The 72089-nt window shown below is 38.1% G+C and overlaps 1 long non-coding RNA gene across 1 annotated transcript; it reads left to right on the top strand.

The window, feature by feature from the left end:
* The first annotated feature begins 45858 nt into the window (after positions 1-45858).
* LOC108590697 (uncharacterized) lies at positions 45859-65851 on the top strand. Its single transcript, XR_004739980.3, has 5 exons — positions 45859-45991; positions 50109-50401; positions 50823-50964; positions 64377-64476; positions 64667-65851. It is a non-coding gene; the product is annotated as an uncharacterized LOC108590697 (long non-coding RNA).
* The last annotated feature ends 6238 nt before the right edge of the window (positions 65852-72089 follow it).

Below are 72089 nucleotides of genomic sequence, written 5' to 3'. Positions count from 1 at the left end.
ATACTAAGTGACTATAGCCTATTGGTAATTAGGTTTTTAGTAAAATGTTTTCCTCTGTAGCAATGTTATTTCTAAGCCAGAATCCTTGCAATAAAAGGCAATGAAGTTGGAAAAGAGAGTCTCACTCCCTGACCTGGGAGAATGTTTCAGAGCTCCCCACTTGTGTGGTGCTCTTCCACGGCTCTGTTCCTACTTTTAAAAATCACAGTTTCATGTTTTTTTATATTGAAGAGAGTCCCCAAAGTGGTGAACTCAGGACTAAAAATCCCAAGTCCACCCCTGCCTCAGAATGCTTTCAGCACAAAAGCGTTTATTCTCTATGATAATTACATAATCCCAGTGTAGTCTGGTATAATATCAAACCCCAAACTCATTCTGTATTCTCTTGCAGCTGAGGTCCAAATCAAGTGATGAAGGTTTCCAGGGGCCACTGTCGGTTTCTCTTGTCTTTGCTCCCTTCCTCCTCCTGATGGCTTGTGTCCTTGGTGTGTCTAAGGCTGGGCTCAGGGGACAGTCACAAGTGGCAGGTGTAAGCAATCTGGTGTGGGTGCTTGCTGGGTACAGCAAATAGTCCCACATGGCCTCCTTTTCTCTTAGACAAGGCTTTGGTGGATTCCTTGGTGTCACTGTTTCCTGGAGACTGTTCGGCTGCTTCCCATCTGATGAGGACAGTATCTTTCCTGGGCTGGCCACCCATGACTCTGACACTTCCGTGCCTGGGTTCCCATGGCCACTCTTTTGTTGGAGTCCATTTGCCTCTCCATGTAGACTTCTTCGTGGGATCTGTTTTAAGGTTTCCCTATAATAGAGCTCATGTTTGGATTTTGAGAAACCTCTTTGGGGGTAAAAATGCAGCTTGATTCAGTGCATCCCCGTTTTTCTCTGGATCTCAAATTCCTTAAGTCTCTCTAAATTACTTTTTCTCTTGGCTTCAGGTTGAGGGGAAGTGCCACCTCCCCTTCCTCTGGGATGTGTGTGGGTAGCAATATGGCTCACTGACAACTCATGCTACAGAAGACTTAGTTCTTCAGCCTTTTTTTCAGGCTGAGATCAGCAACCAGCTAATGCTGGAAAGACCAACTACTTTCCCGGAAATCTTTTTTTTTTTTTTAAATGGAGTCTCGCTCTTTTCGCCCAGGCTGGAGTGCAGTGGCATGATCTCGGCTCACTGCAACCTTCACCTCCCAGGTTCAAGTGATTCAATTGCTTCAGCCTCCTGAGTACCTGGGATTACAGGTGCCCACCGCCAAGCCCGGCTAATTTTTGTACTTTTAGTAGAGGTGGGGTTCAGTAGCCATGTTAGCCAGGCTGGTCTCGAACTCCTGACCTCAAGTGATCAGCCCACCTTGGCCTCCTAAAGTGCTGAGATTACAGGTGTGAGTCACTGTGCCGGCCCCTGCAATCTTTTTGAAAATCTTGAAGGAATGGTTTAGACTAGCATCTCTCTTCAAATAGAGGTGGCCTTGGAGCTCACTGTTGTGTGCTTTACTTTAGAGCAATTACATTGAAGCAGGAAAAGGGGTATTTATTAACCTATTAAATGCCCAAATTGGAGAATCCAGGAAAATCCAGATAAAACAAGTCTAGAAGAATAGTTTGGCAAATGGAACAAAAGATAAAAATCGTAGGAAAATCCTGTGGCATGAGACACTGGCTACTCATGGGGGCACAGCTTGGGGCAGTGTGCTCAGAACAAGACTGTTCCATTTCTGACTTGGCGGATCAGGCACATCTTTCTTTAAAGTGTTCTATAATTTCCTTTTCTCATCTAGGTTTTGACCTGTAGATGTAACACTTAAAGAGAAACAGGGTATGGAAATGCAAAATCTGAGAACTAGTGAACACTTTTTCACATTTGCAAATGGGTTTACAACAAGAAGCATGTACCCTGGCTCCCTGCAATTTTATACTCTGATATTTCCTTGGTCCTGTGGATCCAGTTCTACCATAAAATCCTCAGGCCTCTGTCATAGCTTGGAAAAATTTATAATTCAAACTCCCAGTGGGTAAAGTTCCAGCCTAAGCTGGCTCTCATGAAGAAATACAATTTTATTCTTTTCTGTATATTGTGCTTGAAATGGAAACGAAAACTCTTAGTTCAAAAGATTCTACTGGGTCTTCAGGATAAAATGATTACAATGGCAAACTCTTGTAAACCATATGATCCCTGGTTATCTGTATCATTCTGGTGGCATTTAGTTGGGAATTCTCTTGGATTTCAGGTCTGGACTTGTTTGGGAAGGAGGATGATAAAACCCTCATATTTGTTAACTGTGGTCTGTGTTCCTACACTCATCTGCCAGAAAACCTGCATTAAAATTAAGAATTTGTTGTAAACTTTTCAGGTTGGCCTGGCTTGACATGGCGTCATTAAGTTTTCATATATGTATAAAAAACATAGGTAAAAACTATCAAAAACAATTTAAAAGAGCGTAATTTTATAATTTTTATCAAGGACAGAAAATAAGATAATTAGAAACGTTTAGTTCCTCAGGGTGTCTTAAATTTGCTTCAGGATATTAACCTTTCACATTTGGCCTCAATATGCATGCAGTTTTCATATCCGCAGAAATCTCAGTGCATTCCCATTAACCATTATTTCATCGGAGTGAAAGTGAATTAAGTCTTCTATACTCATCTTAATGTTTAGTTGTCATCAGTTCATGCCCAAGAGGGCAAAGCAGTTGAAAAGCGTACATGGTCATGACAAAAAAAAATTCTTTGGTTGGAGGTCACTTGTCCCCTTCTTTTCCTATGCATTAAGTGGCTATGTAAATGCAATCGACTTGATTACTTTATATCATGTGGTCTTGTGGCATCTTAGCATGGCTAATTGGGGCAGAATTTTAAGAGACTGCTTTTTTAGCTTTGTCTTTGTGTATCTTGGAATTAAAAACCTGTTTAAATGGAGAAACCATGCAACATGAAATGCTTTTCACTTGAGAGTGGTAATTGTTCAGCTATACCTATTATTTTCTGTATCTGCAGCTGCCTCTGTGTGATTGTATAAGGTAGGAGTTAGCTAATAGGTCATCGTTAAATATGACCTTCTTTCCAGAAATTCAGGTCATTCTCACCCTTCAGTGATTGTTAACGTTAGTGAAGTTTTTCTCACTTGTTATGGCCAATTTCAACTCACCGCAAACTTCTAGACACTCCACTGATAATGCAAATGACTAAATGCTCTTAGTATAATCTGGTATTTATGTTAGAATTTTCTGTTTCATGGGAGCCTTGCAATAAACTCTTACAACACACTGAAGACTTCTTTCTTGGATAACATAATCAATAGTCATGAAATCTATTATTTAAGTTAACATATAGTTTTATTTCCATAAAGATACATTTACAAATCATTATTTGTTTTATTTATTAATATTATTTTTCCTAAATGGAGTCTCACTGCAACCTCTACCTCCCAAGTTCAACCTCAGGTTCAAGCTATTCTCCTGCCTCAGCCTCCTGAGTAGTTGGGACTACAGATGTATGCTACCATACTCGGCTAATTTTTGTAGTTTTAGTAGAGATGAGGTTTCCCCATGTTGGCCAGGCTGGTCAACCACTCCTGACTTCAAGTGGTTTGTCCGCCTTGACGTCCTAAAGTGCTGGGATTACAGGCAGAAGCCACCATGCCTGGCCTACAAATCACAATTTTAGACTTGAGACCGTGCTATTAAATTAATTGTCAATACTAGTGTAATTAATCATTTGTTCTACTAGATAATGTCCTGCTCTAGTTTTAAAATTTCAGTAGTTAGACCAGTCTGACCAACATGGAGAAATCCTGTCTCTACTAAAAACACAAAAAATTAGCTGGTTGTGGTGGTGCATGCCTGCAATCCCAGCTACTCGGGAGGCTGAAGCAGGAGAATTGCTTGAACCCGGGAGGCGGAGGTTACTCTGAGCCAATATCATACCATTGCACCCCAGCCTGAGCAGCAAGAGCAAAACTCTGTCTCAAAAAAATTTTTTTTCAGTAGTTCTCACAATAGGCTTACTTTGGTAAGAGGTTGTGTTAGAATGCATACGTTGAAGTGCATTACAGAACATTAATATGCATTATACAACATTGAGGGCTGCCGCATGCTGAGGTCTCCACAGAACAGACCCTGAGGTGAAGTTCTGTGTGCATCAGTTGATTGAGGAGTTAAAGAAGCAGAACTAGGCAGAGGGAGAAACGACAGGGCAGTGCAGTTATACTGGAAACCTTAGCAGAACCCTCAGGGAGTGCTGGAGCTGGGATGTCCAAGCTGAGTTGTCCCAGATGGAAGCAAGAGGGCCGGGTCCACATGCCCCTGCAGTGAATAGTCATTTCTTACAGGTTTTCCCTGGGGAAGGGCTGTGCTCTTGGACTGGGTACCTCTGTTCAGGCAATGGCAATTCCTGGAAAGAGACTCAGTTGAGAACCTTTGTCTACCAACACCCTAAGGAGCTGGCAGAATGACTGCTTCAGTTCCTGAAGAGGGTGGATCTGGGCAGACCACTTCTGCAGCTAATATAAGGGTTTACCAAGAGAGGGTGGATCCCAAGAATAAGAAGTGTGAGAAACCTCACTAGCTCACTCTCTGCTGGGGATCTATGCTGTCTTATTATGCCATTCCAAGTTATCAGAAAGTGCCTCATTCATATTTATATGAGCTTCCTCTAATGTGAGTTAATTCCAGAGAGTAGCCTTGGTTAAGCTGAGTCAGTGGTGAAATGAAAATAGGAAGTAAAGACTGCTAAATGTTTGCAACAGGATTTTTCCCAAGTCTCAGGCTGGCAAAGGGCGATTGTTCAGTGTTTCATGTATTCATTCCAAACATCCACTGAGTTTCTGTGAAGTTCCAGGCACTGCAAGAAATGACACAGAAACATCTGCCTCCACTTCTATAAACTTCTGCAGGAGAAAAAAGACAAATAAGTAGTCATTACCCAGCATGATACTTGGGACAAGCAGTAAGAGAAAGGACAGATGATCCGGGAAGAACGACCCACGGGTGTGCTAGCGCCGGCTCCTACTGGTTCGCCAGAGCCAGCTTGATTTTCAGAAATGTTGTCACCTTGTTTCTATTAAAAATCAAATGATATGAACTTACCATTAAATTTTATTAAAAACAAGGTTAACACATACTAAAAACTCATTACTTCCTAATTATTTTACTATTTATGCTCTGAAGCTTTGTTCTATTGTGCCTCTCTGGTAGTAATATCATATAATGGTGTGCAGCTGTGCATAGATTCCCATTTCTGTGTTCAGTGATGTTACCTTGGAGGCTTGGAATTGGTCACTGTGGGAGCATTTGTACCACAGAATGGGCAAATGCTTCCTCTCTCGCTTCACTCCTGAAGGGTTTGATTTATTGTTTTGTTGACTATCTAGACTTAAGAAAGTGATGGAGTAAACGCCAATAACATGGATGAAACTTACACATGTAATTTCTGTAGCCATTACATTGTGAAGGGCACAAAAAATCGAGGAAATATTCTGCCTCTATTTGCAAATCATCTGATTCAGCAAGAGTTCCTCATGTCATTGATATTTGAATAAACTTTGCATAGACAACTTCATTTTTTCACTTTTTTACTCATTAATCTAAATGAGAATGTTAATATTAATTAGTTATGTCAGAGCTATAGGATTTTTGTCAATGATAGGGAAATTTCTGAATTGGAAAATAATCAAACGTTTATTCAGTCTAACTTTGTGAAATTATAGCTGACTTGCAATCATTGTTTGGCTAAAGACACCAGAGTTCAGAAAATCGAGGTAAGTATTTTGTGAGGATCAACTGGCTGTTTATAATGAAGAGTAGTATATATTTTATTATTTTTGTGACTTGCTTGCTACACATTCCATTTTCATCAGTTAAAATTATAATAAAATAAATAAAATAAAATTATGTGCATATGTACACCCATGCGTTTTTCCCGCTAGAGAGCAGGTTGTTAAACCTTTATCAGCACACAACTGGATAAAGCAGAGCTAATACAGAACTTTGCACAGTTACCATATGAGCAACGGAGGAGTTGGGGGGTCATATAACTCATTCTGAAAAGATTGAGTGAGGGGAAGCAGGAAGAGAAAAGGGAAGGCTGAGCTTACAACATCAGTAGACTTCTGGTTCCTCCTCTTTCTCCTACATTGCATTCTGCTTTACAGCAGACCAAGAAGAAGGTAAAATTCCTAGGCTCTCTTTCATTCTGGCATTAGTATTTCCGATTCCAAATGTACCAAATATTTTCTGGACTAAATGAAGGTACCTAAATGAAGCACTTCTTATAGCTATTTGCATTTCTACCACGAACACATTTTTGTGACAACCCATTAGCGCCTTGAAATTATCTGTGCTTTCCCTCACAAGATATTTCTGGGCAGTTTGGCTCTGTGTGGATCCGCACTGCAGCACTCACTATGGGACCATTTCCCTGAGCTTTTTTTTTGGGACTGTCAGACCTTGCCCTCACCGTTGGGAAGCATCGTCCATCCATTCTCCCGAAATGGCAAGGCCACTTCCTTTAGGTCCTGGTGTTCATATTGGGCGTGATGATGCTCACCTCCTTCCAGAGAGCATGGTGGAATGCTTTGCTGGTTCACCACAGGAAAGCATCTATTTAGGTGAATTTCTGTTCTCAACCCTCCTCAAGTCATTTTTTCCCAGGTCCTGGGTCTCAGACCTGATTTCTCCATGTCTATTTTGCTATTTTCCTCATATGGATATGCTGTATTTAATCTTTATAGAATTCATAAGATTGAATATATGACAGATTAGAAATATGTTTGATTTTAAGTTTAAAGTATTTTTCCATTCACAACTATTTTTAGAATTCTTTAGGTCTTTTTAAGGGTAATTTTCAAAAATGATTTTTTAAAGACAACACAACAGTGGTGACTCATACCTGTAATCCCAGCACTTTCAGAGGCTGAGGAGGGCGGATCACGAAGTCAGAAGTTTGAGACCAGCCTGACCAACATGGTGAAACCCAATCTCTACTAAAAATACAATAATTAGCTGGGCATGATGGTGGGTGCCTGTAATTCCAGCTACTCAGGAGGCGGGAGCTGAGGCAGGAGAATGGCTTGAATCTGGGAGGTGGAGGTTGCACTAAGCTGAGATCGTGCCATGGCACTCCAGCCTGGGCAACAAGAGCGAAACTCCATCTCAAAAAAAAAAGTTGATAATTGATTGCATAGTACACTCCTCTCCCTAGGCTTTAAACTCCTCAAGGGAAGAAAATAAATTTCATCTCATTATCCTGTAGGATTAGTCCAGTGTCTGTCATATACCTGCATGAATGCACAAATGAGTATTTCAAAATCATTTCTTTAAAACCTGGTTATATACATGAAATTCTAAACATTTTTCTTTGTGTGTGATGAATCAAATTATTGTAAACAGAAGTCAATGAATGGTTTTTAAGATGTATTGATGCTAGCAAGGCCACTGTAAGTCCAGTCTTCTCTGCCTTTCTCTCCCATAGCCATCCTAACTCCACACGTTTAAAAAATCTATTCATTCAGTTATTCATCTATTATCTATCTATCTATCTATCTATCTATCTATCTATCTATCTATCTATATCTATCTATCTTTCCACCCAGTTAGTCAACCAGTCACTTATTCAGTTATATCCTTGTTATATAATGGTGAGCAAGGTAGACATGGTCCTGCTTTCACTGGAGAAGAGAATATTAAGCCCATCACTTACAGTGCTGTAAGTACTGTGATAGAAAAAACACATCTCTCATGCATCTCAGCATGGACTCTCTCAGGTAAGAAATGAAGATCTAGAAAAGCATGGGGGAGAAATGAAAATTATCCTGAGACTTCACAGATGTGGAAAGGGTTAACCAAGAAATGAGGAGAGGGGATGGTGTTTAGGCTAGCCAGAGCACAATGTCTGCAGATCAACACCAGAGAACATGGTGTGTTCAAAGAACAGAAAGAATGCAGTATTTCTAAAGCTTGGATTACCAAGTAGGGAGTAAGGAATGATGAGGATACCAGTAGCAATAGGGGTTAGAATTTGAAAGGCTCCATGAATTGGTGAGAGTTAGAAGTTCTCATCTTGGCTGAAGAATAGAGAATGGGTGGCCAGGTGAGAATCTGGGGCAAGAGTAGAGACTGGGAAGCCAGTTGAGAAGATGATGCAGGGAAGAGGAAGAGGGTGATCACGTGACCTCAGGTAGTGGCTGTGAGGTTGTGAAAAATGGCACCATTCAAGTCAACTCTCTTAGTTACAAGAAACTGGCAGAACATGAAAGGATCGAAATGAATAAATCCTGGCAATTGGAAGATACAGGTAAATCATCTGTCTCTAAGTCTGTCTGTTGCTTCATTTTTGAGAAAGTGGTAACTTCTGATCATTTGATTTTGAGAGCTATTGTTTAGTCTTCCCTTTTAGCAAAACTGATTAACCTTTGCTGTAGATGAGGAGATAGAAGAAACAGAGAAGAGAATTTAAATAGAGGTCATATATATTCTGGCATCTTGTAAATTTGTTATTTAACTTCAGGGCAAAATCAAAATAAGATGTCAAGTTGTGCTTAAGGTGCGTGCCTATCTCTGAGGCTATAAACATAGCACGACTGAGCAAACTACATGTGGTACCAGAGTCTTCTGTGGTCTTTCTTGAAGGGACTAAAGACTATGTTATTAATAAGGACGGGAAATCTGGAAGGATGTATCAAGTCTGGAGATTCTGTCCCCTTGACTGAAAAAGGCATTAAGGCATTAGGGACATTAATTTAGAAGAAGACAAATATAGTAAACAGTAATTGTTGCATAAAGACATGACATTATTGGTTTTTCAAAGCCCATTCAAAGTTTTAAAAATCATAGCTATATTCATACAATTTCTTTTTAGTGTCACATAGTGTGACGTTTTAAGGATCTCTATGAGCAAATGTCATTTTTATTCAGTATTTGAGCATAATCAGTGAAGCTGTTTTTTGGTGTAGATCCTTTGCTCATGTTATCCCTGTTGGTTACTGTTTTTAAAAATTTCAAATTGTTCATTTTTAAAGATAATTTTATTTACTTGAAGATGAAGAGGAACTTCGATTGTAGGAGATTGCCTACAGCAGCCTTAATAGTGAAAGAGATGGTTTAGTTCTTTTGGAAAAGGAAATGTGACCCTAGGATTATGCCCTTGAGAGATGATACTTCAATTCAAATTGTGATTCACAGAGTAATCGCAGCCTGTGGTAATGCATCTTCAACATCTTAAAATAGCTGTTAGATGGCAGAGCTTTCCCCTTGAGGAAGGCAGTGTTCAGGAGATGTCTTTTGTCTCTTTCAAACCAGCAGGGCAGACTTTGAGCAATGGAAAGAAACAATATACAATATTTTCTGGAGTGATTTCAAAACTAACCGAGAACAAAATTATCCTCACCTGTTTTGTACTGTGCTACAAATAAAAAATGAATAACACAAATAAACAGAATAATGTCTGGAAGGTCTCTGTGCCTGGGTTAGTTTCAAGGCTTCTACAGGGAATATAAAATTTAGACCTGGAGCTCTTAGTGTACAAGCAAGCAACTGAACATATTCTTAATGTCATGGGTCATTAAATCCATTGTACTCTTTACAGAGAAACATGCAAATGATAAAAATATATTACTATAGTTTTCTATCTTTGTAGGTAAACAGTGGCTGATAGCAAACAGTCAGATACTTCTTTATTCCTAATTGCACAAATTGAATTGATGGTTTTCTTAAATATACAGTGAATGGGCTATTTGACTATTTTTTTTTCTTTGTCAGAATTTTGACAGCAAGTAACCAATATGATTTATTTTTTACAGAAGTCATCGGAAAATCCTTCCAGTCACATTGAAGGTTGTAAATCACATGTCAAGATGAAGTGGATCCTGGCAGGTGGGATAAGGCCGACTCTCTCTGGAACAGGTAAGAGGCTGCAGGGGACAGCGCAGAAGGTGCACGTGTTCCTTTTTCATGTCCAGAACTGATGGTTGGCTGCGCCCAGCGAAGACTGTAGGGAGAGGAGGACAGAGGTTGAGTTGAGAAAGCCTGGCTGTGAGGGTGACTATGAAAATGCAAACCCCAGAGGGAAAGACAAAAGTCAGGTAAAGAAAGAAAATGAGATGGCTGAGAATAACAAGAGAATGGATTTGAAGTCAAACAGAACAAAATAAGAATGTAAATAACAGACAAGTAGCAAGGTTGGGTGATCAGGAAGATGGGACAGACAATATGACAAGGAACAAGGTGTGCTGCAGATTGAGCTGATCAATTCAGGAACTAAATCCGTACGTGCTGAGAGGCAGCTTGGCAGTTGATCTAAAAATTCTTAAACACAACGGGGGTTACTTAAAAAAAATGTTGGGATCCAACAGACTACAGACAGGGACTTGGCATCAATACTAAAATATCAAGGATTTCAGCTAGATGAGCTGTCCAGAGTTTATAAAAGTAGAGACTGAGAGACCTGCAGATGCTGTGGCAACAGTGGTGTAAGCCAGGCAGTGTCAATGTCAGCACAGCTCTAGCAACTGAGGAGTAGGGTAGATTCATTCAAAAACCAGGGAAAGAGCACTCATCATGTGGCCAGGACAATAGACACGTTACAAGGAGCTATCAGGGCTGATTCCTGTCCTCAGGAATACAACAATCTGGTAGCGATATCACCAGCAACCACTCTTTCCCCAACCACACCCAACCAAACCAATGAAACATCTTGCAACACTCAGTAATACATTATTACATTTATTTTGCTCCATGGCCGGTGGTCTTCAGGTCCCAGTCGGCCTGACATGTAGGCTGGTATGTGACAAGGCCTGCAACAGTTCTGAGAGAAGTCATTATTGAGACATTAGAACACAGGCTGAGATATTTTCTTGGCATCCTTCCTAATTAATCTCCTAGGCTTGTACCCATCAGATGCTCAGCAGCACAGCAGTCCTTGAACCGTCTCCTTAGCCACAGCAAGCACTAGACCCGAGATGAAATTGCAGGGCAGGTTTTTGGTGTGGTTTTATTGGTAGAAGAAACAGTGTTTAATTTGCTAGGAAGGTATGAGTATTACTTTTTGAAGGAATCTTCTTCAAAAATAAGGATGCATATACTTTGAAGAGTCCTTCCTGGCCCTGAGGTGACAGCAGCTGACTTTGAAGCAGCCTGTTTACTGTGGTTCTAAGTCTTTGTGGGTCACTTGGAAACACAAGTCTGGTAGGCAGGAGGCCTGTGTTATTCATATTTTTTCTAACTCTGACTTCAGGCACATCATCCCACCTCTTTGCCCTTGAGTTCTGTGGTTGTCTGAATGTGTCCTTCAAAGTGCACGTACTGAAGTTTAATCCCCAATGAAACAATATTGGGAGGTGGGTACAATAATAGGTGATTAAGTAAGTCATGAGGGCTCTGTCCTCATGCACAGTTACATGTTATTATTGTGGAGTGGATTAGTTATTTTGAGAATGAGCTTGTTCTAAAAGTGAGTTCTGTCCTTTGCTTGCTCTCTTTCTCTTCCTCCCACTCTCTTTTTCATCCATTTTCTATCATGGGATAATGCAGCAAGAAGGTCCTCACCAGATGCCAGACCCTCAGCCTTGGACTTGGACTTCTCAACTCCCAGAACTGTAAGTAAATTTCTTCTTTCTTTCTTTCTTTCTTTCTTTCTTTCTTTCTTTCTTTCTTTCTTTCTTTCTTTCTTCCTTCCTTCCTTCCTTCCTTCCTTCCTTCCTTCCTTCCTTCCTTCCTTCCTTTCTTTCTTTCCTTCTCTTTCTTTCTCTCTCTTTTCTTTTTCTTTTTTTCCCTTCCTCCCTCCCTCCCTCCCTCCCTCCCTCCCTCCCTCCCTCCCTCCTTCCTTCCTTCCTTCCTTCCTTCCTTCCTTCCTTCCTTCCTTCCTTCCTTTCTTCCTTTCTCTCTCTCTCTCTCTTTCTCTCTTTCTTATTACCGAGTCAGTGATATTTTCTTATACAACACAAGATGGACTAAGACAAGCTCCTTGTTCATAGCCATATCCTGGGATCAAACATATATGGGTATAGCTCCTGGGTTGGCAAATTTTTGGCTGAATAGTCTCACCATGGGCCGTTTAAGGCTGAACCTAAAGTCACTTTCCCTATCTCCACTTCAGTGTTCCCAATTTGTTCATTCATATTCTCTTTCTCTCTCTCTCTCAACAAATGCAGACATATTCTTGAAATCATCAGAAATTTTTATGAGAAGCAGTCTAATTTTTTTGAAGAGATATGAGAATTAGGAAAAATGTACTTCCTTAAAATTAAAAAATGTGACTGCTGGTAGAGTCAACACAGGCGTTATCACTGAGATTGAGTGAGTGCTCATGTTGATCCTTACAAAATGGAGTGTGTCATGCTTCTAGTACATGCAGAGATTACCCGTAGCATGTAACAGCAAGGGTGCTCTGTGGGATATCTCTTTCTGTGAATCTTGAGTGTACCTAGGAGATCCTATTCCCAGTGAGAAACACTCACTAAAGATAGAACCTTGTGTTTAAGGAGTGGGTAGGAAAGATGAGAGAGGGGCATGAGGTGAAAGCAAGTGAACTCCAAAGCAAAATCATATTTTTCTTAGGGCAAAGATGGCATCAGTTGCTTTAGTCATGAAGCAATCTGGGTTAATTATTCAAATTTGAGAAGAAAAACTGCATTATTTAGTATTAACTGTGACCTATTTGAGTTTTCTTTGTTTGGTATTTGGCTACACATGGATTTGGCCTAAGTCAATACCTGGAGTAAATAAAAAAGGCCCATAAAACATGTATCCTACCGTGTTTATCCTGTTGAGCTCTTAGTGGTTTCGTAGGACATATGTGCAATAAGTCCGACTCTCCCTGGAATGGCTAACATCATATCCATGCTGTGAGTTCAGAGTACAGCAATTTGTTATTGATGCCCAGACATTAGAAATGTACAGCCAACCTCCTAATGTTCTGCTAAAATCAATTCCTTTTCTTTCTTATTAGCATTCTTTTGTTTAACAGAATAAAAGTATTTCCATTTTTACATAAAAATAGGAACAAAGAGCACATGTTAAATTTACTGGTGAGTATAAAAAAATCTCGGTACAAATTTTAAAAAACAGTATTATACTTTGGGTAATAAATAATAATGACACTGTTTTTTGTATCCCTTTCCCTACAGTTTAGCACTGTGAGTTCCTGTTCCAGCATATTAAAAGTGTGGGAATTCTAGATTTTCCTAAGCGTCAACAATATAAAATGACTTGTGAAGATATCAGAGAAATGTCAGAAGAGATGCAGGGAGAAAGAAAGCACAAGGAAACACGAGGTCGCTTTCTTGGAAGATTTTGCAGGGAAGGATTTCTGTAGAGACTGATTCAGCTAGTTCAGCCTTTTTGTTAGGGTCCCCGTCTTTTTCTCTCACCTCCATATCGAGCTCATAAGGAAACACTGTAGGTTCTACTTTTAGAATAGATCTCAAATTCAACAGCATCTCACTGTTTTCTTAGCTCCGTCACATATGGCAGGAGCAATTGCAGTAGCTTCTTGTTGTCTTCCTATTTCCACAGTGACCCTCTGCATCTATCTCTTCTCCATATAACCACCAGGTCCCGAGCTGAAGATCAGATCATGTCAGTTCCCTGATTGAAGCTTCCAATGTCTCCTAATCACTGGGTTGTTTTTGGTGGTGTTTGTTTGCTTGTTTGTTTTTGGCCATGTTTGAGACATGGTCTCACTGTGTTGCTCGTGGTGGACTACACTGATGTCATCATGGCTCACTGCAGCCTTAACCTCCCAGGCTAAAGTGATCCTTCAACTTCAGCTCTTCAAGTAGTTGGGACTGCAGGGGTATGCCATCATACCTGGCTAATAGTTTTGTGGAAATAGGATTTCATTATGTTGCCCAGGCTGGTCTCAAACTTCTAGACTCAAGTGATCCTCCTGCCTTGACTTCCTAAAGTGCTGGGATTACAGACTTATGCCACCACACCTGATCTCCCAATCACTCTTAAGGCAAAAGTCCAATTTTCCATGGGCCATGTGACCTTTACTGTGTACACCTAAGATGTACCCCAATGATCGCTGCCTTGTCTTACTCATGTTCTTGTGTATTTCCCGCCTGCAATGTTTGCTTAGACCTCCTCATGTGCTCTAATAAGCAGAATAAGGAAGAAGTGATGGCACTTCACTACTATGATTAGGATACAAAAGACCACAACTTCTCTCTTGCTAGAGGCCTCTGTACTTCTTCGTTGGCTCACTCTGATGAAGTAAGCTGTCATACTGGAGAGGCCCACAAGACAAGGGACCAAGGGTCTCCTCTGGGATGCAAAGAACTGAAACCCTTAGTCTAACAGCCCCCAAGAATTTGAATCTTGGTAACAAAACTTGAAAGCGGATCCTCTAGAATTAAGTTGAGCCTTTGGATGATCCAGCCCTAGCCATTGCCTTAATTGCAGGGATAGAAGGAGGGGCTGAGGGCAGAAAAACAGAGGAGGCAGCAGATCCATGAAGCAGGATCCAGCCCAGCTGTACCAGATTTGTGAACCACAGCGACTGTGAGAGAATTAATGGTGTTTCAAGCCACGTGGGGGTAGTTTGTTTTTCAGCAATAGGTAACTAATCCATGGCCTTATAGGAACCGACGCTTGGCTAGTTCTCAGACCTCACCTCCCACTTTCTACTTTTCTCCAGCATCTCTGCTCTTATTTCTCCTTCTTGGACATACCAAGCTTGTTGTGACTCTATGGAATTTTGCTTGCTGTTTAGAATGTGCTCGAATGCTCTTACATGAGACCTTTGCATGGCTGATTCTTTCCCATATCCAGGACTTGCTTCGATTCTCACTTTTGCAGAGAAGCTTTCTTTGGCCTCCCTCCATGGAGAAGTTACAACGACTGCTTCCAGCTGCTTCTTTTTTGCACTCATCCTTTTCTGTCTCATTGTCCTGCATTATTTTTCTTCCTACCCTTATGTCTTTCTTGTTTGTACTTTATTGCCTGTTCCTGTATTCTGTTTTAAGCTCCATGAGGGTTGGGGTTTGGTCTGTTCTTAGTTTCTAGAATACATAGGTGCTAACTACATATTGATTGAACAAATGGGTACGTTTTACCGTAATAGGCTGGCACTTCCTCATTTGCAAGATAATGGGGTTAGAACAAATGTCATTAACTTTGCCTCTATATCTAAACTTACCGTTCTACGACTAATATGGCAAAGAGATTAAAGACAGGAAATCAAAATTAGAACAGAATAAGAATCGGGCAAGGGGGCTTTTGGAGTGGAAAACAACCCTGGATGGAGAGGACGTACTGTCATTTGACAAGAACCGTCTAGTCCAGGGTTGTCCCATAGAACTCTGTGATGATAGGAATATTCTAACCTGCACTGCCCAGCACAGGAGCCATAGCCTCCTGTGGCTACTGAGCCCTTAAAACGTGGCTAGTTAGACTGAATAAATTTCAAATTTTATTTTTATTTCATTATAGAGACAGAGTCTTGCTCCGTCATCCAGGCTGGAGTGCAGTGGTATGATCTTAGCTCACTGAAGCCCCAACCTTCTGAGCTCAAGCCATCCTCCCACCTTAGCCTCCTGAGTAGCTGGTACAGGTGCAAGCCACTATGCCCAGATAACTTTTTATTTTTTATTTTTAGAGACAGGGTCTTGCTATGCTGCCCAGGTTAGTCTTGAATTCTTGGCCTCATATAATCCTCCCACTTTGGCCTCCCCAAGTGCTGGGATGATGGTTACAGGCATGAGCTACTGCTCCCTGTCTCAAATTTTATTAATTTAAATCTGAAGAGCCCTTTTAGATTCTAAATCATGTAATTATTTGTTGGCACTGTGATTGTACTTTCACAATCTTATCCACCATGAAAGATCAGGGCATATTAGGCTGGCACAGCCATACAGTTAGTTTTACTTCAGAGACAGCTAATGGGCAGGAGAGGGGACATTATGTTCTCACCATAGATTTATGACTAAAATGCAAACTAGAAAAATTTTTTTTGCATAGAACCAGAAATATGCTATGGAATCCACTGCTCAGTACTAATTATGTGCCTCCCTGTAATAATGACAGTTTTCTATGGGGTTGATTTTTTTCCTATTCCCTCTCATTTTATTTTATTTTTCTGCTTTTCATTTCCATCTAGGTAGCTTTGAAAGTAAACAGAAAAGACAAAAATCAACAAAAGTCAGTGTTCGATAATTTTGCCATTTTTAGTAGAAGTGTTGATTCCCACCTAAAGATATCTCTGTTGATGATTATGAACATGAAATAAACCAATTGGTTGCCATTTTCTTGGGTCTATGATGTCTCTCGTCATCTGGAATTTAAGCATCTGAACTTCCCAATTTCTTCTTCACTATTCTTAATTATTATCCTTTTTGCTTCCACAGACAGAATCTGAACTATCTTTTAACACGGGCAAATGCAATGTATTATCAACGGTCACAGCTGCTCTTTATAATGAAGAGAGTTCTCCTCCGCCCAGGCCCTTGGCTATAATACCTGGTATTGGAAAGAACCAAAATGCCTTTTTTTCATGTTAAATGACATGTTTATTTTCCTGTAATAAAAATAATGACTCAAGTAAGTCCTACAAATGTTTGTTTTCCCTTAACACATGAATTCTTTGGCACCTGTGAAAGGTTATGTGTTGCACAGGCTTTGAGACCAGACCCAGGTTAAATTAGTGCTGTATTAAGTATTTAGACGTGACACTGAGAAAATTGCTAAACATCTCTGTTTTGCTTCTCTTCTCTCACAGGCAGAACAGACGTGATAATAGGCATGTCTCAAGGTTGCTGTGTGGACCAGCTGAAACCCTATGTGTGAAAGCACTTCACACACGGAAGGGGGTAATGTGAGATTCAGTTTTTTTAAAAAAATGGAAATTCATTCTAGTTTTGGGACATGGCTTTGTACTTGTTCTGTCTTGGGATGTTAATCAGCCCTTTCTCCATTATAACTGCCCCCACCCCACCTTAACAAATGGGCTCACCTCAGATGCCACTTCTCGGAGATGATCTCCTTGACCACTCTCTGCCTATATAAAATTTTCCTACTTAAAGTATAGCTCTTATTAGTGTCTGAAATGATCAGATCTATTGGTTCCTATGTATATTAGCTGCCCTTTACCCTGCACCTATGAGAATGTGAATTTTGTAAGGACAGGTACACTTGCTACTGTGTTTACTTCAATATCCCCAGTGCTGAGAACGTCACCTGAGCATAGTAAATGCTCCATAAATTACTGTTGACTGATAACCCCCAGGGACACTCAAACTCGTCAGGAGCCAGCTGCATTTTTCCATAACAGGTCATAGTTCCTGAATGTATGAACCTTCCCACTTGTCAATTATAGGAGCGTGGCTGCTATGGAAGCCATATTTCCTTCTAGAGCCATTAGGGGTGGCTGTGGGAAATACAGATAGTTTGTCACCCTGAATCCAGGTTAAATATTTTGACAAAGATTTCTGCAGCTCACCACAAGGCTGCTAAATTCCTCACTGGCAGTCCTCAGAGTCTACAGTTTATTAAGATATCTAGATGCATTTTTATATACAAAGAAGAAATTTAGATTTTTATTAGTGTCTATATGCTAAATTTTTATAACATACTTCTAAGTGTTATATAACAGGTGTTATTTGGCTGCACAGTGTGTAAAATTCGTAAAGTAATTTTGAATTGCATTAACTAACACACACACACACACACACTCACACGTATTTTCACTTTTATTTTTTGAGATGGAGTCTCACTCATTCTGTTGCCCAGGCTAGAGTGCAGTGGCACAATCGTGGCTAACTGCAACCTCCACCTTCTGGGTTCAAGTGATTCTCCTGCTTCAGCCTTCTGAGTAGCTGGGATTACAGGCATGTGCCATTATGCCCAGGTAATTTTTTGTATTTTTAGTAGAGACGGGGTTTTGCCATGTTAGCCAGGATGGTCTCAATCTCCCGATCATGTGATCAGCCTGCCTCAGCCTCCCAAAGAGATGGGCAACTCAGCAAAGAGTCTTCTGGCTGGGGCACTAGCAAAGGCAAAAGCAGCTCAGGGATCTCTTGGTGTCCCTAATGTGTCACTGTGGTAGAAAGTGTCTACAATTTCCTGCTTAAAATACTAAGCGCACAAATAAAAAGATATTCAAATAACATAGTGACTTGATAACAGAAGAATTATCAGAATTGTTCCCCTATTTGGGGCCAGATTGCTGATGTCATGACATTAACTGATAAGTTCAAAGAGTTTCCTCATGACAGAAATATTTATTATTCCTAGAAGACCTTGAAGCTATCCGAATTCTTCCAACTTACATGTCACATTAATTTTAGAGAAAACACAAGGATTTTTTTTGTACTCTAAAAATTTGAAGGGAGAAGTCATAAACCTTCCTATACATAAATTAGCTGCGAGTGTTAATTACACTGCTTGGAAGTTCATTTTTGGGGGCCCTCTGATGGCTAATTCACGAACCAGCAGGTTAAATAAGAATCAGAAATGATGTTTGGCCACATGTCTGCAAGTGACAGTGGTGTCCTGAAGCAGGCACATTTATTTTGAATTATTTGTATTTAAGAAAGAATTAAAATAGAGGAGTGATTTTGTATGGCATTTATGATAGTTTCTGTAAAAGTTGGACTAAAATTGTCTTGGTGAATGATATCATCAGCTAATAAAAAATCTTAGATGTATGGTGAAGACAGTCCTGAATGCAAAGTTACACTCACTGGTTATGAATCAAAAATTTACCAACTATATATAGCATTAGAGAAGTCATACTTTCTTTAAGTTTCCATTTCTTTTTTTTTTTTTGTATATAGAAGGAAGGGAGGTGAGGAGTGACACATAGTTTTTAATGTAAAGTGTCCTATTTACTGTGTAGTGAGAAACTAACACGATGAGAAAGGGAAGTACATGTCAGACAAAGGCCTCGTGGCCTTGTCGCCTAATGCTTGGTAGCACACCTGACTGATCGACGCCTCCTTTTATGTAGGCTGTCTTGAGATATTTGAGGGACTTGATTTATACACTTGTAGGTAGCCTGCATGGCAAAGTCTGCTTGATAGGAAAAAAGTTATATACTTGAGATAAGCCAAAGGAGGAACACTGACTTTGTTACTGATGAGCCCACTGCCACCCTTCCAGCCTGGATTTCAATTTTCAGTCTCAGAAATAATATAATTTGGAGGCTGGGGACTTTAATTACAGAAAAATCCAATGGATGGATACATGTTGCCTGAAAAAGAAGGTAACTTCAAGATATCCCTTATTAATCTAGCTCTCATCTCCTATCACATGGACAGTACTTGTTTCATATTAATTGCTAGAGAACACTGTAATTTCTGGAACACTGGAAGGGATTTATTTCATCACACACCAGCATGGGACCTAATTTTTAATTTAATCAAGTAGTTCCTCTCCTTTGCCATAAAGATTGGTTTAGAAAACTCAGGCTAAATCGATCAGCATAAGGCACTTTCTTAACCCTGGGATTACTTTAGAAATGGGCATAGAACCAAATTTGGCCCAATAAAATACAGCAGAAGGTTTATTTGTAGATTTTGAGAAATAAGTGTTCTCAATCCTTAAATAAAACCATCCAGAGAAGTTCTATTTATTTCTCTTAAGATTGATGCATTTGGGAGACCCAAAAATATGGATTCTATCTGTGAGCCCAAGGATAAAGGAGAACAAAAGATCAATAGCAGAAAAATGCAGCTGGACCACAGATGGTGCAGTCTGACCTCTGCTCTGCCTCTCCCTCTGTCTGTAATTTCAGAAATTTGACCATGATGTATCTTGGTGTGAATTTCTTTGGGTTTCTCCTGTTTGTGGTTCCCTCAGCTTCTTGAATCTATATACTTATGTCTTTTGCCAGACTGGGAAGATTTCAGCCATTATAACTTTGAATATTTTCTCTGATTTTCTTCGATGACTCAGATAATAAGAATTTAGATCTTTTGTTATTTAGTTCCATAGGTCCCTGAGACTATGTTTATTTATTTTCTAATCTACTTGGAAAATAGATTTTCTCTTTTTCAGATGCACTAATTTGTAGCAAATTAGCAAATTGCTTTATCTTTCAGTTCATTATCTCGTTCCCTTTCCCTTTCATTTTCCTTGGAGCTCATCCACTGAGATTTTTATTTCAGTTGTAGTATTGTATATTTTTGTTTTAAAATTCCCATTTAGTTCTTCTTTATATATCTTTGTTTAGACTATTTTTCATTTGTTGTGAATATATTTGTAAATACCCTTCTCAGCTAGTTGCATCCTGGCTGTCACATTGGTGCTGGGGCTCTTTGTCTCTGCTGGGTGATGGTTGGGTTCTATTTCCCCAGTAGCTCTCCATTGATACCTCTCTGGCTGGGAGGCTTAGAAATAACTCATGACTGCTGCCCACATAACCTCCACTGACACCACAGAGTGAGGAGGTGGCTTCATTACCACTGGTAGTGCTAGAAGCCCGGGTCCTCCATTGGGTCTCCTCCCATACCACCCTGGTACAGATGGGGAGTGGCGGCTTGCTATTGCCAGCTGTGTATGGAAGGCCAGTCTTCCCAGGAGCCTGATTTATAGTCTTTCCGGGAGCCTGATTTATAGTCTTTCGTCCCTCACCACCTTCCCACCCTTTCCGCCTGAGTCCCCAAAGTCCATTGTATCATACTATGCCTTTCCATCCTCATAGCTTAGCTCCCACTTACAACTGAGAACATATAATGTGTTGTTTTCCATTCCTGAGATACTTCACTTAGAATCATAGTCTCCAATGTTAATGTTTTGAGTATAAAATTATTGACAACAAAGAGAATGCAGGCTGGACAAAGAGAATAGAGGTGAGAATGAGGGTGCTACATGGAGGGATCTGGAACACCCCTGTGTGTCGTCAGAGGATGGTTATCGGTGATGAAGTGAGGGGCTCTGAGAGGCATTCTCTCTACTTCTCCCCAGCCCTGGGCCCATCCTGCACACCTCCACCTCGAGTTGATACTTCCATCATCTGTTCTTTTCCCACTCACACTCACTTCAGTTCAACCAACCCTGGGCCCAGAGAATCACTGAGTGTCAACTTTGGGCATAGTAAGCTATATTTTTTACTGAATATTAATTAGTGCCATTCTCTACATCTAAAAAGTTTTCTTAATTGTTTTTACAAATTATTTAAATATCTCCTGTCAAGGTGTCCGTGATCAATCTAACTAGATATGCTCCGTCCTGTAGTTCATGGCACTACTGTTGCCTTCATGCTGAGTAGTGCTTTGTTTAAGTTTTCTTGTACCCACTAGTCAGTTTTTTTTTAATTAGAGGGCTTAAATAAACATTTATTATCATATATCCTCAGTCGTGATAATGACTAAAGTCTTGCTGATTGAGCAAAGGATTAAAACAATTTAAAATGTTTCCTTGAGTTTTGCTCTTCCTTCCTTGACTGTAAACATACCTGTAGCTACGTCCTTACTTTCCTATTTTGCTCTGGATCCATAGGTGCAAACTTCACTCCTCTGAAGCTCAGTGTTGGCCTTTGCTACACACTTCCACCTTTGGGTCCCCTTTTCTAGAATTTTCAGTCTTCTAATTTTTTTTTACTAATTTTTGAATTTTTCTCTCAGCACCTTGACTTCTCAACATTCTCTTATCTTGAAAAACAAAGCCAGAGAAAGAAACACAAACAGACCTTCCCCTCCAGCCTGTTTAATGGATTAGAGGAGGAAGGGAAACCATTATAGTAACCCTGGTCCCAAAAGAGGAAACCTGAACTAAGATCGCATCATTGCAGTTGGGAAAAAGGGAATGGTTTCAAGACGTGTTAAGCAGTTTCCCTTCTAGCTGACAAGTCATCTATGATTCTGCTCTCTTACTGTTTCTTTTATATATATATATATATATTTAATTGTACTTTAGGTTCTGGGGTACATGTGCAGATCATGCAGGATTGTTGCATAGGTACACACACGGCAATGTGGTTTGTTGCCTCCATCCCCCCATCACCTATATCTGGCATTTCTTCCCATGTTATCACTCCCTGACCTCCCCATCCCCCTGCTGTCCCCCCCAAAAGACCCCAGTGTGTGATGCTCCACTCTCTGTGTCCATGTGTTCTCATTGTTCAACACCCACCTATGAGTGAGAACATGCGGTGTTTGTTTTTCTGTTCTTGTGTCAGTTCACTGAGAATGATGGTTCCCAGATTCATCCATGTTCCTACAAAAGACATGAACTCATCATTTTTTATGGCTGCATAGTATTCCATGGTGTATATGTGCCACATTTTCCTTGTCCAGTCTATCATCAATGGGCATTTGGGTTGGTTCCAGGTCTTTGCTATTGTAAACAGTGCCGCTATGAACATACATGTGCATGTGTCTTTATAATAGAAAGATTTATAATCCTTTGGGTATATACCCAGTCCATTTCCCTCTCTGCTCTGTCTCCTTTGTTTTCTTCTTCACATCCAGGTTAATGAGAAAATTTGCCACCGTCTATCTTATTAGTTCCATTTACCTTGTCCTCTTATTCTCTGCACGTAGTGAACACTTGCCCTGTCCACCACTCTGTTTGCTTCCATTTCTTCTTTCTAACCTGACTGCTGGACATTTTGCAGTATCTTCTCTGTTGCATTTGACCCTATTTTTGAACCAAACATGTTGAGAATGTTTATTTCGTTTCCAGATCCTTTCTCTCTGCAGTGTCTCTTTCTGCTGTTTCTTAATCAGTCTCCTGTGAACATTTCTTCCTCTACTCTCCAAATGGCAGAATTCCTCACGGGTGTGCCCATGTTCTTCTTACCATGCTGAAACACTTGGGAGATCTTATCCCTTCCTATGACTTTACACTCCTTTACTCTGATGACTCTGAAGGTTATGTTTCTAGCTTTTATCTTTCCCTACATGAGACCATTACAGTCACTAAACTGTAACAAATGCAAACAGAATTCACCTCCACCTCTGTCCTGCCTTTCTTCCTGAACTTCCCCATCTTGGGGAATTAAGATGACTGAGCCATCAACATCAGGATCCCTCTGGATTTCTTTCTTTCTTTTACCCTGATATTTGCTCTCTTATCAAGTCCTCACTGTGTTGCTGTCTCAAGCTCTGTCTCTTCATCCTCACTACTACCATCTTTGTTCAGTTTTTTTATGATTTTATTCTGAATTACTGATAGTATCTAACTCATTTTCCATAGTACATGAGCATGGCCTTTCTAGAATGTATTTCTGCCTTGAGAATAGCCCTTGCTTCCTAGAAGAAAGAGAAGCACAGGGAACTCTTTGAGGATTTGGTACCTGCCGGCTTCTCTCCCTTATGCCTGCCATCTCTTCTGACCTCTGGATTCTGTGCATTTGTCCCTGTCTTTCACTGGTTGGGCTTCCTATCCATTTCCAACAGTATTCATTCCCTACCGCCATCTTTTGTCATGGATATTTTTATTTGTTCTTTAAGACTTTAATCAGATCTCCTGACTTCGGTGGAATCCTTCCTTTAATTTTTTCCCTACCCATCTCACCCCAGACTAGTTTAAGGGCTGCCTGTACGTGCTCCTCTGCTCACTGGGAATGTGTGTTCATTGTTCCTATGAAAACATTTTATAGTGTTTCATTTATCTTAACCTTATGTAATATGGATTCATAGTTTTCATATTTTTTTAAAATTATACTTTAAGTTCTTGGGTACATGTGCAGAGTGTGCAGGTTTGTTACATAGGTATACATGTGCCACGGTGGTTTGCTGCACCCATCAACCTGTCATCTATGTTAGATATTTCTCCTAATGCTATCCTTCCCCTAAACCCCCGCCCCCTAACTGTTCCTGGTGTGTGATGTTCCCCTTCCTGTGTCCATGTGTTCTCTTTGTTCAACTCCTACTTGTGAGTGAGAACATGTGGTGTTTGGTTTTCTGTTCTTGTGTTAGTTTGTGGAGAAAGATGGTTTCCAGCTTCATCCACAGTCTTCATATTTAAGTGTAGGGATGATATTCCACTATGTTTCTGTGTTGCCATTTGTTTTCATGTTCCTCTTTTGCTAGTCACTTTAGTTGTAAGCCTTTCCTTTTATTTATAAAGGAACTGATTTTACAGTTCTTACAGGGCACTTTTCCCTATTTTCTGTCAAGTGGCTGCTTAGTGAAAAACCAGGATCTTGCATAAGAGGATGCCATGCTCAAACACAGTCTTCGTTTATCATTTCTCTGTTTTATAATTTTAAATTTTAGAATTTTATGTTTTCTTTTTATAATTATTAAGATCAAAGTTACACCAGGAACAAGGAATTAATGCTGGCCCATCATTTTGACACTGCTGAGGGAGTGCATGGCTATTAAGCTTGGACTGGAAGATCCTGTTTCTTGTTGAAATCAGCACTGGATTGCATCTTGGAAGAAAGTGACACTCAGGTTCTACATTCATAACTCAAGCACATACCTGTGACGGATTGTTCTGTTCTCTGCTGCTTTGAATTTTCTCCCATTGAAGTAATTGGTAAGGGAAGGATGGATGTTGGCTGAGATGAGAGAGTTTTTACCAAGAGAGGAGCTATAAAACCACATAAGGTGGAAGAAGAGTGCCAGGCATTTTAAGCATAGAAGATACTTTGATATTTTCCAAAGTTTTGAATACATATACTAGAAATAATTAATTAGTGAACAAACAGGAAATAAACATTTCATTATCAACTGGGTATATAATTGCTATAGGGTGATACTCAAGACTTGTCTCTAATATTTTTTATAGTATGTATTCCCACTATTTTATCTTTCTGGTTATTCATCTTTCAATAAGCTTCGGTATATTGACAACTTTCTGAGAACAGAGATCCTAAAGTATGTTATTCTAGATGTGGCTTGTTCAGCCCTGAGAAGTGAGCTTATGGTTTTCTTAACTCTGACATACATGCCTGTTAGTATAGTCAAAACTTGCATTTCCTTTTAGAAACCTCATCATTACTCAAAAATGCAGTTCACCAATCATTCGTGACAATGTGAACTCTGTTCTTTTCAAGGTCATGCTCTGAGATTTTAAATTTGGGATGACAGGAACAAATCTGCTGGTTAGGGGTAAGAATTTCAGACCCTGTAAGAATTTCAGGAAGGTGCCATGACTGGGCAGTGAGGGAGTTACTTTTGAATAAACAGGATTTCACCTCTCACCTCACTCCATATGTTTCATTTACTCAGCCGAGGCAAGTGGCCAACCTTGATTAGCACAACTTGACCTCATGTTGGGCTTCCTAGTCTTTGCTGGAGAAAATCTCATCTCCCTGTAGTAGTTACATGCCCAGTTGGTAATGAATTTTTTATTACTTGTTAATTAATTCATTATTTCTGGTATTATTGCACTTCCAATATGAATCCAAAATCTTTGGAAAGTATCAAGAAGCATTTAATATATTCCTTTATCCTTGGACTGCACATCAAAATGCTAGACTGAATATAATCTAATGTCAAAATACCTTTGGGGGAGTCTAGATAGGTTTGAGTATCATGGCAGACATTTCTACCACTTACTGGTATTTCTCATTCTCCTTTCCTTCCTGGATCCTTAGAGGGTTATATGCCTCTGTCATTTAAAATTAGGGATGGTCAGACTCCTTCCTTTACCAACAAAATATGAACAGAGACTCACTTTCAGAGAAACGAAATGTTTAAGAGTAGTTTGATTCTCATGGTCTGAACCCTGCCTCAGGAAATTGAAAGTTTCTTGTTGAAAGGTCAGCATTATGGGTAGGTGGACTCTACAGCCTCCCGTGTCCTTGAGTGATTACAATGAGCAGAGCCTCAGTGCGACCATAGTTGAACAAGTAGCCCTCATGAGATTCATAGTAGGTATGCATTGAATATTTCTGGGCAAAACTATGCACACATGAATGAGTGTCCCCTAAGAAAATGATGTAGTTTTTTTTTTTTTTTTGGTGGAAAGAGCGTATTGGAATCCTGGCCCCCATATTGGCAACGTCTGTGTTTCTTTTCTGTAGGGCTAACATTCTAACACTTTCAAGACCTTTCTCTATGCCTGTTCTGTGAAAAATAAGCAGAATTTTGAGAAAATTATAATTTGTCTTAAAAAAAAACTGTAAGATTTCAGCGTTCACGACCTTCTTGATTATGTAGATTATCCCCGAATGAGATGGATGTGAACTGATCCAATTTTGCTTCAAATTATTTTAGAGCAAATGTTTATTGTTTACAACTTATTTTTGAGAATAAAAAAGACTTTTTTCTATTTAAATATGTGTTGTCCTGCTAACAATTTTATATGATGCATTGATTAAAACTTGGCCTGAAATATGTTTTAATACATTTTGAATAAATAAGGATGAATTTTGTTGTAAAGAAATCACAGACTCTGAGAGTGGGCAGAGAACCTGGGCATGGTGCACTTTCTTCGTTCCTTGTATAAAGTGGAGAATTTAAGAGGCTTAGCCACAGTGTCAGAAAGTTCCTAGTTTTCAGGAGAATGCTGAAAATTTAACTGGTGAAATTTTTGACTCAAAAATTATTAACATGAAATATTTAATTGGTTACATTTTTTGACATGAAAATGATTAGCATGAAAGATCTTACAATTTTATGAAAAAGTTTTTAGCATGTTAAAGCGATATCGTCCATTACAGATTTTACTGATGAGGAGTCCTTTCATTGCCATGTTCACATTTACTACCTCCAACAATAGAGAAGAAGTGAAGACTGCTGCTGCTTCATTCGTTATTTCTCGATCAACGTTTATCAGAGAAATACATGAATTTTAAATGACTAACATGGGCTTTCTAGCTAAACATGAAAAAAAGGAGCAAACGTGATTTCTCTTTTGAATTTTCTACCATGTTAGTAAATGAAAGGAGTGATGCATCTGTTCTGATTCTATTAATGTCACCTTATTCTCACCATGTGACTAACTGCAGCTGTGACTGGCATCTGGCTGTCCCTGGGACCTTCCAGTCAGAGGTGTAGTCCAGAGAAAACTCACTAACTATAAATATCAGAACACTGTTTGAACAAATAATTACTAAGAGTCTGCTATATGCCTGCCTCAAATAGTGCCAGTGACACTGTTAAAATGACACTTGAGTGTATCTTTAAAACTTATCATATAGAAAAGCGATGGTCTATGGAGTATTAATGTTTTTGCAAAGTCATAAGCTATGGAAGGCAAAAATATTATACTTCAAGAGCATGTAGAATGTAAAGGGAAGCAGATTCTTGTATCCTGAAGGAAGGGCACAGTGGAATAGGAGCAAGAGTGGCAGTTGAAGACATTTCTTGTTATATTTTATAAATTAGCTTAATTCTGCAATTAGCAGTTGAGTGGGTGATCCTTCCTTTTTCTCTTAGCTTGATTGACAAGTTTGTACTTGAGTGTAGCTGAGTTAGCATTATTTCCAAATGTGTATTTAAAAAAAAGTAAAACTTTTCCCCCCTTTCATTAGTGTCAGGAAAAACTTATTTTGAAAATCCCAAGGAACTAAACCACTTGAGCAAAATGAAGACTGTGTAAAGAGCCCTTTGATAAACTAATCAACACCTCTTCTCTCTTCTTCCACATTGCAAGTCCATTCTTTCATCATTTTATCATGTGTACTGAAATGAGATATGAATAGAAAGCTCAGTTTCATTTTGTTTTCTGTTGTTTTAATAGGACACTATGAAGTTAGTGCTTACGAAGCATCTATTTATCTAAGCATTCACCATGGACTCTTCTGGCATCTTTGATAAAGCATTGTCAAGAGGCCGACATTTGGTGTGCTTAGTGGGCATGCATTTCTGCAGTTCACTTGCATTCATGAAAGAAAACAAACCATAAAGCTTTCAAAAACCTATGTCTGAAATAAGAGATCTTCAAAAGAAAGGAATATTTTAATTTTTATTAAAATTACAAAAGTTCACAGCCTGGTCAGTCACATGCAAGGAGACATACCTGTGCCATGTAAAGGTCACTGCACTGATATGCTTATGAGAACTTGTATAGCAGCTACAAGTTCTGTGTTACATTGAAAGAAGTGGATGTTGACAGAGGCCATTACGTTACATGAAGAATTGTAGATGCCTTCCACATCTCTACTGCCATGTTTAGGCACGAAATAGATACTGCTCTAGGAAACAGCTCTCCGATTTTACAGATAGAGAATTGTAAGTGTGCTGGCAATTATTTCATTATATTAGAAAGTAGTTTCATGTTACCTGATGTTGCATCTTTATGCTATTTTTAATAAATGAGAATATTTTATATAGCCAAAGTGAATCATTAGATCCCATTATCATCATGTACATCTTTTAATATTTAACAAATTCTCACGAAGAAAGATACGTGCAGCCATAATTAGGACTTTCAAAAATTATAGGGCAAATTTGTTAGTGTGGAAACTATTTAGCACTATGGGTTTAATAAAATATAATTCTAAATTTTAAATAATCAGATGGTGAAATAAATTGGAGTAGGAAGTAACATATCTATAGTAAATTTAAAAATTTTAAATTGTTTTTATCTATGTTTGAATAAAAATATTCATATTTATTACATTTTATAATAAATATTCATCTTTTTGGGGCATATAAATTTGAGAACTATTCCAGCATATTCTGGTGGGTTCACCTTCTCTCTGATCATCCACCACTGTTTACCTTTGGGTGACATCTCATGGAAGGTGATTGTTGTCAGGACCTGCCAGGAAGCTCCCGGGTCTAGGACAAGGCCTCATGACCTTATGCTCCCCAAAGGATAAGGCCTGAGGTTAAAATTTTGTGATGACCTCCTGGAGTCTTCACTGAGCCAAACTCATTCCAGCCCTTATATAAAGGAAATCCACTCCCTTTGTCCTCAGGTGGTCATAGCTTGTGCTGTGTCCTCAGCTGTGCTACAAATACCTTCCACCTTAAGCAGTCCTTCCTGTAAACAGAGATGTCACATCAAGGTGACCAATGGTAGATGATCAGAAAGAAGGTGAACCCACCAGAATGTGTTGGAATAGTTCTCAAATCTGTAGACCCTAAAAAGATAAATATTTATTATACCTTCTACTGACGTGTTCCCCAGAGGCCGCAGGCAGGGGCACGTGTACAGACAATGGAACTTTACTGGTTTTTATTCTCATCTTCTCTGGGGTTAGCTCCCACCTGAATCCAAACCAATCAAATAGAATACAACACATCACCCTGCCAGGTACGGACTGCTGGCTCTTCCGTCAGTTTCTCCCACAAGCCCCGTTTCATCCAAATGGCAGTTTCAGTTTGAACTGGATGCCTTGCTATTCTAACCCTTCTATTGTATGCATGTGAAGGTACAAAGAGAAAACAAACTTTGCTTTTTCTGCCACTCACCTTTTAAACCTGTACTGTGGAATAGGCAGTTCTTTCCTTGCTCCTGGGTGAACTCTCAGATTCCTACCAGAGTTTTATTCAGTTACAGTTGGATAATAAAGAGCTCATCTGAAACTCTAGAGAACAGCCTTACTTCAGCCATTAAAATGTCCAGACCAGAATCATAATCACACTCAGACCCTGAAAATTCATGCTCCTTGCTGCTGGACTCCAGCTTGAAAGTGCTGCTCATTCCAGATTTACATCCCTCTCTTTCTCTTCCCCTCTTCCTCCCTCTCCTTCTCTCTGCCGCTGGCTCAAGCTGGTAGCACCAGAGTCTCTCCAGATCTTTGCTTTTGCTTGTGTAAATCAGGTCTTAGTCAAGACTGACCTACTGTAAGTGGCAGAACCTTACAGATTGTAAAAATATAAAAATACTTCTTTCAGTTTGATAAACAAGCGACCCTCAGTTACCCAGTCAAGTAGGCACTCCTTTCCCTTTCCCTTCCTTCACGATTCTCACTTTTCCACTGTTCAGCAATGAAGAAACCTCTAGGCCCTCAGGGCTCCAGGATCCTGTTCAGCCATTGGCAAGCTCTGTGCAGCAGTCAGTTGTTAAATATTTTGAATCTCACCATGGAACCGATCCACAGCCCTAAACCTTCCAGGGACATGGGTTAAGCTCTTCGGTGGTACCTTGAAGCCCTTTGTGTCTGGCTGCCCTCACCCTTCATCCTTCACAGGCAACTCTGTGTAACTGATGTCCCTAATCTCCACTACGGGGTGAGCGCCCAAGAGCTGGCAGAACTATGCTGAGCTCTACCTTGTCAAGTAACCCACAGATGACCCGGAAGCTTGCTTTTAAAAGCGAAGGATACTTTGCAGCTACTTTTTGTTCTAGGCTGTTGGTGTTCCGCTGAATCACTGAAAGTTTACTTTTTAACCATCAGTCACATTCTATTTGGTATGAGCACAAATCCACCAAGAAAATTCATGTCCTTAATACTCGCATTTTCAATTGAAATCTAATATTTAGCTGCCACTATATAGCACTACTATGAAGATATAGAAGGGATTTCTTCAGGGGCAGATAAATTATTGTGTGACTAAGTTATACTTTGTCAACAATTCAGATATTATTTTGGCATCCATGAGAATGTCGGTTTCTATACTAATTATATACATATACATGTATATAAATATACAAATGTATTTATGCAGGTGTGTGTGTGCATGCTTATGCACAAAGAAAGCTTGGCAATCTACTTGTCACATTAAAATACACAGAATTTACAGTTTATACTGTGAAGAACACAAATATTAAAAAGAGTAATCTGTGAGTGCTAGCAGGAAATAGAAAAATAATTTATTAGAAAATTATCTGAAGGTAAAAGGGGTGAAGATAATGCAAATTGTAGACTTCAGTTTTTCAAATGTTAAAAAATAGTTTAAAAATTGACCTATTTAATAGGCTGAATAGGCTGAAAATGACTTTCTTCTGAACCGTCAACATTCTCCTGATTTAAAATGTCTTCCCCAGTGTGGCGATTCCTCAAGGACCTAGAAATAGAAATTCCATTTGACCCAGCAATCCCATTACTGGGTATATATCCAAAGGACTATAAATCGTTCTACTGTAAGGACACATGCACACCAATGTCCATTGCAGCACTGTTTACAATAGCAAAGACCTGGAACCAACCCAAATGCCCATTGATGATAGATTGGACAGGGAAAAAGTGGCACATATACATCATGGAATATTCTGCTGCCATAAAAAACGATGAGTTCGTGTCCTTTATAGGGACATGGATGAACCTGGAGACCATCATTCTCAGCAAACTGACGCAAGAACAGAAAATGAAATACCACATGTTCTCATTCATATGCGGGTGTTGAGAACAATGAGAACACATGGACACAGGGTGGGGAGCACTACACACTGGGGAGTGTTGGGGGGAATAGGGGAGGGACAGCAAGGGGTGGGGAATTGGGGAGAGATAGCATGGGGAGAAATGCCAGATATAGGTGAAGGGGAGGAAGGCAGCAAATCACACTGCCACGTGTGTACCTATGCAACTATCTTGCATGCTCTTCATGTGTACCCCAAAACCTCAAATGCAATTAAAAAAAACAAAAACTACAGCCAAAAAAATAAAAATAAAAATAAAAAATAAATAAAATGTCTTCCCTCTGTCTTCTCGTTTTTTCATCTCTATTCCCATCACCATCTCACTGAAGTTGTACAACATCATTCAGTCATTTATACTCACCTGTTTAGAATAAAAACCTCATTATACCAAGCAGAAGAAAAATGAGTCTTATATTTTAAGAGAGTGCCAAATGCCTGATCAGCACCAAAAGAGGAGCAGGGTAAGATTTAGTTGTTACCTTAGTGCATTTTGAAGTATTAGCAGGACAAAGATGAAGACAGGGAGATAATTCAGGACAGAGAACCTACTAAGTTGCTAATGTATTTCAAAGAGCACCAAGAGGAGTGTGATGTGTTTTGAAAATACTGATGAGGTTTTACTGTGGGTCCCCACACGTCTGTGCTACATTTTCATTCCTAATGACAGAGAAGTATGCTTATTGTCCCACATATTCTCACTGTTCAGTAAAATGAAGAACTACCTTTAGATGTCACTAGATTACTCAGCTGCTCATACATTTTAGTTGTTTTAGACATGGGTGCTTTTATGTCTCTCACATCAGTGGTGACTTTGAACACCTTTTGAATATGAAACTCACAGATTATAAATAAAAAATGGTGGTAGGTTCACATTCCAATATATTAGGGATATATTACAAGGCAAACATCACAAAAGGACCTGAGTTCTACTTTTCCCCCACATTTGTGTATTTCGGTAATCCTAGAGTGCGGCGATGGAGGTGGAGGCGTAGTTTAAAAAGAGCTTTTTAACTTATTCTTATAAATGATTGTTGCTGTTAAGTAGAAGATTCTAAGTGAACTGAACTCATATTTTCTCCAAGCCAGAATAATGAATTTTCTCAATTATGTACATGTTTTGCAGTTTATAATTTTAGTTCTTTGTATTTTAGAGCTCTGAAGAAATACTAGTGAAAATAAGAATTGTCATATTTAGAGATGGTAAGTCAAAACAGAAATCAAGTAAGCTTCTTGAGAATGTTGTAAAAGTTTCTCAGGGAAATATCATGAATTTTAGGAATAACACATACTTGATCATGCATCTGTTATGGATTTCCTAATTTGGCTTTCTTGAGTAGTAGGACACTTGAGAGGCAAATAGTTCTACAATTATATCAGATATCCGAAGGTGCCAGCCAAGAGATTCCCTCGTAGAGTGTGAAGCAAGGTCGAGGGAAGCATGCTTTTCTCTCTGTGTGATGGTTATAGCAATGATATAGCAATGTGTGGATGAAGCATCTCCTGATCCTGTTTACTTCCATATGATTATTTGATTGTTTCAGTAACCACACACTTGGTCACCATTCATTCACATGCTCCTAGAAGAAACATCTCAGGAGCCACACCAAATTGCATTTCAGACATTTTATTTCTGCATTAAAGATTGGATTACTATGTAGCATCTCTGGACTCTTCGTTTTTATGACATTTATAGCTTTTGTAACGTGCCTCTACATATGCCGTGAGGGTGGAGTGGGAGGAGAAGCAGAGAGCAGTCAAACTGTTCGGCATTCCTCCAAAAATCACACCATCGAAAGGGGTGAAGGACCAGGTCTCGAATATGTTCACTGAAGACTTTTGTCAATCAAAGAAATTGAGATTGCTGAGAGGCTTATTCTCGGGGACATGGGTCACCCCCAAAGCCACATCCTGCTGGTGATTCCGGACTGCATCGCCCAATCTTGATGTGCCTCCAGCTCAAAAGGCTCATGGTTTCCTCAGCCCTGCTGCTTATTTCTCTCCCTTGGTACATGCTTTATATCTCTACTCTCTCATACTTCTTTTCCTCCTCAAGACTGATTTTTAATAGACTGTCTATTTCTCATTTCTAGGCTGCATGTGAGTGACCAAATTCAGGTACGAAACATATTTCTTCCATTGCCGACTTCTGTTTCCTCAAATCCTCCTCTCATGTTTACAACTTAGCTGAAATTTCCTGTCTCTATTCTCTTTTCTTGCCTTTGAACACTTCTCCTCCACTGCACCCCTCCACAGTAGAATCCAGCTTTCAAATGGTGCCCTACAGTCATCAGTGAACTAATTTTCTCCCAATTTTCATATGGTTTACTAGAAAGCCTTTGTTGAGTGGTGACAAAAATTTATAAAGCACATTATGCTAAAAGACATCTGCATAAGTTGGTATCCATTGATAATTCAAAGGTTGATATAAAGCTAAACATAGGCTTACCTCCTGACCTAACATTTGTGCTTCTAAGTATTCATCCAATGGATTTGAAAAATTATGCTCTCACAAAAGCCTGCACATGAATGTTCATAGCATTCTATTCATATTTACCAAAAGCTGTGAGGAATCAAGAAGTCCTTCACAAGGTGAGTGGAGAAACAATTGTGGTACATCCATACCATGAAACACTATTCAGCAACAGAAAGAAGTGCACTATCAAGCCACACAAAGATATGAATGAATCTTAAATGAGTATTGCTAAGTGCAAGAACTTGGTCTTGTAAAGCTACATACCATATAATTCCATTTGTATTACATTCTGGAAAAGAAAAAAAAAAAAACTGTAGAAGCCAAACCAGTGATTGGCAGAGTTTTGGGGAGGAAGATGGGTTGATTAGTTAAAGCACAGGGAATGTTTTTTTCAGGTACATAAAATCATTCTGTACAAGATGTAGTGGTGGATACATGACATTATGAATCTGTCAAATCCCATATAACTTTATAGTGCAAAGAATTAATGGTAATATAGGCACATTAAAAATAAATCAACCAGAAGGTCAGGAAATCTCAGAATGGGATGCAGACTATGACTAAAGAATCTGATCATATTACAAATATATGAAATAACCTCACTGAAGAGGGTAGGAATAAATAAATGCTGATGTAATTAACTTCAGTCATTGGGTACAGTGTATACTGCTTGGGTGGCAGGTGCACCAACATTTCAGAAATTAGCACTAAGGAACTTATGCACATAATAAAAAACCAACTATTCCTCAAAAACCACAGAAATTTTTTAAAAATTAAAGAAAAAATATTATGTATTAAATAAAAACCTTTGGAATGACTGTAAGACTAGTGAAAAACTATTAAGCTATGTAATTATTGTACTTTAATTGATAAAGTTATTTCTTATAGGTGTATGACTTCACAATTATGGAAGCTCTGTACATGTCTACTAAGATTAAACAAATGAATGGATGATGGATGATGGGAGCTAGGTTTTTTACTGTTGGAATGTTATATGTTCAATAAAATAGGGCAGAAGGCCATTGGCTTTGTACATTGAGCTCCAAATAATAAACCACAACCTAACTTAGAAGTATACATTTTGTAACAGATAGCTAGGTCTCAGCCAATCACAAGCAGTCAAGCTTCAGCCAGTCACAGGTGGCCAATTGACCAGACCATGCCCAAATAAGACAAATGCAACCAATCAAGCTGCCTCTGTGCTTTATTTCTGTGTTCAGCCTATGAAAGCTCACTGCCCAAACTGTAGAGCAGTGCTCTCTGAATTCTCTTCTGAAAACTATCTGTTCCCCCAAAACTACTGAAATTAAAAAGGAAAAGAAAAATAATTATTACGAATTGATATGGTTTGGCTTTGCCTTCAGCCAAAATCTCATCCTGAATTGTAATCCCCATAATCCCAATGTGTTAAGGGAAGGACCACGTGGAGGTAATTGGAATGAGGATGGGCTCCCTCATGCTCTTCTTGTGACAGTGAGTGAGTCTCAGGAGATCTGATGGTTTTGTAAGTGTCTGGCATTTCCTCTGCTTAAACTCACTCCATCGTCCTGTCCTGTGGAGAAGGTACCTCCTTTTCCTTTGCCTTCCATCATGATTGTAAGTTTCCTGAGGCCTCCCTAGCATGTGGAACTGTGAGTCAATTAAGCCTCTTTCCTTTATAAAGTACCCAATCTCGGGTATTTCTTCAAAGCAGTGTGAGAATGGCCTAATATACGTATTTTAAAAAAATTAACTTTGAAGATGAGTGTAAGACTAATGACAAATTAATCTATTAAACTGTAATGAGTATTATACTCTAGAGTGCTATCCAATTCATGAATTATTCTTTGCTCAGATAAACTCTTTTATTTAATTTGTCTAAAGCTTTTATGTTAGCACATATAAGCATGGGGAGAATCCTAGAATGAGCCTCATTATTCTGGATTAAGTTGGAAACATCAGTATGAATTCATGTTTAGCTTAATGTAGATAGTGATGGATATGTGGATAAATAATTCTAAATGATGTGTGTGCAAAGGTTGACACACACCCATCTATTTCCTAGGTATATTCACCCAGGAGCCCAAGAGCAATGGCATCCCACTACCCATGAGTACAGCCAGCACCCAGATAGTTTTTAATGTCATTCATCAGTAAAAGGAACCAGGGCTTCTTGCAAAAATCACTGATTTTAGGGCTGGTTATGAAATACATGTGATGAGCCAGGAGCATATTCTAATGTCAGAAACTACAGAAGTGTTTTAAAAGATGTCGTGGTATGTCAAAGAGATGCATGAGACAACTGTAAAGTTTCCAATTGCCAAAGCTTATAATATTATGTTAAATAATATAGTCATAGATTACAATACAAAGCATAAATATGTCTCAAAAACAAAACAAAACAAAGTATAAATAAACATCGTGATTGTATGCTGACACAAATAAATAATTGAATAAGTAAAGAAATGTAGAACAGATAAATCTACTATACAAATAATTCCTAGTAATCTACATAGCTGCTCCCTCCTCAAGGTGACAGAGTATACTTTGTGTTCCTTGTGTGTTTGTGGGACTGCACTTAGTGACGTGCTTCCAAATAGTACAGAATGGAAATGGGGGAGTAACAGAGTAACTCTGTAGTGGAGAAGCCTGTTGGTCGTGTCAGGTGATAAAGGTTTATAGTATCAGTGATAAGTTGTTAGCATAAACCCTTGACGTGTTGCGTTGAGAATGGCACTTTGGCTTGTGATTTTCCTCCTCAAAACTCATAATCCTATGTTAGCTGTGAGAAAAACTTCAGCCAAATTCAAATTGAGGGACATTGTACAAAAAACCCAACCAGTAAACCCCAAAACTCAAGGTCATATAAAACAAGGAAAGTGTAAGAAACTGTTACAGCTAAGAGAAGCCGTAGGAGACATGATGACTCAGTGTAGTGTGGGATCCTGGAATAGAAAGGGGACATTAGGGAAATTTAGGACATCTGATAATGCATATAGAAATCTAATTTAGGAAAAAAATAGGAAATCTGATAACATATATAGTAGTAATAATATATAGTACTATATAGAAATACTATATAGAAATAATATATAGTACTATATAGAAATACTATATAGAAATAATATATAGTACTATATGGAAAGTTACTCAGAAGCAGGACTTTACTGGTTAACAGCCCCAAACTAAGAAGTACCCTTGGTGAGACAAAAGCCTCCTGTGGGCAGGGAGATGCATGGTAGACTGGAGTGGTCTGGATACCTGGACTGGGAGAAGAAAGGATGGAGAAACGAAAGTAGAACTCTATCATGGGACGTAGACTTTGCTCCAGCTGGGTGCTGTAAAATCTTGAGAATCAATCAGCTGCAAGGATGCAAAGCCAGAGTGCAATGCAAAGGCTCTTTATTGGTAAGTGACTGAGAGATAGCCATACAGTTGTGTAAGATTCTTCGGAGTCTCGCTTTCTGTTACTTTGGAATCATGGGAAAACTAGAATCTCTATAGCTCACAGCTAGTCCAGAAAGTTTGGGTGATGGAAACATGCTTTGCATTGAGTTCTGAAGATTGGAATGTGCATGGATTGTTGACATTAAGCTATATAGGGTCCTCACAAATGAGAATTTGGCACAGGTAAACTGGCGGCAATCAACTGGCTTGTTTGGCTAAAATAGAGCTGACAAGTCTGGCTGTAACACTAGGAGAGAAATCACGTAGATTTGAATGTTGGGGGAATCAATAGAGAGAAATTGTCAAATGGCCAGCGGTGTCTTTATATAAAGTGGATGAGTTTATATTCTATATCAGAGAAATTATAAGTGGTTTTTCCTTGGTGAATACATGTCTAACTCTTTTTGTGTATTTTTCTGTTATGTAAGGCACTTTAATTTGTTACAATGTGATTGTGATATTATGAAATATTTTATTTGGTTTTCATGGCTGTTTCCTGACATACAGCTCCTAAAATCTTTGTCATTTCCAGTGGTATGTGCCTTTTATATGCTAAGGAGGTGGCTTGTGGCTAGGATGGGGGCTAGTCACCCAAGATCTAGAAGAAGGTCTAGGCTCCAGTCTTCTACAGTTAGAAGATTGGAACTTTCAGCCCCATCGCCCAATTTCCCCTGACCTTTAGGGAGGGGAGAGGGGTTGAAAGTTGTGGCCAGTGATGTTATCAGTTATGCTTATGTAATGAAGCCTCCATAAACAGCCCCAAAGAGCAGAGTTTGGAGAACTCTGGATTGCTGAGCACATGGAGCTTTCTAAAGGATGATGTGTCCAGAGAGGGCATGAAAACGCCAAGCTACTTACATACCTTGCCCTTTGCATTTCTTTTCTCTGGTTGTTCATCAGTGTCCTTTGTGAAATTATTTATTTTTTGAGACGGAATTTCGCTCTTGTTACCCAGGCTGGAGTGCAATGGCGTGATCTCAGCTCACTGCAACCTCTGCCTCCTGGGTTCAGGCAATTCTCCTGCCTCAGCCTCCTGAGTAGCTGGGATTACAGGCAAGCGCCACCATGCCCAGCTAATTTTTTTGTGTTTTTAGTAGAGACGGGGTTTCACCATGTTGACCAGGATGATCTTGATCTGTTGACCTCGTGATCCACCCGCCTCGGCCTCCCCAAGTGCTGGGATTACAGGCGCGAGCCACCGCGCCCAGCCTTGTGATATTCTTTATTAATAAACCAGTAAAATGGAAGTAAGTGTTTTTGTGAATTCTATGGGCCATCGTGGCAAATGAATCAATTCAAGGAAAGGAGCTGTGGAAACCCTCAATTTATAGTCAGTCTTCAGGAGTTCCAGAGGCCAAAACTTACAACTGGGGACTCTAGTGTGGCCCATACACTCAGTCACAGTGTTATGGGCCTGAACCCTTAACTTGTGGGATCTGACACTAGCTCCAGGTAGATAGTGTCAGAATTGGGTTGAATTAGAGGACACCCAGTTGGGGTCTGCCTTCCACCCCCACATTTTGGTGACCAGAGATGAAGCATTCAGTGTAAGACAGGAAGGTAAGAAACTCATTTTTTGTTTTTCCTATAACCTCACTCACAGTGGTCATTTCACGGTTGATGTGGATCAATTCATTTGTGTCAGTCTATTAGGAGGTCATAGGCACAATGCCAGATTTAGCCAGATGGTTAGGTTATTAGTTGGCCAAGTAACTAATCAAATATGGTGAATGAATAACAGGTAAAATTTTGGGAAGATAATAAATATAACTCTTTGTGATCTCCAAATTTAAATTGTTAAAGATATCTTACTTTAAATAAAAATTTGCATAATTTTCAATTAGTTAAGGACTGTTTTTGTCATTTTGAGTGGCAGGCTCTTAAGTGGTCCCCAATGATCTTGCATCTTGTTATTCACACCTTTGTATAATTCTCTTCCCTTAAGTGTGTGTTGTACATAGTAAGTGACTCATGAATGAATAGAATATGGCAAAATAGATGCAATGTCACTTTCATGATTGGGTTACAGAATACTGTGGCTTTCATTTCTGTCTCTGTGTCTGTTACCAAACTCTTGCTCTGGAGTATAATACAGCTACCTGCTGTATTGTGAGTGGTTTGCAGAGAGGCTTATGTGACATGGAGCTAATGTTACCAGCCCGCAGCCAGCCAGGACTGGAGGGCTACTGAGAGCTATGTGGATGAGTTTGGAATCAGGCCTTCTCCCCATCATGTCTTGACATGATTGCAACCGTCGTTGACCCCTTGATGGCAGTCCTGTAAGAGATGGTGAGCCAGAAGTCACAGTGAAGCTATTCCAGGAGGCCTGACCCTCAGAAACTGTGAAATATAACCCTTTGTTTCTAGGTGGTAAGTATTGGGGTAGTTATACAGCATTACATGGCTAATCCAGTTATACACCTTTTATATTACATTAAAATCAAGTCACCAGATGAGCTTTTGCCTTTAAATAAGGAAGGTAACATTAATATTCTGTGAAAATATCTTTCACCTGGTTGAATACCTGTTAACAGAGTTACTTCTGTAAATAGGACCACCTGAAACTAGACAACAAGATTGCTATTTCTGGCCGGACACTGTGGCTCATGTCTGTAATCCCAGCACTTTGGGAAGGTAACATTAACATTCTGTGAAAATATCTTTCACCTGGTTGAATACATGTTAACAGAGTTACTTCTGTAAATAGGACCACCTAAAACTAGACAATAAGATTGCTATTTCCGGCGGGACACTGTGGCTCATGTCTGTAATCCCAGCACTTTGGGGGGCCGAGGTGTGCGAGTCACTTGAGGTCAGGAGTTCAAGACCAGCCTGGCCAATATGGTGAAATCCCGTCTGTACTAAAAATACAAAAATTAGTCAGGCGTGATGGCAGAAGCCTGCAGTCACAGATACTTGGGAGGCTGAGGCAGGAGAATTGCTTAAACCCAGGAGGCAGAGGTGGCAGTGAGCCAGGGTTGGGCTACTACACTCCAGCCTGGGTGACACAGCAAGATTCTGTCTCAAAAAAAAGAAAAAAAGAAAAAAGAAAAAAAGGATTACTATTTCTTTTACCTTTTCAGAATAATCACCAGCATGTAGTATATTTCAAAGACAGTTCCTTAACAGTTTCTTAAACAAACACGCATGAGTCATTCTATTGTGTTTTCATTAAATTGTCCCCTCAGTTAGTGTGGACTCATCAATCATTAAAAGGAAAAGAAAAAAACTTGACTTTAGACATGAAATGGAAGAAAAAGAAATATTTGGTCTTGCTTTCTGACTCCTAAATGTGCCTACATTTTAACTCTTCAAGGGGAATAGGCTTCTTTTACATGTTTTTGTTAATGAAATGGAAAGGAGGAAAGCGATGGTTCTAGATAAATAAGTAAAAGGCCTCTGTTGAAGCTCAGGACGGGGGGTGGGGAATAAAAACAAAACGGGATTTAAGATAGTTTGTCCCACTCTAATTCCTGTGGTTCTTCATTCTTATCATGTTCAAAATTGCTCCCTACACTTTTCTGTACCAATGTGGCGCATTTGCTGTACAGATATTTTCTTTGTTATTCTCTTTGCTAATGTTCCTTATATGCACAGATCAAGCTTCACACCTGCTCACACGTTGCTTCTTTTGGCATGTGCTCTGTTTGGCTGCCGTATGTAACTGTACTTGCAACATTGCTAGACCCAGTGTAAAGTCTGAAATATATTCTTCCCTACACTTTGTGTTTTTGCACCTTTGGAACTTGGCATAACTTCTTTCCATTAGAATCTGATTGATCTTCTTATTTTTTTCTTTAGTTAATTTCAAAGAAGCATTGCCTCTACTTTTATCGCTTTTGGCCCAACTCTGAGTTCAGAGAACGTAAAAATGTAGCAGTGTATCAGAAAAATGTCTTTGAGGTACTGTGGGGGCAATCCTAATAGATGGGTGAGTGTGTTCATAGGCCAGCTGGATTAGATCAGAAAGCTTCATTTTTCAGCTGACTTTCTGTGTGTTGAACCTTCCTCTGCTAAGGAATGATACCGTATCAAGTGACCTTTTACTAATATAAGTATGAAGGTTTGTCAAATGTGAGATCTGTTTATATTGTAATTCATAGAAGTATTATAGTTGGAGCTATTGTTCCAAAACTAAAGTCATGCTTCCTAATTTATCTGATGACTCTTTACAGACATAGGAAACTATTCCATAATAATTTATATTGACCACCAAGTCGCAGATAGACAAGTGCTTATACAATTGTTCCAGATTGAATCTTCTTTCTTCTGCTGGATACCTCCATTTTATCCTCTTTATTTTTATTATACTTTAAGTCCTGGGGTACATGTGTGGAATGTGCAGGTTTGTTACACAGGTGTACACATGCCATGGTGGTTTGCTGCATCCCTCACCCTATCATCTACATTAGGTATTTCTCCTAATGTTATCCCTCCCCTAGAGCCTCAAACCCCTGCTATCCCTCCCCTAGCCCCCATCCCCCGACAGGTTCCAGTGTGTGATGCTTCCCTTCCTCTGTCCATGTGTTCTCATTGCTCAACACTTACTTATGAGTGAGATCATGCGGACAGCTCCATTTTCTAAGATCTAGGTCAAGTTTTACTCCCTTCACAAATCCGTCTCTGATTATACCCACATTGATCTTAAGGCATTAATTGTCTTTCTTACTTTACCTCTTAATTGTATATTCTTAAGTAGCTTGGAATACTCTTCCCTCTTTCCATTGCCTGACAAACACATACTTGTTATTCAGGACTCATGGAGAACATCACCTCCTCTTTGAAGTCATCCCTGACCACTCTCACCCAAGAGAGCAGGTATTCCCTTGACACTGTTCCCATAGCATCACCTGTGTGGGAGAATATAGATGCATCCCTCCATTTGATAATGTACCTCTATTTACCTTCTCTCTGTCCTATTGCAGAGTGAGTTCTTCTCCAGCAAGAGGTTCATGATGTTCAGTTCTGTCTCACTATTACCTATCCCTGTCTGGAAAATTAAAGAACCTCAATATATATTTGTGCTTTTAAAATTCAACATATATTTGAGCTTAATAAATAAATGAACACAAAAGAATAAACAAATGAACATGTAAAGGAATGGATTATTGCAATTTATATGTATCAAGTAATGACAGATGCATATAAATTAGTTCATTATATGTATCCATATATCAAGTATGTGCATGAATTAATCATTATGTATATCAATGTAGAAGCATCAAATTAATTACTGATACATATCACTTAATGGTTATATACATATTTATTTCTTGCTGAATCAGTAGAAAAAATGAGAACATAAGATACACGAGCTCTTCTATTTAATTGAGGGAAGAGATTTTGTTTTATTCACCTATGACATACTTTAACAAAATGTTTTTATTAGAAATGCAATTTACTCAACTTTAAGAAAGTTAGAATTTAGGGAAGAAAATAAGGAAGAAGTTACCTGGAGAACACCAGTAAACCCAGTGTTTTAGCCATAGCACTTGATACATTTTCTTTACATATTTTTCATGTGAAGAAGAAAATATAAGAATATAAGAATCAAGGTTTGTCAAATGTGAGATCTGATTTACATTGTAATTCACAGAAGTAGATATTCAATGTAGATATTGTCATGTCTTATACTCTGGCATGCTATCATTAGAATGGTTGGATAATATTCAATATAATAGGGGGTCACAGCTCAACCTATTGAAATCCACCAGCTGAAGATTATAAAAACACAAATGAATGAAACAAAATGAGGTTTATTTCACTTGCTGCTGCAAAGGAGAACACTCACTAGTGGAACCGTGGAGGTTCCAGTAGGAGGATTTGAAGAAAGGCTTATGAAAGGATTTAGCCTCATCCAGGGTGATTCTAACAGGGCTCGAAGAGGAGGGGGCCATTTCTGACTTGGATGCTGTCAGAAAGCAGGGGCAATTTGGAGACTGGTTATATTGGCAATTACTCACTAGAAAGTGGGAGGATCAAAACAACATTGTGTTGTGTTGGTAAATCAGCAGGGCACTAGGATTAGTCCAAAGAGAGGGCTGTTTAGTTGTTTTGCGGCTGCAGAATGTCCTTGTTCAGGCATAGTCCCAAATACATCATGCTTAGGGTGTCATTGGCATTTAGTGTGTGTTTTTTACAGCCTTCTCTTACTTCTCATTGCCAGGGTAAGTTTTCACTTTCCAAGATATTTAGTTTTTTTTCATATTTTCAATTTTATAATGTAATGTCTTGAGCCCCATTGTAAATATAGTTTTCTTCTATAAAACAGAATCTCAGAGATGGCTATTAGTATCAAATAGGTGGTCATTTTCCTTTGTTCTCCTTCATGGCCATATTTTCCTGACCAATTGCCATGCATCACTATTAACAGTAATGTATGATACCATACCTCCATCATACCGTGAGTTGCACATTTTAGAAATGGATTATTTTAATAGGTAAAGATGGAATCTAATTTTTAGCTTGAGTTTCTATAATTATTTGTGAGGTTGATTTTTTTTTTACCTCTGCATTTACCCTTTTTGGAGTCTCTCTTTATGTTGTTTGTCAATTAGTCAGTTGGGGCCTTGTGTTTCTTATTCAATCCATGTTAACTCTTCAAGTAATTAAAAATACTTTTACAGTATAGTCAAAAAAACGTTTTTCCATACTAAAATTTTATGTGGTTCCATAGGTCCATTTTTTTCCCTTTGTGCTTTCTACCATGCCTTTCTTATTTTCATACATCCTTCCAATGGCCTAAACTCGATTCTACTAAGTTTAACTCTTTAATCCATCTGAAATTATTTAGGGGTATGGTGAGAAAAAAGTATCACTGTGAAATACATGATCATATTCAGTTTCTCATTAATTACCTTATTCATTTTCTTATACTGAGTAGCATCTTTGGACAGAAGAATATATTTGTTGATGCTGAAAGCAAATATTGGCTATTTTTGAAAATGGTGTTTGACTAGACAAAATATGCAGTAGTTTCTTCAGGGCAGAAATGTCAACTATTGGCAGAAATCACAATGGATATTGTGAATAAATGAACAGATAAAGAAGAAAGAAAGAAATGATCATGAGCATGCAGCAAAATGTTATGACAATATATTTGTGCTGCATGATCTTCTATAAATTAAAATTTCAAAATGAGGTAATTATGTTTTGCTTTAACTTGCTAAATTTGGGATGTTACTCAAGAATACTCATGCATTTTATTTACCATTTTCCCAAATAAATTTGGTTTGAAAAACAAAGGTTGCTTCCTGAAAGAAAATGTGTCAGTCAATAATGTTTGAATCTGAATTTTTGTCGTATGTAATCTTGGTTTTAAGTCAGAGTGATAAGGTTCTATAAACTCAGTATAATCTTATAAATACCTATTGGAGGCTGGGTGCAGTGGTTCACACCTGTAATCCCAGCACTTTGGGAGGTAGAGGCGGATGGATCATGTAAGTCGAGACCAAGTCGAGACCAGCCTGGCCAACCTGGTGAAACCCCCATCTCTACTAAAAATATAAAAAAATTAGGCAGGCCTGGTGGTGGGCACCTGTTATCCCAGCTACTGGGGAGGCTGAGGCAGTAGAATCACCTGAACTCAGAAAGTGGAGGTTGCAGTGAACCGAGATCATGTCACTGCACTCCTGGGTGACAAGAGCAAGACTCCATCTCAAAAAACAAACAAAAATACCTATTGGATGACAAAATCCATAGGCAAATAAGAATTTCTGAATATTAATCTTTCAGTTTTACAGAACTTTCCAGATTGACTTATGAAATTAGGTGAATATTTATAAAACACCCATAAATAACTTCGAATATATTCCCTGGTTCAGGTATTGTGTACTAACTTTTATATCTGATTAGAGCTTTGGGGTAAGAAGGAAACGTACTCAATAATAACATATATATTTTAAACGGTTGGTGTTTGAGGTTAAATATTTTAATAAATACTCTGAGTATTGAGACCAGTAAATATTGAAGCCAAATGCCATGAAGTATCTATACCAACACACGTGTATATTTTATAAGTATAAATACGATTTCCTGTATTAAACATATATAACTGTAAAAGCTACGATACGTTCAGAGATGTAAACAATGGCTTTTCTTTGTTGCAGACTCAACCTCACTAGGACTCTTGGCTCTGAATACGACATGCTTTCTTCATGTATGACCGTCTTACGGCATCAGTCGTGTCCTGCAGCCATTGTGTTGCTCGGTGCTCTCCCTGTAATTATTTTCCAGAGTACTTCATAAAACATTTTAATGCCACTATATGGAAACAGATATAAATTGATTTCATTTCCAAGGGCTTTTAAGAAATGTAGCTTTATTTTAGGTTGCAGCTAATTTTGAATTGTTCCTTTTAGCAGAAGCTTAAAACATAGTTAAAAAAAAATTAAAGATGAGAGTTTCAATGTTGCAATCTAGGGAAAAATTGCAGTGTAACAGTGAAGCATTTTCCCTTTTTCTTTACTTTTTTTTCTCTTTTTTTGGTCATGGGGAGCGGGGAAATGCCATCAACACTCTCTCTGCCATATGCTTCAACTTTCATGTCTGTTTTGCCATCATCTATTCCATTAACATTATGATTAATGAAACCTCACTAGAATTTCAAATATATTGAAAAGTAGCCAATGCCAGCTCTTTGGAGGCTACAATGAAAATAAATAACAATAAAAACAGGGTGACTTAGGCTTTTGAAGTCTTTAAAGAAACCATGACTCTGATCTTTACTACTGCTGCAGAAGAGAGGACAACACTCCACATTTCTGGCATTGTAAGTGACAACACTGCAACTGAAAGAAAGCTTGAATTTCTGCGAGCAGCTTTGGGATACAGGACTCCTGCTGAGCTCACCAGTTCCTTGCTCTACACAGCTGCTTTCTCAGCTGGGGTTTTGAAATTAGCACTGTGAGAAAAGACAGAAATGACCAGGATGCATCTTGCTCACTATGAGAAAAAGGTAATGTTTAATTAACTTGTCGGCCTTCTGGTTTCCAACTTATTCCTGTATTTGTTTGCATGTTTTGCTTGGGATCTTTTTTTGATGCTCTTGTTCCTTTTCGTTTCATGGGATACAATGCCTAACCAAAAATGTCTTTGTGCTTGTACTTATGTGAGAAGGATTCTGTACTTCTGGTTTCACTGAAATTAATGAGAGCAGTCTGCACATTTATACTCACAAGATATTAACATGGCTCATGCTCACTTAGCTAAGCTTGTGTGTAACATAGTAAAAATGCCACAAGTGAGAGAGCCTGTTTTAAAAATATTTCAACAAATACAGCATCTGACTTGTTGAAAATCCATATATTTACTTTATCTGTTGCTCTGCTGTAAAATTGTAACATGATGTGAACGATGAGTTCTACTTGAAGGCTGGGTTGAGTAGCAAGTAAAAAATTAGTCACTTTGACTAAATAATGCTTCAAATCTTCCAGCCATAAAAAATCATATTATCTCCATTTTAACTTGTTACAAATTGTACTCAGAGAGTATAGATAAAAATTAATAAAAAACATGATTTTAAAGAATTCTATTCTCCATAGCTTTATTTGGTTCTGCTTCTTAGAGAAAAACCCAGTGGGGTTCTTAATAGTATCCTTTTCTTCTCTGTGATAGCAGAATTGACTCTTGAACAACACATGGGTTCGGGGCTCCAACCTCTACGTAGTTGAAAATCTGCATATAACTTTTTACTTCCCCAAAACTTAACTACTAATTGCCTACTGTTGAGTGGAAGCCCTACCAATAACACAGTCAATTAACACATATTTTGTATGTGTTATGTACCATATCTTACAATAAAGCAAGCTAGAGAAAAGAAAATGTTAAGAAAATCATAAGGAAGAAAAAACGTTTTTTATTGATTAAGTGGAAGTAGATACGTATAAAGGTCTTCATCCTCATTGTCTTCATGTTGAGTAGGGTGAGAAGGAGGAGGAAGAGGAGGGGCTGGTCTTGTCTCAGGGTGCAGAGGTGGAAAAACATCCATGTATAGGTGGACATTCACAGTTTGAATTTGTGTGGTTTAAGGGCAGCAGTTATTTATTTTACTAACCCAGAATGGTCTGCATAAAAAGTGCTCCATGTTGCATACGTGTGTGTGTGCATGTGTAAGTGTATACTTCACTCCGACTTTGCTATGTGCATGTGTAAGTGTATACTTCACTCCGACTTTGCTATGTGCATGTGTAAGTGTATACTTCACTCTGACTTTGCTATGTGCATGTGTAAATGTATACTTCATTCCAACTTTGCTATTATGAATTACTTCTTTAATTTTCATTAGTTTTCTGGCTGGAAAGCTTAATACTTTAGAACTTGAATAATGTTCTTAGGAGTAAAGTTTAGAGGTTGTATGTTTATTGGTAACAAGTCAACTTGGTTTTATTTTAGTGGTTTGAACTAAAAGGTTGATTGCCAACACATCAGTAATCACTCAATATAAAAGTTTTACCTACTCATGCTACAACTATTTATTGAATAACTAAATATTCAATACAACTAAATGTTGTATCAAGCACTGTTGTAAACACTACACATGTAGTAGAAATCAAGACAAACAGAACCTCCAGCCTCATGGAGCTTACAACCTAGCAGGGACTGGGGAGGAGGAGGTAGCATGCATTTTCACACTTTTTTATTTAGTAGGACAATGAGGCAAAGGCGCCCTAGAAATTGAAGCTTCTGACTTGATACTAAACAGTTAATATGGCCTACTTGCTTTCTATATTGTATGGCACTGACCCAATGGAAAAGGAAGAGCTTTATAGTACTTGTAATTCCTATTACTTGCAAGTGATTTTAAAGTCAAACAGCAAAACTTGAAATAATATAATCCTTCCAAATTATGTGTTAAGAATAGTATACATAAAACATTTACAATATTCATACAAGGTAGTGATTTTAAGTTTTGGGCATTCAGAAGTGGTTAAAATTTCTTAATAATAGTTTACCTGGAGCTTTCCCTTGACTGACATTGGCAAAACTCACAGGTTCTTAATGCCTGCTGAAACTGCTGCTCACTCTGTGGGTCTGCTTTGGTTACTAGTGGCAATGTCCACCACAAAAGGAACTTGAAAACATTCATATGTGGCTTATATTGCCTCTCTTTTCATTTTGAATGATTTATTTTCCCTGTTTTAAGATTGCAGTGGAATACATGTTTTTAAATTTTCTTTCTTGATCTCTTATTAGGTTTCTTTCTTGATTTGCTTCTGTTTACTCTATTGTCACATAAGCATCTAATATTTTCAGCTCACACTAAAGTATTTTAAATCCATTTCTTCATTATCATTTCTGCTGTAACAGTTGTAAAATCCTAAGTTTTTTTTGTTTTTTTTTTTTTAATAGAGACTGGGTTTCATCATGTTGGCCAGGCTGGTCTTGAGCTCCTGACCTCGTGAACCACCCATCTCGGCCTCCCAAAGTGCTGGGATTATAGGCGTGAGCCACTGCGCCTGGGAGTAAAAACCTAAGTTCTTATGTCCTCAGTCTCTTTTGCAGTGAGAGCAGCCATATGCTTTAGTTCTAGAAACTAAGACATGGCATGAACTTGCTAAGAGCTCTAGAAAGGATTTTGTATCTCCTTATGTGAGGGCGTGTTATAAGGCATTACCTGATAGAATCCCTGGCATGGCTCCTTCTCCCTTCTTTCTTGAAGTCAGACTGGAATGCTGAAAGCTACTGCAGTCATCTTGTAATCAGGAAGCAAACATGAGAAATCCCAAGAGAATTTCAGAAACTGTCAAACCACGGAACCAATGCTAGCTGCTTCCCTCAAGACTTCTTGTTATGCCAGAAAAATTATCCAATATTTATTAAGCCACCCACTCTATAGAGTGTTTCCTGTTATTTTCAGCTGGAAGCATTCCTAATGAATGATGCCATACACATAACATGCGTAAACAATTGTTAGTAATTACTGAAAGTTGAGCATTAAGGTATAAATTAAAACGTGACAATGAAGGCAAAATGCAATTTTTATCTTGAAGAAACTTATGGTGAATATTTTTTTATGTTAAGCCAAACAAATCAAAAGCTCTTCTGATATTAGTTGAAGGTCTGCAACTAATCTGGACTGGTATGTTTCTGACTGATTCTTGGCATTTGTTTTCTCATATATAAAACAAGGGATTGTATTATTTCCCAGGTCTATTGCAGATGTCAATTTCCAAGTTTGTTAGGATACAATTTATTTTAAATCTTTGGACTTATAACACTACCTGCTGAATGGTATTTTAACATTTGTATTCCATGGATACTTTGGATGTAAAAGAAACTTTTGCACATTTCCTGTTTATGCTCAGGATTCGGTGCATTTTACATTGAAAAAAACTCAGCTGAGTTTGAGCATTTTGATATGCCATTGTAAAATATAATTTACTTAGCATTCTAAAAGTCTAACTTATTTATTTACCTACTGAACTTAGTATAAATAGAATACCTGGAAATACTTTTTTAGAAGAATTTTTCCCAAGAAAATCCTATACAACTTCAGTAATTTTTTTTCCTTTTTATGAGCACACAATTCAGACAAAAATAATTCCATTAATACAGAAGTATGGCTGATGCTCTAGGGTTTCCAGCCCTTTTATGATATGACTGCACCATTGTATGGAATTGCCAAAAGGAATAAACAACATGAGTTTCAGTCTATTATATGTTCCCATCTCCTTTTGCAATAGCAAGGGGTTTGTGTACTGACCAAGTGACAGTTGCTCCAACCAAGCCTTTTTTTTTCTGGTCATGATATGTTGATGCTTAATTCTAACTTGTAATTTGGTTGATATTGGAAACTGAGATATACAAAGAAGCCATCAATACTGGAAATAGAAATGGAGTAAAATATAAAAGAGAGAAGTGATAGCAGCACAAACATTTAAGACAAACTGAACAAAAGCCGAAAAGAAGAAAGAATGGTGTGTGTGTGTGTGTGTGTGTGTGTGTGTGTGTGTGTAGGCAGACGTGGAGTAATTAGGCAGGGAGAATAAAAGTACATCAGTATAGAGGTTGTGTCCTTTTTATGGAATGAGGAAGTTATTTCTGGACAATTATCATTACTTCTTGTTTTCCAGAGTAACATGCAGTCCACGAGCTGGAGAGCCAATCTGGTACTTTAAAAGGGAAGATTCTTGCTTTCTTGAAGCAACATAGCATCTCAGGGTGGTGGTTGAGTACCATAAAAACAGAGATGTATGTTCTCTACATGCTGGAAGCAGTCATCCTGTTGCTAAGGAAACAGCCTCACTCAGCAAGGGTCACCTTTGGAAACAACCGCAAGACTTCAAAGCAGATAAATAGAGAAATACCAAGACCCGAACTTCCTAGCTAATGTTGTCTTCTGTTTTAAATATCCTTTTCAACAAAGGTTTGCTTATGTGATTTCTGTTTAGTGGGCAGTAGCAAGGCAAAATTGAATATGTAGTAAGTCGAGCCCAGTATCTTTCAAGCTCTGGCTGTTGGAGATCTGTGGCTTTTGGTAGATGCTTTGAGTGTGGGATTGTGCAGGAACAGCAGGATGGAGATGGACTGACATCAGGTTTACAAAGAGACGCTGAATTTATGACTTCGTTTGAAGGAAAGGTTCCACTCATTAAAAAATGCAGAGTCTTAACTCATAGAAGCATATGTCATTACTCATTTGTCCACATTAGTGAGATTTTCTAATTTGTGAAAAGTCTTGTCATATCTTAGGTTTATGCACATTTTTGTATTACTGAAGCAGACTTCATTCGTGCATCCATTTATTCATTCATTTGTGATATATCTTTGATTTCCTACTGTTTCAGGTACTCTGGGGATAAGAAGTGAATAGAACATATTTAAGGTCTGGGGGACTCAATCTGAAGAAGAAAGCAGATATGGAAACAAAGCAGTGGAATTACTTGCAGAGGGGACACAAGGAGATGCTTATAATTTTGTCCTGAAGAGGTGAGGGAAGGCATTTGGGGAAAGAAAATGCCTGATCTTATCCTTGAAGGATGCATTAGAATTGAACAGGGAATCTGGTCCTAGAAGTCCCAAGACAGAGACAACAGCAAATACTAAGTGCAGAGATGTGAGGAAGAGATTTCACTGGGCTTCTGTTGATGAAGTTTAGGATGTATTATGAAATGTGTTTGGACAGGAGACCAGAAAATGAAACTGGGACTGGATCATAAATGCTCTTACTTAATATAAAAATAAGTATATACTTTACTGCTAGTTTTTCAGATTTTTTAAACTTTAATGTTACAATAAATAGAGCCTATCTTGGTAGTATTCCTTCCTTACCCCTTTGACAATATAAAATTTGTTAAAAATGCCTAAATGCTTTCAGATGGCTTAAAGAACTGGAATTTCAGTGGCTATTTATCATCTAAAGCAAGAACTGTAAAATTTAATGATAAATTCTTGCTATTAATACTCATTAAAATACTTGATTTATTAAAAGGTGAATGATGGATTTTTAACTAGTAAAATTAAGTTGTCGGTTTCAACCATTTCTTGAAATTATATATCTTTTTATTGGTAGAAAATTTAAGTGACAAATACAGATAACTGTTCTGTCTCCTAAAGTGTTACGAGCCACACTAAAATGCACCTGGTTAACTCCTCCTTTATAAGGGACAAGAATGAAACTTGTGTACAAGAAAATGTGGTGGGCACCCATGTTTGGGAGCTAGAGCTTGTTGGCAACATCTAAGTTAGCCACCTGTTCTAGCCTGCATTTGCTGAATAAATTAGATGCTCTTGGGAGAGTGTATGCAGCTGACTGGGTTGCCTTGTTACCACGGCAACCGTTTTTCTTCTGCTCTATGACTCTGAAAGGTTTCATAACTCATTAGTGCTCCTCTGGGCATCAACATGACCAAATTCCTTTCTTTTTTAACTTCCTGGTAACGATGATGAGATTAGTGACAACTAATAAATACTCTTGCCGTATTTACTTACTCATATAGAATATTTTCCAAATGTATGAAAAATTTAGGTTTAAACCTTAAAGGCACAGATGTGACAATTCAGTGGAGGCATGTGCACAATAATGAGTAAAAAATGGAAAATATTTTCAATCTCAGATATTTTCAGAAATCGAAAATATTTTCAAAGTGGAGTTTAAGGCAAAATATGTAAAAACATAGATTCTCGAAGACAGTGGATGAAAGCTTGTTTTTATAGTTACTCCAGCTGTTATTGCTATCAGGCCTTTTTACTCAGTCTGATACAGCACAAGAAAGAGCACAATTTAGCAAAGCTGTTATCAGATCCATAAAACCAGAAATTCAGGGGCTAAGTGATCATTTTCAGAATGCCACAGCGCCCAAGGAGTCGTGGAGGGATGGCTGAGCCTACATGATGGGAACGCCATCCAAAATCCATGCAGGTTTTTAATCTCCAGGTGACATTTAGACCCCAGGATATTTGTTTTCTTATATTTTGTGATCCATGTTTGTTGTCCTTCCTCTTCTCCTTTATATGTTGTCTTTTATTTTTTTTTTTGAGACAGAGTCTCACTCTGTAGCCAGGTGCCAGGCTGGAGTGCAATGGCGCAATCACGGCTCATTGCAACCTCCGCCTCCTGGATTCAGGCAATTCTTCTGCCTCAGCCTCCTGAGTAGCTGTAACTACAGGCACACTCCACGACACACAGCTAATTTTTGTATTTTTAGTAGAGATGGGGTTTCACCATGTTGGCCAGGATGGTCTCGATTTCTCGACTTCGTGATCTGCCCGCCTCAGCCTCCCAAAGTGCTGGGATTACAGGCTTGAGCCACTGTGCCTGGCCATATGTTGTCTTTTTTGATTTCACATCTTCATGCATTAGAAGAAATCAGGAAGCCTCCCACGCTGGTAAATTTCTCAAATAGTTACCTTATACTAGGAATTCTATATGTTATCTCTCTTGCTTCATTTCTCATATCAACTTGATGAGGTGGATATCATTTACCTCATTTTACAAGTGAGAAGACTGAGGCTGAAGGTAGCAGAGTTGGTGTTTAGATTGAGTTGTAGCTCAATCCAAAGCCATATTTTCCCACTATGCTGTGGTATCTCTAAAGTTCTGTAATAATGATGTATATGCTTTCAGAACATTTGAGTATTCGAAAGCAAAGAAAACAGATGATATTTTGAAACATTAAAATTAAGCCTCTAAGAGGGCTCTTGTTCTACAAGAAGAACGCAACTCTAAGGCTCTGCCAAATTCGCTGTAGTGCTGAAGCTTTTGCACAGATTTATTATGGGGAATAGCTTTATCATACATGGCAATTTCTTTGATACTGCTTTTTATTATCCTTCTATAGGTACTAGAGAAACTGATTGAAATTGAGCCTTAAATTCCCATTTTGTACCAATCTTACTTGTTGTTTGCAATTGAAGAATAACATCCTGCTGATATCCACTGCAGGACTGCTAGGACTTCTGTCAGAGACTAAGCTCGCGTTTTGATTGTAGACAAACCTTAGTGCGATTAGATTTACCTTAATTTCTTATTTTCTACTGATTTTACAACCTGAGATTTCAAAGATGGAATTGATATTTTCAAATAAATAGTTCATCGATAGATACAGGGACATTTTAAGATATGACCACACCATGAATAGACAGTTTTTAGAGAGTACAGTTAGCAGTGTCCAATATAGCAGTACAAATATTTTTCATGGTGTGAAGGCAGGGGGATTAAGATTTTTTTGTTTTTTTGTTAAGTACATTGTGATTGATCCCTGCTGTAGTTAAAGATTGACACTTCACTAGACATCATAAACATGCAGGAGGAGCACAAAGACGTCGTTCTCCTAGAATGCAGGGATTTGACAAAAAAGAAAACACATGCTTGTATTTCCTACAAGCCGGATGAATTTGCTTTTATTCTCTCCTATTTCCAGAATCAATGTAATGTCTGAAAGTCACTCAGAAGAATATGGTAATCATTTGCAATCTGAAAAATAATGTTATGCAATGGCATTCTATTTGCATTTTGAGAAACACCTTTATTTTCATTATTTGCTTCTGCCATTCTTTTCCACATTGACCTAGATTAGATTAAAATACTACTTTTGTTCTCCAAATAGTGTTCTGATGTCCTTGTTTATTCAATGTGCTTTCAGCCACTATTTATGGTGTCCCTTGTATGAGGTTCTCTGCTAAGTACTGGGCACCCAGAGATGAACATGCAGTCTCTCTGTACCATGAGCTCAGCTTTGTGGGGGAGACCTACAAGGCAGTCAGTGGTATCCGTAGGTTAAGTCCTGTCATGGAGTATAATGCACTTGTGGGTTGAGGGATCTATTAGAAAGTATTTTCAATGGAGAGATTCTTCCAGCATCTACTCGCACTCAGTTTCAATCACGCTCAGTGCTTTGCACGACAGACCACTGTCCTTATCACTTGCCCAAACATGCCCTGCCCTCAAACAATGGCACTCTTCCCGGCTGTCTGCTGATCTCTGTTGGGTATTTCTGCAATACCTATGGTTAAGTTGCCTGATGACCGCCAGAAGCCACAGCATCAACCAGGAGGGCAGCCGGTTTACAGGCATGAAGTCTGCGGGTACTTCCCACCGACATTGGAAAGCCACACATTGTTCAGGCCAGGATTTATTCTGTCATTGTTTTAAATCTAAATTTTAAGGACTTCTCTGTTTTCACAGAAATCATATTAAACATATTGATTTCTAACTTGATTTGTTCTCAAATAATTTGAAGACCTTTTGATGTACTCAAGTTGCAAAGGATATTTGGTGGTGGATCTTGGACCATCCAAACCGAACCTCTACAGGGAAGGCAACTAAGGCTGTTCTGGGGAGGCCAGAGCAGCAAATCATTAAATAATTTCCATGATGGACTCTAAATTATTTCCATGATGCCTCTTGCCTCTGGTTGTCCCTGCTCTACTTTATACATTCCTAAGAGGGAGAATTTTTATCTAGCTTGGGTCACATGTCTCTACACTAGACTCAGCCAACCATGGCCAAAGAGACTAGTAGAAGTGACCACTAGAAGAGTTGCTATGAGCTCCAGCCTCCCCCAGCTTGTATTCTGCAATTACACTGGCCTTTCTGTCATTTCCTTGAAAGGAGCCAATTTCTAAATAAAAGCCACTTGCCATCATTGGCTTTCAATTTATCGTCTCAAGTTTGAACTACTAGGCAAGACCTCTTTTTTGAACTTTATTTCTTCTCGCTTTACGTTACCAAGATCACTCTTTTTTTTTGGTGTGTATATACTTTATACACACACACACACACACATACATATTTTTGTGTATATATGTGTGTGTATATATACACACACATATATATATATAGTGATCCTGATAACATGAAGGATATATATATAAAATATATATAAATAGAGACAGAATCTCAATCTCACTATATTGCCCAGCCTGGTTTTGAACTCATGAGCTCAAGCAATCCTCCTGCTTATTTGTATATCTATTTATAAATATATATTATCTACCTATTTATAAATATTTACATATTATGTATATTTATATATCTATAAATATATATTATATATAATATTTATGTATCTATTTTGTTCTATATTTATAAATAGAGACAGGGTCTCACTCTCACTATGTTGCTCAGCCTGGTTTTGAATTCTTGAGCTCAAGCAATCCTCCTGCCTTGGCTTCTCAAAGCACTGGGATTACTGGTATGAGCTACCAAGCACAGCTCCATGACCACCATTAACTTCTATCATTTTTTTTCTTTACGAGTAATATGTTTGGCCATAAACTTCCATGTGGCTTCACTGATCTTGATTTTATTTGAAAATGATTTCTGTCCTCCACATGATTACATGCCCTCCAGCTTCCTATATAGTGACTCTCCTACTACGGAGTTGTTTTCTGTGTGAGGAATTCTTAGCTAATTTTCCATTGGCTCTGGAGTGGGTTTTTACCAAGCTGAATCTTGACAGCAGAAGGATGAACAAATGAATGGAGGCAAAAGGAAGTAAGAGCCTTTTAGGAGACATAGGAGTGCAGTCTGTGTGTGGGTGTAAGGATAGCTGAGTCTGGAAAGGTAAGAACAGGCCAGGAAGAATTTGAAAGCAAGAGAAATCTCATGAAGAATTTTAAACAGAGTCATGATGTGATTAGATATGCATATCAGAAGGGAGGTTAGCTTGATATAAGACTTGGTGGCCATTGAAGGTCTAGTGAAATAACCTAAAGAAATATGAATAAAGTTGAAACCAAGGTAGTGACAGTCAGTGAAGATGGAAGGTGGAGAACAAATATGTGAAATGTTTAGGAGGCAGGATTTATAGTACTGGTGGAGTAATGCGGGGAGGGTTGAGGCTGACCCTGAAGGCTTGGGGGATGTTGATGCTGTGACTTTGCAATGACTAAATCGAGCAAATTAACATATGCTTTACCTTACATACTTATTTTTTGTGTGTGTGGTAAAATCTACTGTCTTGGCAAGTTTTAAATTTACAATGCATTGTTATTAACTATAGTTACCATGTTGTACAATAACTCTCCTGAAATACTCCTCTTATCCAATTGAAATTTTGTATCATTTGCCCCAAATTTTCCTAATTTCCATCTTGCACTTCTAGCCCCTGGAAGCCATTGTTCTAATTTCTACTTCTGTAAGTTTCCTTTTCTTAGAGTCAACATATAAGTGAGATCATGTAATACTTGTCTTTTTGTACCTGGCTTAGTTTACTTAGCATAATGTCCACCAGGTTCATCCAAGTTCCTGCAAAAAGGATGTTCTCCTTTTTCAAGACTGAATAATATTTCATCATGTGCATGCATTACATTTTCTTTAACCATTCCTCCATTGATGAACAATTAAGTGGATTTCATATTGTGACTATTGTGAATAATGCTGCAATAAACATAAGAGTGTGAATCTCTCTTCCACCATATGCCCAGAAGTAGAATTGCCAGATCATATGGTAGTTTTATTTTTTTCCGAGGTATTCCATACTACTTTCCATAATGGCCGTACTAATTTACATTCCCACCAACAATGTACAAAAGCTCCCTTTCCTCCACATCCTTGCTAATGCTTGTTATTGCATCTTTTTCACAATAACTATTCTAATAGGTGTGAGGTGATATCTCATTGTGATCTTAATTGGCATTTATCTGATGATTAGTGAGACTCAACTTTTTTTTTATATATCTGTAGACCATGTATATGTCTTCTTCTGCAAAATGTCTTTAGGTTCTTTGCCCATTTTTAAATTGGGTTATTTTGTTTAATTGTTATTGAGTTGTTTGAATTTCTTAGATATTTTGAATATTAACCCATTATCACTCATGTGGTTTGCAAATTTTCCCTCCTATTCATTGGCTGTCTTTTCTTTCTTTTTGTTTCCTTTGCTGTGCTGTAGCCTTTTAGTTTAATCCAATCCTGTTTTTCTGTTTTTACTTTAGCTGCCTGTGCTTGCGAAGTTCTGTGAAATTCTTAACCTCACAGTCTGATTGCTAGTTCCTAACTGATGGGGTGCTCAGGATTTCTAAACTTTTCCTTGCTTCTGACCTTTGATAATCACTGATAAATTAATACAGCCATTATGAAAATATCTGAAATTTCAGCCTGTTAAGAGTTAACAAAATAGGAATAGTTATTTCATTTCTTAGTGATAAAATGTTACATTTTTATTAAAATTTTAAAGAAAATATAGAAATACAAAATGAAGAAAAGAAATATAGAAACACATTGAAAGATATAAAGTATCTGAAGATTATATGCCCTACCCAGTGATAATTATTGCTAATCTTTCATTATACATCTTTTACTTTGCCTTTCTTTCTTCTCTCCCATCGGATTTTTTTTTTTTTAGACATAGTCCTGCTCTGTCACAGTGGTACAATCATGGCTCACTGCAGCCTTGATCTCCTGTTCTCAAGTAATCCTCCCACTTCAGCCTCCCAAGTAGCTGGGACTACTGGTGCTCTCCACCACACCTGGCCAACTTAATAAACTTTTAGTAGAGACCAGTTCTTGCTAGATTGCCCAGACTGATCTCAAACTCCTGGTCTAAAGTGATCCTCCTGACTTCACCTCCCAAAGTGTTGGATTACAGGTGTGAGCCACCACACTCAGTCTATTATATATTCTTTAATATTTAAATTGATGCCCTCTAGAGACTTTTCTGTTTACCATTCATACTATCTAGTACTAGAATTTTTACTTGACTGTAAAAATCTACATCTTTTCATGTACACAATAGGTTAAGATTTTCATCATACTCTTCGATGGTTGCCTGGTTTTCTCCTGTCTCTTCCATAATTTATGTAACTAATCTTTTCCTTACGGTCATTGAGTTATTTACAGTTTTGAAAATTATATATAACATGAAGATGGGTACATTTCTGCAAGTATCTTTGCACATTTGCTGATTATTTCTTTAGCATGCATTCTCAGATATGAACTTTCTGGTAAAAAATAGGAATGTTAACATTTGAATATATGTTGCCACATTTCTGCCATTAGTTTCCTAGATTATTACTTTTCTTCTGTACTGTTGCCAAAAATCCCTTTGAAGTGTCTGCTGACTTGATAGGCAATCAGAGTCCTACCATCGCCTGGCTCTCCATGTCTGGGGATCCATATCTGGGGATCATGTGCTACAGCTGCTGTGAATAATGAAGACTTCAGAAATCTATCATCTCTCTAAAGGGGGTTTTCTTAGTATTGAAAAAAATTCGGGTTTTCCTGCTTAGGTTAATTACTTGGTAGTCACTCTTTTATCACTGCTAGATGAACCCTTTCTTTAAGGGATACCTCTACTGCTAAAATGCTTAGCCAGAATCTCTTTGAGGACATGATGGGTCCTGCAAGAACCAATTTCCTCTTTCACTCTTGCCTTAGATATGCTTTTCCAAAAAAAAAAAATTGTCCCCTTCTTTCAAATATATCAACAATATTTGTTTGCATTAGCTTTTTTTTTTTCAATCGGCAAATTGTTCATGTTGGCCAGAACTGCATGGATAATACATTCTACAATCTGGACGACCACGGCAAAACACCCACCCCAAGTGATGACGACAATGGTGCAAACTGCTTCAAAAGCAGACTTCTTGGACAAGGCATGTGACCAGATTCTGTGGCTTCACTTCTCACCTCCAAAGGTTTACTCACACTTGGGACTTTCTTCCTGTATGAATCACACTGACCAGCATTTTGTTGAGAGAACACATGCAATATGGGTATGGTGTCTGCCCCATCTTTAGCTTTTGATATAGAAACTTCTTTGCTGTAAAATTGAACTGTGTAACATTGATTAAGATCACTCAGGGGCACACTATATCACAACAAATGGTTAAGGCAATTCCAACACTAACGTATTTCATGGTTCCTGTCTCCTCATTCCACTGGGGCTGACACCTGGCAACCTCTGGTTCCACTTCTCTATCAAAGGTTTAATCATGCAGATACTTTCACGATCAATTTTTTTCTCACTTCTTCACCAGAATGTGAGTTATTTAAGGTCACAGAATCTTTGTAGATGATCTTAGTATTCCCCACACACCTATCTTGCCAAAGGATTTATTTAGGATTCAAGAGATACTGAATGAATTAACTTTTAACTATGAGTCATGCTTCTAAGGAGAAATGCAGACATATCAAAGGCAAAATAAATTCTGAAGCTTTTTCCCATTTTACTGCTACCAAATTGATTCAGGCTACCTCTATTCACTCACATCTCAAAGCTTTCCCAAGCAACATAGAAGAGATAAATGGCTAATCTTGGCAGTGATTACTCACGGTATTAATCTATTTCACATCCAAGGAATTTAGTACTACTCAGAATGCATCTGGTGTCTAGTGATTCAAAGGTTGTCATTCTGTCTTTTATCTTGGAAGTGTGCTGGTTCTTTGCTCCTGGTCTTACCATGCCCTGATGCTGATTTGTTTAAAAGATTTGGTCTCTCCCATCTTTTGGAGGCAAATCTATAATGGCACTATGTGATGGATTGCTCTTTGGAATATTGTCATTAAAAGGCACTGTATACATTACTTGGAAAGTAATGTACCCAGCACGTCCTTAAATCATCTGTGTTTACAATCATTTTCAAAAAAAGTGGGTCAAGATGAACTCTATCCTTACGACTATGCCGTCGCTTTTGAACCAGGATGACAAATCCATTTGAAGGGATATATTCATGTTGGGATCTAGGGAGCAAACAAAAAAATTGAAGTCTGGGTTTATTTTTATTTTTCTGCATCTGATGGTATAGCTTTCATTGGAATACTTATATTTCTAATGATTTCCTTGTCTTGAGTCATGTAACAGTTATGGACAGATCTAGTCTTCACCGTGAACTTCTGGAATTCTTGGCAAAGAGAAAGGATAACAATTCATGACATTTGATCTACAGGAAACCTATTATTTAGGAAAGATGAGAGAAACATAAATGGAGGAAAATATTTTTCAGGACCAAATGCAGCATTTTTGAATTTTTAATCTGGCTGTTGGTCCAAGTCAGTGTTTCCCAAACTTTACTGCACATTAGAAGTCTCTGGGGCGTTTCAAAAATAATAATACCAATGTTAATAAATGATAAATAAAGGCAAAGGTCTTATCTCGAGTACTCAGATTCACATTTGGAGTTTACGTCTGATGGTTTTGATTTGTAAAGCCCTTAAGTAATTCTAATATGCAGCCTCAGTGAAAACCACTGGTCTGTGTAGAAACACCCCATGATATTCTGATATTGCCCTTCAGTATTTTCTTAACGATGTTTTTCATAGTTCTCTTAGTTGCTCACAGTGTTTGCAACATTCTTCTGGCATCTCTCAAATATCCTTCATGTTAAAATAAGACAAAATATGTTTTTTATAAAGAAGAGACTTCATTGTTGATGTATAATTTCTCTCACAGTGTGTTTTCATGACATGGAATGAGCATGACTCAGATACGCAGGGATGGGAATGATTTCTTTGGCTTTGGCTTCTCTGGTCTTATCAGGACTTTGTACCAGGGCCCTCATTTGTGGTGAAACTTACCATTGATCTGCTAATAAATCCATATTGTTCTGTACCAGAAAATTCTGAACGATTTGCTTTCAGTTAGTTAGAAACAAAATTGATGCCTTGTTGAAATGAGTTCCTCCTAACCCGATCCTCTTCAAAGTAAATCACCTCTTGTGTGACCCAATAACTATTTCCTTCTCTGTCACCTTTGGCTGCAGGTCTACAGGAAGGCTGCATGACACTTCTCCTCTGTAAAAATAAATGAGATAATAAATGACAAGGGCTCCCAAAGACACCTTTTCAACTTCAGGGTCAATGAACTATGATTTAAATAAACACTTTAGCGGACCACCAAAAGTCATTTAGATACAACAGCAGGAAGAATAGTCTTAATTTCTTCTGTAATTTTATTTGTCGAGCTAATTATAGCCAAATAAAATTGTTATGAGGGGACATAGCCTCCTTGCATGTTCACATACATACAGTATTCCATTAAAAATATTCTACTGAGGTCTAAAGCCTGATGCTGGCTGTCATAGGGACTATACGCTTTTATCAGACATAATCACTGAAGAAATTTAATCTATCATCAGAGAGCTAAGATAGGTATACGAAGATGTAAAATACAAGGTTATAAGTGACAAAGTCTATGAGATTGGTACAAGAGAAATCTTAGTATTTAGAGAGAGTCTTTTCACCAGCAAAAGATGTGAAGAACATAGATTTTGAATGAGAGCCTAGGCAAAATCATGAAGATTAGAAAATTTTGAATGCTACGTTTTAAGAAATTAGGGCAGCTCCGGATAATTCCCTTTCATTCTGGCTTCCAAATTTCTAAATCAAATACAATTTTCATCCTAAATCATGACTGAATGTATTAATTTGTCCCTATTTCTTCCGCCTCCTGGTCTATGCTATCCCCATTTTTCCGCTGAGCAACTGAAGAATCCCCTTGCCCCTTCTCCTAATATTCATTCTTGGTCATTGCAATGCCTATAGTCACATTAAAAATATAGACTTTAAAAATAATTGTAGGTTTACACACAGTTGTAAGAAATACCTTTGTACTTCAAAGAGACCCTTTGTACTCTTTAGCCAGCTTCATCCAATAGTAATATCTTGCAAAACTATAACACAATTTCAGAAGCAAGATATTGACATTGATACAATCTACCAATTAGTTTTAGACTTTTCCAATTTGACTTCTGCTCCTGTGTGTGTGTGCGTGTGCACACATTTGTGTGTATGTGTGTACACTTGTGTGTATTTATTTCTATGCAGTTTTGTCACATGTGTAGCCTTCTGTATCTACCACCACATCACCACAATGATCCCTCTTTTTGCTTTTTATAACTACCTGCCTCTTTCCCATTACCCACTTTTCCCCATCCCTAAACCCTAGCAACCACTAATCTGTCTTACCTTTCTATAATTTTTTCATTTCAAGAAAATTCTATAAATGGAATATTTTGGAATTGGCTTTTATTATTCAGCATAATTTTATTGAGATTCAATCAAGTAGTTGTGTGTCTCAATAGCTCACATTTTCTAAATTGCTGACTAGTATCCCATCGTATTTCATGACATGGATGCATCAGTTTGTTTAACCAGTAACCCATCGAGGACCACTGGGTTGTTTTCTGTTTTGAGGTCTTACAGATAAATTTGCTATCAATGTAACACAATGTACAGGTTTTTGTGTGACTAAACTTTCCTATCTCTGGGATTCAATTCTCAAATGTGCATTGTGTAATATAGTAATTGCACAAATAAACTCGTATAAGTGCAATCTGATTGGGTCACTCTCCTGTTTAAATCCTTTCAATGAACTCCCATTACTCTTAACATCAAGCCAGCCAGCCTAGGAAGCCTTGAAATACCTGGAGTCTGCTCTTCTTATCCAATGCCTCACTCTCCCTCTTCCTCTGCTTCTCTCCTTCAGATGTGTAGGCTTTCCTTCAATTTCTTAAATGTGTCATGCTTTTTATCCTACCATAGAGCTTTGGAACATACAGTTCACTTTTAGAATTTTTCACTTTTCCCTCCTCTATGCTTTTTCATTAAATTCGCTCTCTCATATTTCTGCTCAAATCTTATCCTTATGGGGGATATCTTCAATGCTACCAGACAGCTCCATCAATTACATGCCCTCATAACCCTATTCTTTCTTTCTGTAGCAACAGTTTGCATTATGTACTTATTCATTTGAATATTTGCTTCATGGCCTTTTCATTTAATTGAATCACTACTCTCTGTATCTCACTGTCATTAGTGAAAACTCCTTGGTAGAAAACCTAGACTTGCTACAGACCAACAGAATATGACAAAGGTGATGAGATGCCACTTCTGTGATTCCATTCCTGTGATTCCATGATTGTGTTACATTATTCTCACTTAGTAACCAAGAGAGAGGTAAAAAGGGAAAGAGAGGGAGTCACACACACACACACACACACACACACACACACACACACACACAGAGATAGATAGATAGAGAGAGAGACAGAAAGAGAGAGAGAGAAGATTTGTCTTGCTGGCTTTTATGAAGTAATCAACCATGTTGAGAAAGTCCATCTGACAAGGTACTGCAGGTGGCTTCTAGAACCTGTGAGCAGACTCTAGCTTGATGGCCAGGAAAAAAATGTTGGGTCTTCAGTCATACAACCTTAAGGAAATGAATTCTGGTACAAACCAGAGAGCTTGGAAGCAGATTCTGACTCAGTTGAGTTTCCAGATGAAAATGGAGTCTAGATGAAACCTTTATCTCAGCCTTGTGAGAGTCTGAACAGAGGACCCAGTTAAGTCATGCCTAGATTCCTGATTCCCAAAAATTGTGAGATAGAAGCTAATACACTAGCTTTCATTGCAACATTGTGGTTATGAGTTCTGGTCAATGTCATGGGGACTGAAGTGTTACATATAGCATCTCTGGGCTGGCTCATAAAAACTTTCTGCAAGATCCTCCCCAATGTTTTCTGCAGTTAATTATCCCAGTTTTGAGCAGAAATCCAAATACTGTAGACTGGAAGGAATCTGGGATGTTAATTATTGCATTGAAGGTTGCCCACTAAATGCCTGCAATAAACAGTTGTTTATTTATTGCAATGTATCACTATGAATTTGGTGATTTTTGTTAGATTAGCTGATATTATTTAGTTTAGCCAAAAACCTATATTCTTGAGATATATAAATAATATCTGACAGCAGGATCAGGGCTTGATACCTTAACAATGGAAGCTGGAAAAATACCAGATGGTAGAATGGCAAAACAATCAGAGTATCTTTAAAAATCTCCCTAATATCTAAAGGAATGAGATTTAGATGTTCTCATTCTATTACTAGCTCACCTAGTAATAATTTATACAGAAATTGCTATTTCTCACACCTTTGAAACACTTTTCCTTGATAATAACTTCAGGCCATGAGGATAAATTTGCCTGACCTTCAGAGTGCCCTTCTTGGGAATGCTTCTTCTTTGTTGGTTCTACCATATTTTTACAAATAACAAGAAATATCAGGTGAGCTAACTAATAGACCATTGCATTTCACATTCACCCTCAAATCACTAAGTAGGACAAGTGGTTCCTTTTGTAGCCTCATCAGTGCTTGCTGTAACATAATCTCCCATCCTTATATATAGCAAAAACAGTGTCTTTCTTTCAGCTGTTTCATTTTTAATTAATTATTTATTTTTTTATTGCATTTTAGGTTTTGGGGTACATGTGAAGAACATGCAAGATGGTTGCATAGGTACACACGTGGCAGTGTGCTTTGCTGCCTTCCTCCCCTTCACCTATATTTGGCATTTCTCCCCTTGCTATCTCTTCCCAACTCCCCACTCCCTGCTGTCCCTCCCCTATTTCCCCCCAACTGCCCCCAGTGTGTGATGCTCCCCTCCCTGTGTCCATGTGTCCTCATTGTTCAACACCTGCCTATGAGTGAGAACATGTGGTGTTTGATTTTCTGTTCTTGTGTCAGTTTGCTGAGAATGATGGTTTCCAGGTTCATCCATGTTCCTGTTTGATTTTTTAATTGCATTGAATTCTTTAGCCAATTTAGCAATCACTGCATGAATAGAATATTTCCATGCAACCCAAAACAACTATCATAAAGAAACTGCAAAAGCAAAGTAAACTCACAATGACAAGGGAAGTGATGATTTTTTTTTAATTATAGGAGACTTGATGTACTTTACATCAAGTTAGTAGAAAACTAATGTGATGATTGGTCTACAACTGATTAGACTTTCTATGAATTCTTTTACCCTGTCATCCAGTTCATAATTCTCATGCTCTTTATCTCAAATTTAGTCATCGTAATAAAGCTCATGGCACTAAGTCCATGGGAGTACGTATTTCTCTCACCTACACCATTATATCATCTCAAGCTATAACATTTCCTAGCAAGCCAACTTTCTTGCAAGTCAATATGTGTTGTTGACTTGAATTCGTGCTTATATGTTTTGATGGGTCAGTTCTACTTCCTTCGTGGTAAAAAGTTTGTTGTTATTTAATTTGATTTAATATTCTATTGACATTAAGTAATTTTACTAATATGGAGATATCTGTCCAATGTTATAATGATGGATTATTTTTACAACAAAAATGCATGGCTAATTTGTTTTTTTAAATAAAGACCAATATAATAAAGTCTAAAATAAACAAGAAGTCTAATAGGAAATGATGAAGAGATTTATTAGCTTTTATTATGGTCTCAAAATATGGTCTAATTAACAGCACGGAACTCAGTCAATGCTACAGTCATAGTGGCTAAAATAGAATAAACAAAGGAACAAATGATTATGTTATTTCTTGCCATCAATTATCATGCCATATATATATTTCACATCCATTTGTACTCTGTTCCCAAAATAAAGTTTTATGTTGACTGAAATGTAAACTCATCCTTTAAAATTAAGACATTACCACTGACTCCACAGAAATACACATAGACACACACACACACATGGTGACTATTATGAACACCTCCATGCACAGAAACTAGAAAATTTAGAAGAAATGGATAAATTCCTGGACATATTTAACCTCTGAAAACTGGACCAGGAAGAAATTGAATCCTGAACTCAGAAATAAGTTCTGAACTTGAATGAGTAATAAAGATCCCATCAACCACAAAAAGCCCAAGACTAGATGGATTCACAGCCAAATTCTACCAGAGGTATAAATAAGAGCTGGTACCAACCTTGCTGAACTGTTCCAAAAAATTGAGGAACAAAGACTTCTCATCAACTCATTCTATGAGGCTAGTATCCTGATATCAAAACCTGGCAGAGACACAGCAGAAAAAGAAAACTTCAGGCCAATATTTTTTTATGAACATAGATGCAAAAATTCTCAACAAAATATGAGCAAACTGAATCCAGCAGCACTTAAAAAAGTGAATCCACCACAATCAAGTAGGCTTTATCCCCAGACTATGAGGCTGGTTCAACATATGCAAATCAATAAATGTGATTCATTACATCAACAGAGCTAAAGACAAAAGCTATAGTTACTCAATAGATGCAGAAAGACTTCCAATAAAATTCAACATTCCTTCATGTTAGAAACCCTTTACAAACCAGGCACTGAAAGAACATATTTCAAAATAATAAGAGTCATCTATGATGAACCCACAGCCAACATTATACTGAAAGGAGAAAAACTGGAAGTATTCCCCTTGAAAACTGGCAATAGACAAGGTTGCCCTCTCTCATCACTTCTATTCAACATACTATTGAAAATCTTAGGCAGAGAAATCAGGCAAGAGAAATAAATAATGGGCATCCAAATAAGAGAATTCAGAGTATCCCTGTTGGCAGACAACATGATTCTATATCTAGAAAACCCAATAGTCTCTGCCCAAAAGCTCCTTGGGCTGATAAACCACTTCATTAAAGTTTCAGAATACAAAATCTACATACAAAAATCAGTAGCATATCTATATCTCAACAACTTCCAAATAGAGAGCCATATCAGCAACACAATCAGATTCACAATTGCCAAAAAAAAAAAAAAGAATAAAACACCTGGGAATACAGCTAACCATGGAGGTTAAACAAGAATTTCTTGCTCTCCAGCAAGAATTACAAAATACTGCTGAAAGAAATCATAGATGACACAAACAAATTGAAAAACACTCTATGCTCATGGATAGGAAGAATCAATATTGTTAAAATGGCTGTTCTACCCAAAGCAAATTACAGTTTCAATGCTATTCCTCTTAAACTACCAATGACATTATATTAGTCTGTTCTCACACTGCTATGAAGAAATGCCCAAGACTGGGTAATTTTTAAAGGGAAGAGGTTTAATTGACTCACAGTTCTACATTTTTGGGGAGGCCCCAGGAAACTTACAATCATGGTGGATGGCAAAAGAGAAGCAGGCACCTTCTTCACAAGGTGGCAGGATGGAAAAATGCCTAGTGAAGGGGGAAGAGCCCCTTATAAAACCATCAGATCTTATGAGAACCTCATTCACTATCATGAGAACAGCATGGGGGGAACTGACACCATGATCCAATTACCTCCACCTGGTCCCACACTTGACACATGGGGATTATGGGATTATGGAAATTACAATTCAAGATGAGATTTGGGTGGGGAGACAAAGACTAACCATATTGAACATTCTTCCCAGAATTAGAAAAAAATTTTTTTTTAATTTACATGGAACCAAAAAGAGCCTGAATAGCCTAAGCAAAAGGAACAAAGCTGGAGACATCATGCTATTTTACTTGAAGCTACTGTAGGGATACAGCAACCAAAACACCATGGTATTGGTACAGAAACAGACACATCACCATTGGAACAGAATAGAGAACCCAGAAATAAAGCCACACACCTACAGCCATCTGATCTTGGAAAAAACTGACAGAAATAAGCAATGAAGAAAGGACTCCTCATTCAACAAATGGTGCTGGGATAACTGGCTAGTAATATGCAGAAGCTTGAAATTAGACCCCTACCTTGCAACACATACAAAAATCAGCTCAAGATCAATCAAAGACTTAAATGGAAAACCTAAAACTATAAAAACCGTGGAAGATAACCTAGGAAATATCATTATGGACATATAGGACTTGGCAAAGATTTCATGATGAAGACACCAAAAGCGAACAACAAAACCAAAAATTGAAAAATGGGATCTAATTAAATAAAAGAACTTCTGTACACTGAAAGGGATTATCAACAGAATAAACAGACAAACCACAGAATGGGAGAAAAGTTTTGCAAGCTATTGACAAAGGCCCAATATTCAGAATCTACAAGAAATTGAAACAATTTTACAGAAGAAAAAGAAACAACCCCATTAAAAAGTGAGCAATGGACATGAACAGACACTTCTCAAAAGAAGACATTCATGCAGCCAAAAAACATGAAAAAATGCTCAACATCGTTGATCAATAGAGAAAAGCAAATAAAAAGCACAATGAAGTACCATCTCATACCAGTCAGAATGGCTATTACTAAAAAGTCAGAGAATAACTGATGCCGGGGAAGTTATAGAGAAGAAGCAATGCTTCTATACTGCTGGTGTAAATGTAAATTAGTTCAGCCATTGTGGAAAGCAACATGACAATTCCTCAAAGAACTTAAAACAGAATTACCATTTGGTATATATATATAATCTAGCAATCCTATCACTGGGTGTATACCCACAGGAATAGAAGTTGTTCTTAAAGACACATGCATGCATATATTAATTGTGGAACTATTTATAATAGCAAAAATATTGAATCAACCTAAATGCCCATCAGTGACACACTGGATAAAGAAAATGTGTTACAGACAGCATGAAATACTATACAGCCATAGAAAGGACAAGATCATGTTCTTTGCAGCAACATGGTCAGAGCTGGAGGCTATTATCCTCAGCAAAGTCACACAGGAACAGAAAGATAAATACCACATGTTTGCATTTATAAGTGGGAGCTAAACAAGGACATGTGGATACTAGAAGAGGAACAACAGACACTGGGGCCCACTTGAAGCTGAAAGGTGGGAAGAGAGAGAGGATCAGAAGAAGTATCTATCAGGTACTAGGCTTATTACCCAAGTGATGAAATTATCTGTATACCAAACCCCCATGACACAAAATTTACCTATATAACAACTTTGAACATGTATCCCTGAAAATAAAATGAGTTAAAATAAAAGGACTAACAACAAGAAATGTTTGCTAGCTTTTTTCCTCAATTTTACATCTTAGTTTTTTTATTTTTCAACTTTCCTAGTTTTACCTCCTCTTCTTTCTGATTTCTGCATTAAGAAGAGATTAGAACAAGTCATTTCAGTGTTTTTTTTTTCATTCCAGGAATTAGGCAAAGGATCTCAGAGTTATCTCTAAATAGAAAATCTTAGACAATGGTATATTTGACTTTCATTTAAGACCTGCAAACTGATGAAACAGGAAAAAAGAAGTTCCATTTAAGAAACAACTGAACGTGTGAATTCTTTGTATTGGTAACTGTGATATTTAAAAGCAGTATTCTTTTTATGCAATTCAGGCTTTCAATGAAAACAAAGCTTCTTGTGGTATTTAAATGATCTAGGGTAGGCTATTCAATTATGTTTCAGTGCATAACACCATTGGAAAGGTAAACATGATTAACTCTAGCAAAGAACGGCGAGAAAAAGAGGAATTTAATCTGTAAGTAAAAGATGATTTATTATGCTTCACTGAGTAATTTTCTGTACATTAATATAAAAAAGCATAATTTAATTTACATGCCTTGCTGAATTTCCAAGGCACTCATGCTGGATCATCAAAGGAACAAGAATATATGTATGTAAAGAATTAATCTGAAGCTCAGCAGTCCTAATCATACATGCTGAAATAAAATTTTTTGCCACCAATAGAGGTTTTCAGTTCTGAGTATCTACTTACTTTGAAATATCATTAAATTATTCCCAGTTTCATTAATTCCTTACTTCATTCATTTAACCAAGATTTATTACATACCTAACATTCACCTGACACTGTGCTAGGTACAGAGGTACATTAAAAAGCAAAAAAGCAGGAAAGGTTTCAAGGAAAGAGTGTGGCAGAAGACTATTAAGCATGTTATTTCATGTTGATGAAAGTGCTCAGAAGGAAGCACTTTCATGACTCTTTGTAAGTTATGACAAAGGCATGGTTTAGAGTAGGGGGTTCCATGTAGGTTTCTTGAGGAAGTGAAGATTTAGGTTGGATCTGAAGGGCAAATTGAGGTTAAGAGGGAAAGTAAGAGGAGGAGCCAGTCAGAGGGAGCACTCAGGCAGGATCACAGCACATGCAAATCCCATTTAGGAGAAAATGTGTCACCAACAAGACACAAAGAAAGCAATTCTGTGGTTGGAATGTCAAGACACAATGGAGAGTCCTGTGGGTTGCGGGTGGAAATGTACCCAGCAACAGGACCGAGCATTACAAACCATTTCAATGACTTCTGCCCAATGAACCCATTTTTCTTATTGCAAGTTAGTATCGACATTGCATGGGAGTACAGATAGTTAATTCTGGAACAAAAGACAGCAAATATAATGTGAAATTTGGAAAATAGGACATTAGGTATCATGTGAACTATCACAGGAAGTAAATGGAATATTTTTTACCAACTAAGTTTCCAACATAATATTCCATGATGATTTTTCATCTAATCAATATTTTGGTGATTTGGAAGAGGAGATAGGATCTCTGTATCAGAAATGCTTCTGGCGGTAAAAAACAAAACTCCTAATTAACAGTGCCTTTAACCATATAGATATTTACTGTTTACCTAACAAGAAATGTGGAAAAATATTTTCAAAATAACCAAGGATAAAGTTCCTTTCTTTTCTGCCACATCTAATGTCTTGGCCTCTCATGATTATGAGATGTTTGATATACCTCCAGAAAAAAGGAAAAATAAATGAAAACCTATGTTCAAAGCAGAAAGAAAGAAGAGGGAGTGCAAATTATGATTTCCCACCTATAATTTTAATCAGGAAAGCAGAATACTTTCCCAACAAATCCAAGGCATCCTTCACTTATGTCTCATTGGCCGAAATACAATAATATCGCCTCTACTCCTACTTGGAAGGGAGCTGTGAACATGAGAATTTGGCATTTCTCAGACCCTGTGCAGAAAGCAGGAAAGGGAGAAAGCAGAGGCAGTGCTGCCTGGTTATTCAATCAACAGTGCAAATGCCTGAAAAGACTGGGTTATGAGAACACTTGCCCTGGAAACCAAGACAGGCAAAATTTATTTTGGACATAATTATGCACCATGCTTCTGCTTCTCCAATGGGGTTTTGTGAGTATTCTACAATAGTGTCTTTGTTTTCTGTTTTGATTTTTATGATCACAGATGAGCACTTGATATTGAATCATACAATCATGTGGGATCACATGGGTGACTGGACTAGAACATAGCCCTACATTTGCTTGATGTTCAGATCACATTGACACCAATAGTACATCTTTGATGGTGATCAGCTAATGAAAGGATAGTAGAACATGATAAAGAAAGCACACCATTCTGGCCGGGCGTGGTGGCTCATGCCTGTAATCCCAGCACTTTGGGAGGCCGAGGAGGGCGGATTTACAAGGTCAGGAGTTCGAGACCAGTCTGAATAACATGGTGAAACCCCATCTCTACTAAAAATACAAAAAAAAATTAGCTGGATGTGGTGGTGCACAACTGTAATCCCAGCTATCTAGGAGGCTGAGGCAGGGGAATCGCTTGAACCTGGGAGGTGGAGGTTGCAGTGAGTCAAGATTGTGCCACTGCACTGGGTAACACAGACTCTGTCTCAAAAAAGAAAGAAAAGAAAAGGAAAGAAATAAAGAAAGAAAGAAAGAAAGAAAGAAAACATACCATTTTTTCCCAGAAGTGAAGGCCAAATGATATCATGAAGCCCTGTGCAAATAAAGGTTTCACGTGAGTTTGAATAGAGAAAAGTGGTAGATGAATTGAGTTACAAGATGGCACATAGTAGCACAGGTATGCTAAATGCTTTCAAAACCATGATGCGTCAGTCCGTGTGATATTCAAATTTCAAACAGATTAAGATTCAACATGTCAAGAGGATTCATCATATTAAATTAAAAACATTAATTTAAATTTTATTGCAGTGATAGTTTGGTCTATAACTTGCAAATTGGTT

Source organism: Callithrix jacchus, chromosome 2, assembly GCF_049354715.1.
Source record: "Callithrix jacchus isolate 240 chromosome 2, calJac240_pri, whole genome shotgun sequence".
In the NCBI taxonomy this organism is placed as follows: Eukaryota; Metazoa; Chordata; class Mammalia; order Primates; family Cebidae; genus Callithrix; species Callithrix jacchus.
Note: the sequence above shows the minus strand (reverse complement) of the source record. Positions and strands in the feature narration are given on the sequence as shown.